Source organism: Eubalaena glacialis, chromosome 10 (genome assembly GCF_028564815.1).
Source record: "Eubalaena glacialis isolate mEubGla1 chromosome 10, mEubGla1.1.hap2.+ XY, whole genome shotgun sequence".
Lineage (NCBI taxonomy): Eukaryota > Metazoa > Chordata > Mammalia > Artiodactyla > Balaenidae > Eubalaena > Eubalaena glacialis.
The window spans coordinates 14,019,027-14,088,671 of record NC_083725.1 but is presented as its reverse complement, the minus strand read 5'-3'; the positions used below and the strand labels follow the sequence as shown (position 1 = coordinate 14,088,671).

Genomic DNA, 69,645 nt, shown 5'->3' with positions numbered 1-69,645 from the left:
ACAGACATAGAGAACAGACTTGTGGTTGTCAAGGGGTGATGGGGTAGGGGAGGGATGGATTGAGAGTTTGGGATTAGTAGATGCAAACTATTATATATAGAATGAATAAACAACAAGGTCCTACTGTATAGCACAGGGAACTATATTCAATATCCTGTGATAAACCATAATGGAAAAGAATATGGAAAAGAATATATATGTATAACTGAATCACTTTGCTGTACAGCAGTAATAAACACAGCATTGTAAATCAACTGTACTTCAATAAAATAAATTAAAATATGTATATATAGTCTATCCTCCTACCTTGACAAATATACCTTCAGAACAACCAGGAAGGCCTAGCTCTAATTTAGAATTCCTGGACTCCTTAGAGTTTCTCTCCAGAATGTCGGGGTGCAGGCAGAGCTGGCAGCTCCCTCTTTTAACCCTACACCTCCACCCCATCCTGCACAGGGCCTTGGGGACATGCCTGTGGCTACCTCAACCAGCACCTCCAAGTTCCACTACACACCGAAATTTCAGTCACTTTTGGCCACCTTTCAGGCCTAGGAATGCACACATAAGCAACCCAACCTGTCCTTGGGATGGTGGGCCCAGGAAAGAGGCCCACGCAGGCCCTGGAAGAGGGCTGAGGGGACCTGGGAAAGGAATTCTAGGATCCCAGGTATTATATGTATTTGTGGGGAGAAGTCACCCAGTGGGCACATTTTCTCTCCTCCCTATAGGGAAGGGCAGAACTACGGAAGGGCCAGAGCAGGGCCCTCTAAAGCACAGGCCCAAAGTTGGAGCCCCTCCTGCTCTGGTCTTAGCATGTACTCCATTCAGTGAATATTTATTGAGCACTTACTATAGGCCAGACCCTGTGCTGGGTGTCAAGGATGATGCAGTCAAGAAGACTGAGCGGTCCGTGCCCTCAAGGAACTTAGACTATTAAGGGGAGTTGGACAATAAAGAAAGGAGCAAACAAATAGCAAATATTTACACATTTGGGGAAAAAATCACTGACGGGGGGGCCTGCTTTGGTTTGTGTGAAGGTAACCGAGGCTGAGTTATGAGGGATGAGAAGAAGCCAGGGGAGCAGAGAGTTGAGGGAAGAGCGCTGTGTTCAGATGGAACTGAGAGAAGGCCAGGGGAAAAAGGAGGATGGGGAGCATCTGAGGATGAGGTGGGAGATGGGCAGGGGCCAGGCTCCATCGAGCTTTGAGGCCACATCCAAGAGTTTGGATTGTACGTACGTGAAGAGTGTTAAGAAGGGAGTGATTTAATTTATACTTTAAATATCTCACTCTCGCTGCTGTGAGGAGATAGGATGGTGGGGTGCAGAGTGGAAGCGTGGAGACCAGTTAGGAGGTGGTGGCGGCAGTTCAGGTGAGAGATAGTGGTGGCTGGACTAAGTTGGGGCTGTGGGAGGGAGAAAAGGGCACAGATGAAGGCCGCATCCCCAGTTCTTGCCGATGCTTAGAGGCAGGTGAGTGTGAGGAAGAAAGAAGTGTCAGGCATGAACGGCCTCTTCCCCTTGCGTCATGGCCATGTCCTGTTTCAGTCACGGCTGCCTCTTCCACACGCAATCCCTCCAACAGACATTTCAAAGGCTTAAATAGTCAAACCGGGACTTCCCTGGTGGTCCAGTGTTTAAGAATCCACCTTCCAATGCAGGGGATCCGGGTTCGATTCCTGGTCGGGGAACTAAGATCCCACATGCCGTGGGGCAACTAAGTCCACGCGCTCTGAAGCCCGTGCACCGCAACTAGAGAGAAGCCCGAGCGCCCAATGGAGAGCTCACACGCCGCAACAAAAGATCCCACGTGCTGCAACTAAGACCCGACACAGCCAAATAAATAAATAAATAAATATTTAAATAGTCAAACCTGTTGACATTTGCTTCTGTGAGCTTTTTCCCATTGTTTTTTAATCTCAAGTCCTTTCCCACTTCAAGACTTCATATTATTTATCTATAATTTCTTTTTCTTTTTCAAATTGGAAATTAATTTTATAAGGTAGTACTTTTCAAACTGCTGATAGCTACCATTAGTATTGTGAGATCAGTCTACTGGGTAGGGACAAGAATTTTCTTTCTAATAGGATAAGATAGGAGTGGAATGGAGTAGAACAGATTAGATCAAAGTCCATCTGACATAATAAGGAGGAATACTGTTTTATGATCTTTTGCTTTAATTATGAATTTATATTTGAGTGTATTTACTGGGCTGAGATGTCTCACATATTTCTTACCGTGGGTCATGGTTTGAAATCCCCTTTACAAAATTTAATGATAAAATCTATTTAAAAAAAAAAAAAATCTATTTTATTCCAAATCAGCAATTTTCCCAGCATCATTCAAAGAATAGTCTTTTCTGTCACCAATGATTTATGAGTCTTCCTTTAGCATGTATAATATTAAATTCTAATTCAGGCAGTCAACAAATATTTTAAAGCATCTACTATGCGCCATACTCGTGCTGCATGGGGGGGAATGAAACAATGGTGAATAAAAATACAGTCCCTCTCCTCTCTCCTGGAGCTTATATAAATGCTGAAGTATGTTTTTGTGTTGTCTACTCGGTTCTATCGGTCTTTCTCTGAATTTTTGCCCCAGTGGCACAGTTGTTATCATTGTACTTGTTATTTATTGAATAGTTGTTAAGGGCTAAGCATTGTGCTAAGTGCTTTGAATCCATTTATTATTGAGTATTATTCCATTTAAGACTCAAAATGATGCTATAAACGGTATTCTTGTTCCCACTCTCCTGGATGAGGAAACGGAGGCTACTAGACATTAGGAATATTTCCCAAGGTGACTATATTTGTCCATTCAGGCAGCCGCAACAAAATACTGCAGACTGTGTGGCCTAAGCAACAGAAATTTATTTTCTCACAGTTCTGGAGGCTGGAAAGTTCAAGATCAAGGTTCTGGCAGGGCTTGGTTTCAGGTGAGGGCTCTCTCCCTAGCTTGCTGATGACCTCCTTCTTGCTGTGTTCTCTCATGACCTTTCCTTTGTTCTCAGTCAAAGAGAAAGAGACAGATCTCTTTCCAAGTACAGTCACATTTGGGGGTTAAGCCTTCAACACGTGAATGGGGTGGGGAGCGCAATTCATTCTACAACAGTGACTTGTCCAAGAAGTGGTGGAGCCAGATTCAAACCCAGGTCTACTTCCTCCAGAACCTGAATTCTTACTTATCACCATTTCTCTCTGATAGGGCAAATCCCATCTCATTATTTTTATTTACTTAAAAAAAAAAAAGCTATTCTTGGCCATTTATTCTTTCAGGTGAACTTCACAAATCACTTTTACACATTCTGCGCTCATAAGAATAGACATCTTCACACCTCTGAGTCGCCCCATCCAGGAACGTGGCCTGCTATGTGCTGTCTCTCAGGGAATTCACGTGCTTGTCCTCATGCTGGTCTCACACACATTTCTTGTCAAGGGGTTTTCTGAGGTGATTTTATTTTTAGTTTAGTGCTTCTCAAACTTTGACATGCAAACAATCACCTGGGAATCTTCTTAAAAAGCAGACTCTGAGTCAGCAGGCCCCAGGCAGAGGCTAGGATTCTGGATTTCTAGCAAGCTCTCAGGTGATGCTGCTACGGTGCTGGGGCCCACACGTTGATCTTACTAGGTTGTAGTTGTGCTATTTTAAGTGGGGTTGTTTAGTTTAATATTTTAGAGCTTGTTACTGAGATTATCTAGAAAAGCTAATGATTTTTATTTGACCAGTTTTGCATACTGCTCCCTTCCTGAGCCCAGCAGGCTTGCTTGTTGCTGTGGAGACCAGCTGGAGCTGCCAGGGCCAGGAAGAGGGTTTAGAGAGAGGGGACCTTCACCCTGCTAAAAAAGGACCCATGGCATCCATGCCTGGAAGTCGAGGCAACTGGGACAAGTTGCCTGGCAGCAGCCCTCCTCCCACCCTCACCTGTTATGATATTACCTTTCTGTGTGATTTAGACTCAGACCCAGTGAATCGTAGAGCTTGGCAAAGAGTCAAGTAGGTGCTCAGTAAATACTTGCTGGGTGAATGAATCTAGGGCAACTCTACCCCACCCCCATAAACTCTTCTGGCTGATGGGGAAACTGAGGTCCAGAGAGAGGAAGCAACCTGTTAGAGCTGAGTTACTGGTCTGGCTGCAATGCGAACTCAAGTGTCCTGCCCTCAGGGACTTCCCTGATGGTCCAGTGGCTAAGACTCTGTGCTCCCAATGCAGGGGGCCCAGGTTCAATCCCTGGTCAGAGAACTAGATCCCACATGCTGCAAATAAGATCCCACATGCCGCAAGGAAGATCCCACGTGCTGCAACTAAGACCTGGCACAGCCAAATAAATAAATGTTAAAAAAAAAAAAAAAGTTCCCTGCCCTCTACTCAGAGTTGCACCTTGCTCTGGGCCCTGAGGGACATCAGAGAAGCACAGTCCAAGATGAGGGAGGCCCTAGAACCACAGCACACACAACTGAGAAGAGGCCTTCAAGATCATCTCACCCAGGGCATCCTAATCAGGGGTATGTTGGAAGTACCACACACATGCCTGGGCCTCACCCCTGAAGAGTCTGATTCAGTAGGTCTGTTGTGGGCACTACAGGCTCTAAACAATCCTCAGATGGGTGAATCAGGTACACAGCCAGCTTGGGAACCACTGTCCTGACCTAATCCCCTTGTTTTACTGAAGAGGAAACTGAGGCTGTGAAGGGAAGCAACTTGCTGATGGCCACACAGACCATTCCATAGGACCACCTTAAGACCTAAGCTCCAGGAAGTCAGGAATCACATCCAACCACGGGCTTCCTGACCAGGAGAAGGGGGAGGGGAAGGGTCACAGGGGCTGAGGCTGCCTTGGCAGCTAGACCTAGCATCACATTTTTCCAAGCACGGTGACAAGTCAAAAAATTCTTGTGGGGACTTCCTTGGTGGTGCAGTGGTTAAGAATCTGCCTGCCCATGCAGGGGACATGGGTTCAAGCCCTGGTCTGGGAAGATCTCACATGCCACGGAGCAACTAAGCCCGTGCACCACAACTACTGAGCCTGTGCTCTAGAGCCTGCGAGCCACAACTACTGAGGCCCGTGTGCCACAACTACTGAAGCCTGCGCGCCTAGAGCCCGTGCTCTGCAACAAGAGAAGCCCCCGAAATGAGAAGGCTGCGCACCGCAACAAAGAGTAACCCCCGCTCGCTGCAACTAGAGAAAGCCCGTGCACAGCAACAAAGACCCAACACAGCCAAAAATAAATAGATAAAAAATAAATAAATTTATTTTAAAAGAAAGAAAAAAGAAAATTCTTGTGTGTGAGGAGGAAAGGCAGTTGTTTAAGGGCTATAACTTGAGAGATGCAGAAGGCTTTCTCCCCACCTCCAGAAAGTTGTTCAGGTCATACGGCAGAGTGATTAAAAAAGCAGAGATCTCTCAAAGCAGAGAGTCAATGAGAGAGCTCCTATCCCAGCTCTGCCACCAGTATTAGCAAATTACTTAGCCTGAGACTCAGTTTCCCCACCTGTAAAATGTGATCATGAATAGAACCCACCCGTATAAACCAGAGGTTAAGTGTATGGTAACTGGAACCAGACTGGCTGGTTCAAATCCCAGTTCTGCTGCTTACTGGCTATGTGACTTTTGGCAAGTTGTTTAACCACTTTATGCCTGAATTTCATCACTTATAAAATGATGACAATAATAGTAATTTCCTCAGAGGGTTGTTGTGAGAATTCAATGAATGAATGCATTTCCCTCATCTCTGAACCTTGTGCCTTAGGCCACAATCCTTCATCTCGTCTCTGCCTACACTCACTTCTATCTGGTTTGTTCCAAATTTACATCTTGAGCTCCTTCCTCTCCTCTGATCTCTATATTTGAATATCCAACTACCTGATGGACAACTCCCCTTGGACATCTAATAGTTATTTTAAGCCTCACATGCCCTAAACTAAACTCTTCATCTCCCTCCCTAAACCTGCTTTTTCCCAGGTTTCCTCTATCTCAGTTACTGGCAACTGCATCCTGCTAGCTGCTCAGGCCAAAGTTCTTGGAGTTGTCCATTAGCAAATTATGTCAGCGTTTCCTTCAAAATACACCTGGAATCTGATCACTTCTCACCGCCTTCATTGTAAGCACACTGGTTCATGTCAACGTCATCTCTTACCGGGACTAATGAAATAGCTTCTTGGTTTCCCTGCTTCCATTTTTATTCCCCTCGAGTCTATTCTTTTTTTTTTTTAATGTTATTTATTTTGATGTTTGAGCTTTTTTTTTTTTTCCTTTGGCTGCGTTGGGTCTTTGTCGCTGCGCGCGGGCTCTTCTCTAGTTGCAGTGAGTGGGGGCTGCTCTTCGTTGTGGTGCGCAGGCTTCTCGCTGCAGTGGCTTCTCTTGTTGCAGAGCACCGGCTCTAGGTGCGATGACTTCAGTAATTGTGGCATGCAGGCTCAGTAGTTGCGGCACGCGAGCCCTAGAGCACATGGGCTTCAGTAGTTGTGGCGCACGGGCTTAGTTGCTCCGCGGCATGTGGGATCTTCCCGGGCCAGGGATCGAACCCGTGTCCCCTGCATTGGCAGGCGGATTCTTAACCACTGCGCCGCTAGGGAAGTCCCCCCTCGAGTCTATTCTTAATGCAGCATCCAAAGTGAGCCTACTTTAACAAATGTCATATTATGACACTCCTTTGCCTCCAGTACTTCCTGCCTTAGAGTAAAAGCCAAAGTCCTTACAGGACCTATGAGGCCTTATATAATCTGGTCCCACCATCTCTGCTGTCATCTTCTTTACACAGCACTTTGCTCGCTTTGCTGCAGTCACACTGGCCTCCTTGCATGTTCCCACACTTCAGAATCTTTGTGCTTGCTAGCCGAGGCTTGGAACATTTTTACCCCAAGTTATCCTCTTGGCTCACTCTTGTAACCTTCAAATCTTCACCCAAAAGTCCCCTTCTAAATGTTAGGTATTTCCTGACAGCTTCAGCCCTCCCTGTCCTCCTTTCCTGCTTTACCTTTTTTAATAGCACATATGCCCTTCTCATATACATATTTATCTAATACGCTATCTGATTTTCTAATTTATTTTGCCTATTATGTGTCTTTCACCTTTAGAAAGTAAGCTCTATGAAGACTGGAGGACAGGGATCTTTGTCTATTTTGCTCACTGCTACATCCTTGGAGCCTAGAACAAAACCTGGCATATAGTACATTCCTGACAATAATTGTGAATACATTTAATTAATATCTATTCGCTCTGGCTATTCTTTTATCATTTTGGAAACAGTAAGAGTTAGGAAAAGAACAATTGTAAGCATTCACATTTCATGCTAAAAACCTCCAAACAGGGAATTCCCTGGCGGTCCAGTGGTTAAGAGTCAGCGCTTTCACTGCAGTGAGCCTGGGTTCAACCCCCGGTCAGGGAACCAAGATCCAACAAGCCACGTGGAGTGGTGGAAAAAAAAAAGCCTCCAAACAATGTTTATGAGAGCATGCTAAATGAAAAGGCAGGCTACAAAATCACATGGATACTATGATTACAAATTTGCAATTTGTGTGTAAGAAAAAAGACGGTGCACAAAATTTGTATTAGTTCTCATTGTAACATTATGATGGATTTTTCCTGCTATTTTCCAATTACATGTAATATTGCCTCTAAAACAAGACTTTGACTTACAGTACTGAAGTAGGAACAACATGACATCCTTTACAGAAAAGTGAAGCAAAGCAATACCTTATCTTTTTGACGGTGCCTGGAATAGGTCTGGAGAGAAGGCCAGTGACCTTGCCGCTGTGGTTATCCATGGGGAGAAGGAGGAGCTCATTGTCGGTCTTGACCAAAGGGCTTTTTCTGTAAATCATTTACAAAAATAACATGTTCTTATATTGTGTAATTAGATTGAAAAAAATAATAAGTCTAGAAGAAGCCGCTTTAGAAAAAAAAGTCTGGTCCGTAAGGAGCGGCTTCACAAAGCAACAAATCTCTGCTTCTTCCCCCTGCCAGGCTCCAGGGGGCCTCCCCTAAACACAGATGTGGGGGGCTGGAGAGAGACCTGGAGAGCTCCCCTGCCCCTGAGGATATGGCCCCAGGGACACACCCCCAAAGTCCTCAGCCAGTTTTGGGGTGGCTGGGTGAGGACACCCTCTTCCCTTCTCCCTGTCTCCAGCAGGGCTCTAAAACCTCCCCTCAGAGACCCCCAGCACGGGGTGGGGCGGGGGGGAAGAGTAGACGGGCCCTCTGAAAGTGGGATCCACACAGATTTAGTGCACCCAGAGAAAAAAAACTGGGGAGAGACTGTGGCCTCCCAAGTGAGACAGGAGGGAAGGGGGCAGGGCATAACCTTTAAAAGAATGGCTAACTGTTGAGAATACGACAAAAACTGGTGAGAATCGATTAGGCCCAAGATGGCGGGAGATTCGACTCCCAGTAGACCTTGAGCGTCATTATACATATGCTCACTGTAACACATTAGCATATGCTAAGTGACACGCCCAGAGGTGCCATAACAGTTCTGAGGCTGACCATAAAAGGCCAAAAAGCGGGCAGTAGCCCAATTCCTGGAAATCCCCACCCCCTTCTCAAAATAATTGGACTAATCCTCCCACTCGTTAGCCTATGAAATTACCCAGCCCATTAAAACTAACCACCCCGTATTTCAGGGCCACTCTCACCTGAGACGGACCACGTTATGTCTAAGGAATGTGTATCTAAAAGGCCTCTCACCTTCTGAGACGGCCCATGCTCTGTCTATGGAGTGTGTATCTCTTTCAATAAATCTGCTTCTTACCTAGCACTTTGCTTCTCGCTGAATTCCTTCTGCGCTGAGACATAAAGAACCTGAGTTTCATTAAGTCCGAGACCAGGTGTGTGATTTCAATTAAAAGACAGTGGGTTCAACTCCCAGTCTGAGTTTTGGCTGAGTTCGAGTCACAGCTGAGGTGCAATTGGGTTCCAGCCCCAGTCTGAGTTGTGCGGTTCCACAATGGTCCTCCGATTGCGAATTCCTGCAGCTCAGCAACCTCTAGACATCAGTGAGGCCGGTTTCTCTCCAGGGTGCATCCACGCATGACACATCCCGGTGCACTAGCCTCAGATTATGGAAAGGAGGCCCTCATCAGCCTTCTGTGCCCCTGGTCCGAGAACCTTCTATGATGTGTTCCAAACTCTGCTCATCTCACAGGAGGAAATGGGTGCATGGAAGTTGTGAAGGCCAGTTTGGGCTCATTCTACCCTATCCCCAGGCACCTCCCCAGCCACCCTCTTTGCCCACTGCCCAGCCCAAGGAGCCGTCTCTTTGCTGCTGACCAGGGCTCAGTCTCCCGGGCCAATCTCCAGGACAGTGAGTTCCACAGCTATGCAGCCTTGGCCAGGGTCCATTTTCGGGGCACTGGGCTGATTTGTAAGGCTCAGTGCCTTGTGGCTTTCTCTTCCCCACCCCAGGCCTGACAAGGACAAAAAGCACCATTTCGTTTCTGGGTCTGCTGTCAAGCAAGGGTGATTGCCCTCGCGCACAAGCTGAGCCTCTCTGCCACCTCGGCCTCTACAGCCTCCCCTCGGCACCTAGCCAGGGGCCCTGGAGGATCACAGGGCTGGATCAACCACCCGGAGGATAAGAATTCCTCTGCCTGAAGCAGAACAATAGTAACAGCCACAGCTTATGTTCCTTTAGTTTCCAGAGGAGGATTTTATTTATTTATTTATTTTTAAAATTTATTTATTTTTGGCTGCGTTGGGTCTTCGTTGCTGCGTGCGGGCTTTTCTCTAGTTGCAGTGAGCAGGGGTTACTCTTCGTTGCGGTGCGCAGGCTTCTCATTGCGGTGGCTTCTCTTGTTGCGGAGCACGGGCTCTAGGCACGCTGGCTTCAGTAGTTGTGGCACATGGGCTCAGTAGTTGTGGCTCGCGGGCTCTAGAGCGCAGGCTCAGTAGTTGTGGCGCATGGGCTTAGCTGCTCCACGGCATGTGGGATCTTCCCGGACCAGGGCTCGAACCCGTGTCCCCTGCATTGGCAGGCGGATTCTTAACCACTGCGCCACCAGGGAAGCCCCAGAAGGAGGATTTTAGAGTCCAGAGGCTATTGACTCAGTTATCATGCAGAGTTCATCCATCATTCATCAAACCTCTGTGGACTGCTGACTCCATGCAGTGTGCCCGGCACTGTGCTAGGTTATAATCTAGCAGGATCGGTGTGCAGATGTCTCTGCTACAAAGAGGAGTAGGGCAAATGCCCCACCCACCCACTCCACCTAAAACAAGCAGCTAAAACAAACCCCTCTCACTTGGTTAACTGGTCAGCAACTTTATCGAACACTACCGGGTATTGGGTGTTTTCCTGTATTGATCACATATCTATCCTCACAATAAACTTTTGAGATAGGTGTTAGATCACTTACACATGAGGAAGAAGACAGAGACTTTCCCGAGGTCATACGGCTACTGATGACTGAGATTCAAACGCCGGAGTTCTTTCTCCTGACCTTGCTGGCAGTCCCAGGATAAGCTCTGCAGGCTCAGCCCACAGAAAGCCTCAGGGAAAGCCAACCTCCCCTGGGCCCTACCCAGACTTCCTACCTCTCCTCCACTGGCCCCTCTCCCATTCCCTCTTCATTCCTTCATTCAGTGAGTCAGTCAGTCAAAGACAATTATTGAGCACCTACTAGGTACAAAGCTCTCAGGGAGAGGGGGGAAATGAATCATAAAGGACTTGGTCACCAAAGGCTCTCATAGCCTAATAGGAGAGTATATAGTACATTAATAACTACAATGCCAGATGAAAGGTAAGAAACATAGGTAAAGCGCTAGATCAAGTTCAAGCGAGGAAAAAGTTACTCTGATTTAGGAGAATCTTTGTGGAGGAGGGGCACTGAGATGGGCCTTGAGGATATTCAAGTTTTGGTCCAGCAGAGATATGGGGGAAGGGCTGCTGAGATTTCAGGAAACACCTTAAGCAAAAGGTGAAGGCAGGAAGGGGTGGAGAGAGGAAGCGGGGAAACTATAGGAATCTGTGTGGCTGGAGGATGATGCATCTGAGGGGGAGCAGGAGGACAGAGGTTTAGAAATAGATAGTGGACATTCTATAAGTAGTTATTACCTGAAAAACAGTACATGTGGGCCAGATTACAGGGACCAAAAATGCCAAGTTACAGAATCTGGTGCTTGTTTCCTTGCTAACAGGGAGCCAGTATGGGGTTTTCCCAGCATCGCCCTTTGGTGGGTAAGGCCAGGTGGCTGCTCCATCTTAGCCTCTCCCGGCCTCCTCTCCAGATCTGGAACCACAGTGTCAGCAGCCCTGTCCCCCACTGCTGTGTCATCGTTTACTCTCTTTCAAGTGCCTGGCCCACAAACAGCGGCCCCCACGCAGCAGCCCAGAAGGCTTCCTTCCTGGGGCAGCAGGGCCGAGTCATTTGGAAACCTCTCTCTGATGAGCTCCGTGATCAAGGTGCTGATACGGCAGGTGGGCCTGCCTCACTGTGTCCCCAGTCACGGAGGTGAACGTGGTGGTGAGTTTCGTTGGCCCATCACCTCCGCCCTGGGCCCGGTTCACTTTCACTGCTGGAGACGGAGACGGAGATGGAGATGGTGCAGATGATTTGACAATGCCAGCTCACGGTCCTGCTTCGCGTTTCCTGCCTTTGCCTTTCAAGTTTGCTCTGTCCTGCCCGCCCCACTGTGAGTCATCCAAGGCCAGGTCCGTAACCTTACCCCCTCGCTGACCACAGTTCCTCTCTCTAGCCTCACGTAGAGGCTCTGAGGCCGTGGACGTAGGGGAGATGAACTTTTTAAAAAAATTTTTATTGGAGTATAGTTTCTTTACAATGTTGTGTTAGTTTCTGCTGTGCAGCAAAGTGAATCTGATATATGTATACATATATCCACTCTTTTTTAGATTTCCTTCCCATTTAGGCCACCACAGAGCACTGAGTAGAGTTCCCTGTGCTGTACAGTAGGTTCTCATTAGTATCAATAGTGTATATATGTCAATCCCAATCTCCCAATTCATCCCATCCACCCTTCCCCCCTTGGTAATCATAAGTTTGTTCTTTACACCTGGAGATGAACATTTTGCCACTTTACATCTGCTCTAGAACAAGCAGGCTAACTGCCCCACTGGGGGCCAGTTCATCTCTTGCTCCTTGGAGGGCAGAGCACTGGGTCTGGAGTCAGAACTGGCTGAACTTCCTTTTCTACTGGAAAGACTCATGCAACTCATGAGACCGGCTGAGCCTTGGTTTTCTCACAAATAAAAGAGGTGAAGAGGGGCTTCCCTGGTGGCACAGTGTTTAGAATCTGCCTGCCAATGCAGGGGACATGGGTTCGAGCCCTGGTCCGGGAAGATCCCACATGCCACAGAGCAACTAAGCCCCTGTGTCACAACTATTGAGCCTGCGAGCCACAACTACTGAGCCCGTGTGCCACAACTACTGAAGCCTGCGCACCTAGAGCCCATGCTCCGCAACAAGAGAAGCCACCGCAATGAGAAGCCCGCGCACGGCAACGAAGAGTAGCCCCCACTCGCTGCAGCTAAAGCCTGCGCTCAGCAACGAAGACCCAACGCAGCCAAAAATAAATAAGAAAAATAAATAAATTTATAAAAGAAAAAGATAAGGAATAAAATGAATGAAAAGAGCAGAACATCAAAAAAAAAAAAGAGGTGAAGAACTCCTGGCTGGCTTTTTCCACAGGCTTGAGATGAGGTCCTGCTGAGACAAAGCATGGGAAAGGACTTTATAAACTGTAAATTAATCTGGGAGTATTATGGTTGTGGTTATTAGTTTGTGGAGATTGAATTCACATTATTGTTCTCTCTCTGGGAATCCTGTTCCTTTTCTTCAGAGCACTTACAGATTTTTATAAGTTATCATTACTGCTAAGCAAATAGTTGATTGGTTTACTGCCTACCTCCTCTGCAGAGTGTAAACTATGATAGGGCGGGAGTCATGTGTAGGAATGTTTCTTATTATTGTTCCCAGCATCTGGTTCAGTGCTTGGAATGTAATGGAGGCTTAAGGAACAATTAAGTTATATGAGGACCCATTGCCCATCCTCATCAGAGACATCTGCAAGGCTAGTCTGTCTTGTTCACTGCTACACCCTGGCATGGAGTAGGCAATTAATAAGTGTTTTTTTGAAGTTGAAATGAACAAACTTCCTTTAATTCTATCTTCATTGTGAAGTTCTGTTGCTGAAGGATCTATCGCGTTTCCCAGTTGCCCCATCTGTGATCCAAATGCCCAGAGAGGCTCTCTGTGCCTCTCAGAATCCACCTTCCCAGACTCTTGTCCTTGTCCCACATCTTCCTCTGCTCCAGTCCAGAAAAACTGCCCACCATCCTCTCCCCAAGATATGCTTGTACCACCTGCAGACCTCTGCTGGGGCTCAGTCATTCCCTGTTCCCTTCCCTCAAAGTCCTGTCTGAACTTCCTTCCTTTCCAAGCCCCTTTTAAAAGTGTGGTGTGTATGGGTGTGGGTTTGTGTATATGTGTGTATTTAATAGCACTCTGTACCTATTGGAGTATTTCTATTTGGAAAAAAAGACTTTTACATACATGATATTATTCAAGACAAACAGTAGCAACATTGGCAGTGCAGGCATTTTACAAGTGTACAGATGAGGAAGCTAAGGCTCAGAGAAGTTTTATTTGTAATTTATGTACCCAGGGATTGGACTTACTGGATCCACGAAAGCAATTTGGTGGAGTGACTTCCACTGAAGAAAAAAAGAAAGAGAGACAGACAGACAGGGACAGAGGCAGGGACAGAGGCAGAGACAGAGGCAGAGACCCAGAGGGAGCGGGGGAGGAAGAAAGGAAGGGTAGAAAATATGAGTACGTCACACATACTAAGAATAAGTAAAGAATAAGTATTATTTGGGAAACATGTGTGTGTGTGTGCGTGTACACATGCCAACGAGGCTGTGATGTAAGACCTATTTCATACTATGGGCCACGGTCAAAGTGACTGGGTTACACGGTGTGCTGAAGGTTAACCAGCAGAACTTAAGCTTCACCAATTATCATGGAGGCCGAGATGGACAAGAGAAGGGCCAGAGATGGGAGCCATGATCTGAATTTCAGCTGGGCCAGCTTGGGGCCCAGGGAAGCCGGTGTTCTGAGGGAAAGCAGCTGTGGGTTGTGGTGCCGGTTGTGTGAGGTGAGTTGTTGTAGAGAAGCCTCAGCTGTGGCAGGGTTTGTGTGGAGAGGCTGAGAGTTTGCTGGCTGGCTTGGGCTGGGTCAGGGTCAGCTATCTCCGCGTACCAGTGCTGTGTAGCCCAGGGCAGTGGTTCTCAAAGTGTGCTTCCAAGGCCAGCAATATCAGCATCACCTGGTCACTTGTTAGGAGTTCGAATTCTCAGGTCCCACCCCAGACCTTGGGAATCAGAAAACCTGAGGGAGGGCCCAGTCATCTGTTTAACAAGCCCTCCGGGTGATTCTGAGGCATAACATTTGAGAACCACTTTCCTAAGGATGCCCTGTTTGGCATTCTGTGTTTGATGTGTCTTGGAATATCTAGGCAGGTCTGGTCTAAAAGTAGCCTTGTTGAAAAATAGAAATGCTGGGCCTCCAGTCCAGGCCTTTTGCTATAAAACCTGGCTTTCTTTCCACTGTTTATATGGCGCATTCACGCACAGGATTATGTGTAAAGGAACGCTGGGTATATCCTTCCTACTCTGTGTGTCTTCCACACTGCTGGACTTGGCCCGCACTGGGTTCAAATACATGCGTGTATGTTGCTTTGAAAATGTTCTCAAGTTACATGTGTATATGAGTGTGCAGACTTGGGTACGTGGGTCTGTCCTGCCTTCTCTGCTGGACAGAGTCCTCCCAGGGCAGAGCCTGAATCCCACCTCCCTCGATCTTCACATCACCCCTCTGGCTGGGGCTCAGCCGTACTCAGCATGCAAGCACCTGATCCAGGAACCTCACTCACTCTCTAATCCTGACCACACAACCCGCCCCAGGCCGGAGGTTCCCAGACACGCTCATGGCCCCTATAACCTTGAGGCAACCTTGATGCACCTCCCCAGCACCTGCAGCTCACTTCCTCCCCGCAGGACTCCTACCTGTTACCTAATGAGAGAGGAGCTATGCGTGGGTGCTGGCTCCAGCACTGAGAACCTTTACCACCCCACTTCCTGTGTTCATTTTTATTGTGCTTTTGGGTCACTGGTGACTGAGAAAGCTGTTAACACTTACAGCTACTTCCCACTACTGCCTGAAGCTCAGTTTCCACATGTGTGATAACGTGATAAAAATACCTAGCACACAAAGACTGTTCAGAGGACCATAGGAAGTGATGTGTGTGAAGAGCTTAGCGGTTCATGGCACATAGTAAGTGTTTGATAAAAAGCTCATAAAGGGTTTAGGCAGAGTTTTCCCCTCAGATAGCCAGGTAAGTGCCCGTCCTTTGCGAAACTGAATCTCTGAGAGAAGGTCATGTGGTCTGGTAGAGAGACCCCCGGGTTTGGCTTCAGACCCTGACTCTGCCATCACTCTCCCTGTACTCATGAGGGAGTAACTGAGCCTCTGTTTCCTCATCCTCCAGCCCCACCCCCCGCAAATTTGGCCATGGGTGATGCCAATACCTCCTGCATAACGAGTTTTGAGGATTAAATAGAGTTAAATCTGAAATTAAGTATAAAGATTAAGAAAAATAAAATATAAAAATTGTACGACTTTGTAGATTGGTAAATGCTATACGAATGTTATTGTTATTCTCTTATTCTAGAAAGATACCCAACACTTCCTTGGGCTGACTCTCTAGGTGGGGACCTGTGGACCCCTGTTCTGAACAGCTGAGGAAGACCCAGAGAAAGAAGAGAACAAGATCTCTGTCCAGATCAGAGAAAGCGAGCACCCCAGGGTAGTGAAAGAATAGGGGGGAAACCCCAACCTTTTCCCTGCACCCCAAACACTCTGCAGAACAACTTAACTTTTCTGTGGAATGTAGGAAATGAACTCCAAGACAAGTGACTGCATCTAGTATCTGAAATAAAGAGAAACTTAATTAACGCATGAATTGTGAAGCAAAATTACTGAGAAACATCCACCTGGGCTGATACTAAGTCACCATCTTGCCTAAGGCAGACACAAATCTACCCTTGTCAGAACCACCAGTGGTCAGGCTTTTGATGAGAAGCCTGGAAAATAGCTCTGCCTCGGGTAGGCTGGCCATGGGGTAGGGATTGGGATCCCACACGGCAGAAATATAAACAAGTTGAAATAAAATGTGGGCTGCCTTCTCTGGAAATGTCCCCCTCACACACAGGTGGAACCCCTGTCATCTCATCCTTAAAGTCAAGGGGTCACAGGCTAGGCATTTCCCTCTCTATTCTGTGGGGCTAATCTGGCTTTATGGCTTTGAAGATCTTAAGATCATCTTTTCTACCAGAGGCAGTTACTCTCTGAACCTTCTAAGGCAACATTAGAACTCATAGTCGGGTGGTATTTACCCATTTAGGGCAAACCCAGTTGACCATCAAAGGTCAGTGGCTGGGACAAGTGGGCCCTGGGAACCTGCAGTATGTCCCAGCATCTGGAGAGACAGGAAGGGGCATCTGAATGGGCTCACGATGCAAGAAGCACCAGGAAGTTAAGGGACTAGAGAGGAGTTCAGGTGACAGCACAGGTTTCTCTTCTCCATAAAACCCAGGTCAGCCACTGAGAAGCTAGCAGATGCCTCGCTGCCCCCAGCGTCATAGCTGCAACCACAGCCAAAGCCTGCTGCTGCACCTGAGGAGCAGTCCTGAGCCTCCTCCCAAACCCCTCTTCTGGACCTGCCACACATCAAGGTGAATGGACACCCACGGGAAGAATAAGAGAGGAGAAGGCCACGAGAGCAATTCCTACCTTTTCCAGTGTACACTCCAACCTCCTCCGTCTTCTTGCTGCTGCCCACGCCCCCCATCATCATCATCATCAACACCACCATAACCACACCCATCACATCTTGAGTAATTCTTTCCACACACTTCATGCAGTCTTCATCATCTCCCACACCCCCTACCTTGCACCTTCCCCTCCAGGCATATCAGGTCACTCTAGCCAAACCTTCAATGTCCAGCTCATGTCCTCCTTCTTCCATGAAGTCTTCTCTGACCTTTGAGAGTAGTAGGTTTCTAATGGCATGAAGTAGGGTTCTGTTTTTGGCATTGTTCTGTCGATATTTTCCATCAAGACTTGGATAGACCCAAGGACAGCAGGCTTATCTAAGTTGGTATCACATCAACAGAGGAATGAATCAGGATTTCAAAAGTTTCCCCTTATAAGCTGAGATGACAGACTAGAACCATCAAAATGAAATTTGTTAAGCATCTTGTCAAGGGGAGTGGGAGCCCACAGGAAAGACCATTTTAATTACAGTTATATAAGTTTGGAACCTTGAACAAGGAAAATCTTATCTTCCTATATTTTGTCCTAGTCAGATTATATCCAGGCCATTAACCAGAAATCACCCAGAGGTCAAAGAATGGGTTGATTAAATCATACTGCATTAAAACACGATCTCTTGAAAGAAACAAATTTCTCACCCTTGGTGATGTTTGACTAATACTGGGTGACCATCTGATGAGGATGTAGTGGCAGGAATCTTGAATTTGCTGGGGGTAGGGGAAGGGGGGAATGAGGATGGAATAGTTGCTCTTTCAAATTTCCTTCCAATTCCTACATGATTCTATATACTATATTCTTTCCTGATCAATGTCCTTAGAGTAGCAAAAGCTAAATTGAGTATATCAGTTGATTGGAAGGGCGGGGATGTTGGGGTGGGTGGGGCTGGAAGAATGGGGAGTACACAGGAAACACTGGGGCAGCTTCCTCCTGAAAGTTTCCAGACTGGAAGTGCAGAAGGGAACTCTGGCCCCTTTTCCTGAAATTCTTCCTCCTTGAAAGCTGTTGCTGAAGGCAGTGAATGGAGATTGAGGAAAGAAAGACCTCAACAGTACAAATACAGGCTGAAAACTCCTCAAGCTGTCGAAACCCAAGAAAGATGTATCTGTTGGGGTGAAGTGGGGGAGAGAAAAGGGGAAGATGAACATGGAGGAAAAGGAGAAGGAGGGCACTAGAAAGGGGAGAATCCCAGCCAATGGCCATTTGGCTGGAAGGGGAGGATGAGGTGGGGCAAGGAAAGAGCACGTCACGTGTGGGTGCCTCTGTGTGTGCGCTCACTGTTTTTGTATCCTTGTGGACCTCTCCTGGAAGAAAAGGCACGAAGATGAGACTTGGAGGGGAAGTCGATCAGTGTCTACATTGAACTTCTTAAAGGTAGGGGTCCACAGACAGGGCAGAGGTGAGGGAAAGGAAAAGGGTTCCGTTGAGCCTGTAAGAGTAGCAGCCTGGTGGGACAGAGGAAACACTGAATATGGAGTCAGGAAGCCTGGGTTCAATCCTGGCTCTGCCACTGGTTAGCTGTGTGTCCTGAGGACGTCACTCTGCCTCTCTGGGCCTCAGGGTCCTCCCATGTAAAAGTCTACTCTAGCTGGGTAGTCTATGACGTTAACCATTTATGTGCCAACCAAGTTAATTTATAGCTAGAACATCATTATTTTTGAGCCAGAAAATGACTCTTCTGTGACTATATTTTTGTGCTTGGTGATTTGGGTAATTTTGTTTTTGTCTTCCAGCCCTGTTTTATTGTTGCTCCCTTTGAAAACTTCTAACCTATCTCTTCTGAACTTGAGCTAGAAAGGGAAGGGGTTTTGCCCCTGCCTGGGCAAAAGGATGATGCAAGTAGGGTATCCCAGTCTGCCTCGGACTGAGGGGTTTCCCAGGACAAGGGACTTTCAGCCCTGGGCACACTGGGGGCTGGGTTGCCCTAGTGGGGAGACAGATGAGGGTTTGGAGGCAGCTTGGAGGAGAGGGCCTGGAAGAGCTCACCTCCTGTTCCCCTTCTACGTGGAGTTTCCCTCAAAGCCCCCCAACCGATGTGGTGGTTTTCATTACAAGGCACAACTCCCTGTTGGGAGGTTGGTGGAGATACAGGGAGGAGAAGCAAGCGGCAGCCTTTAAGCCAGTTACAAGCCCCAACCGAGACAACTATTGCCGGGAAAGAAGCTGAAATGCTTGACTAGCACTGATGTTGTGGGGATTTTCCCTTTTTCTTCAAAAAAACACAAAAGACCCAGTGGAAAAAAAAAAAAATGATGAGTTGTGAGACAGGCCTCGGGTCCTACGCAGCCCCAGGAGACAGCACGCAGTTCATTTGTTTAAATTTGCAGCTGACTGCTGCCACCTCTCTATAGTCACCAGGCGGAGAAGCTCTCAACATCAGGCAGTGGCCAGTCTGGTGACATACGGCTACAACCATGAACTACCCCCTAACCCTGGACATGGACCTCATGAACTACAACCTGGAGGACCTGGTGAGTAGGGACAGGTAGCTTATGGTCGCCCAGGAATTCTAAATATCCTGCGCCCGGGGCCCCAGGAAGAGGGGAAAGACATGCAGTCCTCTCCCACTGCGGATCGGCAGAATCTAGACGGACCCATTGGCGCCTGCCTTGTGAGGTTTGATTTCTCATTCCATGGAAAATAGAGCTGCTGCCTTAAATAGACATCCTTTATTTAGAGGGGATTGGAAGTATGGGTTCAGGTCCTGCACCCTCCCTGACACGCTCTAGGACCTAGAACAAGTCACTTTGCCTCTCCATCCTTCAATAGGGGCTCCTCTCCTCATCGGAGGAGAATACGGGGCTGGAATACGGGGTAGGTAGGAAAGTACTTTGGAGGTTTTCTTAATATCAGGAGGCTGGCATTGCTAGTTGACCAGTCAGTGTATGTTTATTCATCTCTTGCTATACGATTCTGTCATCGGGGCACGACATTCTCTCTTGGATAGAGAAGGTGAGAGCCTGGTCTTGGCACTTAAATAGCTCATGGACTAGCCAAGAAGAAAGAAAAAAACTACTCACCAGAAGCTCGTAGACGATGATTATGTGCTAAACCCAAGGATATGGTCAGCAAGGGAGAGGACCCCAGTGGGCTGGGGTCAGGAGGTAGGGGGTGCCAAGCTGGTATCAAGTTAGTGGAAGAACTCGGTGTTAATCCTAGAAATGTCTTTGAGCACATTGTGGCCTCCCTCAGAGGCCTGGGCTCTCTAGAGATAAGGTATTTTTTGGTGGACTAAGAAAATAGTCCCCAGCGTCACTCTCTGCCACCCACCCAAGACTGTCCCGTGAAGCAGAGTAACCCAGTTGGCTTGGCTGTTACTGGGTCCCCAAAAGATGTATGTAAGGAGCAACTCAACCAGAGACCCAAGGCTCCTGTGTGAGGGCAGCAGAGTGTTGCTTGTAAGGATCTTTGAGAAACTTTCTTGTAGTCTTCACTCCCTTTCCCCCATGGCCAAGGGCACTGCTAGGAAAAGAACTTCTCTCTGAGCTAAATTCTGGGTTGGATCCTTTTCGAAAGGTCCAAACCTTTTCTCCTATACCTGCCAGCTCTCCTGGCCCTAAACTCACCCTGAGATGGTCTCCGACTCCCTCTAGCTCCCCTGACTGGAGTCTATAACTCCACCAACTGTGTTCCCAGACTTGCTTGGAAAAGTCTGCCCCTCACTTGCCCAGATCCCAAGATTTGGAAGCGTAAGCAGAACATGGGGAGGTGGGGGAAGGGATAATTACCCAAAGTCTGTCTTCTCAGATCCAACCCCCCGATAAAAGCAGAGCCAGAACCATCAGTCTAATCAGACCTGCTGCTTAATTTGTGGGACCCAATGCAGAATGAACATGCAGGGCCTCTGTTAAAAATTTCAAGATAGAGACAGCAGAGCACTAAACCAAGCACAGGGCTCTTCTAAGTGCTGGGCCCTGCGTGACTGTACTGGTCTCACGCCCATAAAGCTGGCCCTGAGTCCAATCAGACTAAAACCCAACAACCCTGACAAGGCAACGTGCTCCCACCCTGGCCCCCAGCCCTGGCCCCTGGCCTCACCTGACTAGGTTACTGGGCATCTTCCTCTGCCCGAAGCTTCAAGCTGACCACGAGCCTTGACCCAGTTGGATATCACAGTAACCAACTCGAGACCTGTCCGGTTCTGGCTTCTGAGAAACCTCAAGAGTTCCCCTAACTGCACGCCTCACTCCACTGCGTGACCTACTAGAGACAGGTGGCGGCAGGGGGCAGGGAGACAGCGGGGCATGTCCCACATACCAAAGAAAACCTGCAGCCCAGGGACAGAGAGCGGTGACTCACTTCATGTCATGCCTCAGATGAGTGGTCTCAGCCCAGGCATCCCTGCAGGCCTGAACCCCCTCCATCAGGGTCGGGCCAGGAACCAGGAGTCCTAGGACCATCCGGGCCCTGAACCCGTCTTCAGCCAGCCCCCAGCACCTCATCCCGCCTGCACTCACCTCCCATATACTCTCTCTCCAGGGCTGTTGCCCCCTCAGAAGTACAGACCCTCTCTCTCCACCCCCCGCCACTCACAGCAGGACCTTGAGCAGTTTTGACAGTCTCCCTGACGGTATCTCCCAGCACAGGGGCCCTGGCATGGCAGGGCAGCAGAAGAATCTTGTATGCAGTAGCTTCTCAATAAGTATGTACTGATTTGTGCTGCTCTGCTGGGTGTCTCAACTCCCCATTTCTCTCTGGAGTTAGTCTCAATTCTATTGTTTTGCTTCCTATTCCTCTCTGTCTCCCGGTCCAAACCAAGTATCAGTTCAGTGTCCTAGAACACTGGGTTCTAGACTGCAATGCTGGGTTAAGAACCGGGGGCTCTTGGCCATAAACCGAGTGTTGGGCATCCTGTCTTCCCTCCCTCCTCTTGCATTCTAAGATCAACTGTTTAAAATGTCCATTTTCTTGAGATAGGTTGCTAATTCCCATGAACGGAGGATCCAAATAGAAAAACTCTAGATGGCTAAGTACCAGAAACTAGGAGCCAGGTCCCTGGGGTGGGCATGCCGGGGACCCATCCTGCTGGGAAGGCAGATCTAGGCAGAACTAGAAAAGCCTCTGTCCATAGGAACCTGGATCTGAAAGCATGCAGCCTCCTCTTGACAGACCTAGGACCTGGGGCACCTAAGGGGGTCGGTCATAAACTGCACCTCCAGCCCCACCCGGCACACCAGCCAGGAGGGGAAGCTGCTATAGAGCAGGGTGAAGCTGGTCCAGCCCCAGGGCCTGGCTTCCCCTGACCCCTCCCCAGGGATGACCCCCACAAACTATGACTTCAGCGTGATCAGAGCATCACAGGACGCAAAGGCCATTCATAGGCACTGTCCCATTTCACCAAGGAGGTGTGAAGAAGAGGAACCAAAACCAGCTCAGGCTGTTTCTGGGGTTTACCTTGGGGGAAGGGAGGCTCACCCCCTCCCAAACCAGGTCAAAAATCCCAGAGGAACCCCAGTGGAAGAAGCCCCAACTGGGGGTGATTGGAAGGGTCAGAGATGAGGGCGAGACCCAGGGCCAGCCTGGGGAGGGATCAGTGTTGGGGCAAGTCTGGGCTCAGGCACACAGACCACAGTCTCCATCAGGAATTCTTGCCTTCAGTGAGGACACAGACTGTGGCTGATCCACTCCTCTGGCACAATGGCAGAAAAAGTGACCATGAATTTAGCACTGAGAATCAGGACACAAGAATGTGTATTCTTTCAGGAACAATGGGACAAAATATTTCAAATCAGTACTGACCCAGGAGATGGCTTCAAGAGGTTGCCGTACACACCTAAGAGACCTGTCTACCTGTCCCTCGGACTGTGTGGCTCTGTCCCCAAAGTGCAAGTTGATCTGGGGTGCCAAGGGGGACCCCCTGAAACCTGAAGACTCAGTGCAGAGGTAGGGGTAGCTTAAAGTCTCCCCCCAGAACCACACCCAGAGTAGTGCCATGTTCCTAATGGCCAAAACCCTTGGGTGGAGATGGAAGAGGAGCCTGGCGGGCTCGCTCCTGAGGGGTGGGGGCGGGGAGAGGGGGGAGATGTGACAAATGGCCAGCCAGAGTCTCAGATGGTCTTTGGGGGGTGTGGAACCTCTAAAGGAAGAGCGGGGAAGGGATAAAGTCCTCCGCCCTCGCCCCTCAGCCCAGACTCCTTCCTCCAGACCCCTGCACCCCTCAAGTCACTGAAAGCTGGAGTGAGAGACGCCCTGGCTGGTCCCACTCATGACTCCTGACTCTGGGTTGGGAATATCCAGCCAGGGGCATAAAAGGAGCCGGAGCCTGTGTGTGTCCCCTATAGCCAGAGTGATGAACCGCGTCTGTGTGTAGACACCTCTTGCAGCTAGTATGACTCAGGCCCCTGGAGCCCTGGAGTTGGGCCTGGATGAGCCAAGCACTCAGCAGCCCTGCCTCCCTCCTAGGGGCTGAGAAGCAAGTCAGGCTGGGCCATTCACTCAGTGCAGGACAGACAGGCTGGAGAAGCAATGGCTCCCACCCAGGTGCTGAGCTAGATGAAGGTGACACTGAGAACCAGATCAGCGCAGGGCGGGGCATGACAGCCGGAGACTCGGAGCATCTAGGAGCTGTGAGCAAGGGGCATCTGAGGGCAGGGCCCAGCTTCCTTTCCAGAGCAGGAATCCCTTCCCACACCCTGGGCCTCAAACATTCTTCTTCCTCCCAAGGGCCCCAACCCATGGTTGGACAGTTCTGCTTGTTAGAAGGTTCTTTCTCCTTTGACTGAAACACCCCCAATCCCAACCTCTGCCCATTTCTCCTGCTCTACCCTCTAGGACCTCACACAATAAGCCCATCCTGCCTTCTCGCCATGGGGGCTCTTTCCAGTCCTTGAAGGAGCCAGCTCTCCTGGACTCAAGTCTTCTCTTTCCTGGACACCACAGCCTAGGACCTGGAAACTTCCTCCCAGGGTGGGGATTTCCAGACCCCTTAACAGCTGGTCACGCTTGTCCAGCCCAAACAAACTGGGTTGGTGGCAGGTGCCCACCTACAGGTTTCTGTTCACCTAGATAAGGTAACAGAGCCCTGCTGGCAGCCACGTCACCCTGTTGACTCATCTGAAGCTTGCAGTCAACAAACTCTCGGGTCTTTTTCTCATAAACAGTTGTTAGGTCATGTCTTCTCCAACCTGTCCCTGAAGAGTTGAAGTTTTAAACCCCATCTAGGTCTCTACACTTTTCTTTATCAATTCCATCTGGTCAGTTTGCGCCTGTAGTTCCAGGTTGTAGAGAACTCTGCACTGTCTGAAAGCCTCCCCCAGCCGTATCACCCAAGACGGGGCTGAGAGTGAAAAAGAGGAGAGGATCCAGGACAGACCCCCGAGGAAGGTCCTAGACACCGGCTGCCTACCTGCTGACACAGAGCCCCATCAGCAAACGTTCGCTGAGCTTCACACCGGCCAGTGCAGGGCAGTGAGACAGCCTCATTATTTGAAGTCAGATGGGGCTTGGAGAACTTAATTATCCAGGGAGGGGCCTGGGTCCTACAGAGGCTCCTGAGGAAGGAAAGAAGGGAGGGGCAGAGGGGTGGAGTGGGGGTAGGAAGAGTAATACTTGTAATTCCAAGCACTTTGATCTCTTCCCCCATCCTCCCTTCTCCTGGCACCTCAATACCAGGACACAGAATGTTCTAGTCCCCACTCCTGCCCTCTCCGCAGCTTCATTCCGGTCATCGTGTTTTCTTGCCTTCTTTGAGGCCTGGGTCCCCGGCCTCTGTTAGGCTACTGTCCACTGGGTACCTGCTTATGCCACATGCTGTCATGGCCCCAGCAGTCACACGTCTGAGTCTATACAGGGTCATGCTGCCGTCAGAGTGTGTGTGTGCCTGAGGGCCGTGGCTTCCTGCAGCTTCTCATAGCAAAGAATGAGTGAGCGCTCGGCCCGATGGCCCACCCTGTGCTCCCTCGGGGTGTGAGCCTTGGGGGGCTCCCTTCCGTGCCCACTCCCCACAGCATTCAGGATTCCTGATTCCTAACTTCCCACTGGGCCAGAGCTGACCCTGCTCGATTACCTCTCTCCATGATTTGAGGAAGGGCGGGTGTGCCGGATCCCCTGGCCGTGGGAAGTGGCTTTAACACGTGCCACTCCCGAGCCCCCAGGATGTCTGTTTGACACCTCCTGCTGAGAGGCATCGCCATCTCTCAGCACTCCTCAAACCAGCTTCCTCCGTCCTCTCCTCTCTGCCTGAGCGCTCTGCCGAACAATGACCTCTTGGCAAGAAGGGAAAGACAGTCCCCCACTCCCAACCCTCCTCTAAACCTGGGTTCTCAGGAGATGGGGGCTCTGGGGTCCTAGGGACTTGTCTCTCTGTGTTGACTTTAAATGAGCAGCAAACCAATCAACCTGAATGCTTTAGAGGGCAGGTCTTGAGTGGTTCTGGACCAGACAGGCTGGCTGCACCTAAGCCCTCCGCTGGGCAGCGGGACGGCCAGGCTCCCACCGCGAGGTAGATGGAGTCCAGCCCCGCTGACTGCACCAAACCCTGCGTCTCTTCTCCTTCTGTCTCAGTTGCTTTGCTCTGCATGAAAACAGCTCATCTCACTGCTTTCCCCTTTAACTCCTGCTGAATTCCAGGACGAGTCAAATGGTTGTATTCAATGACGATGTTGGAAATAACTCCCAATACGGATAGAGAACCCAAGATAGGCTCTAGGCTGTCAAGAGCATTGGGAAGAGGCAAAAACTGAAGAAGGGTGAGAAGGAGTGTCTGAGTCTGCTGAGGCACAGGGAGGAGCTTCCCCAGAGTCCCAGAATACGAGGTCCCCTGGCCTTATCTGGGAAACTGCTCTCCAAGTGGTGTAGCACACATTTGCAGCATGCCTGGCATGTGTAAAACACATGGCCTTGTCAGGGAGACACAGGAGACCTGCCCCCGGGAGCTCACCATCCAATGAGGCCACCAACATCCCAACCCTGAGTGAGGTAATAAAGGCACACGTGATGGAAGAAGAGAGAATGTAATTCCAAGCAGAAGAGTTAGGAAGGACATAGGAAGGTGGGATTGAGTGGGGCCTTGAAGGAAGCATAGCAATAGGCAGACTTGGGAAGAAAGGACTGCTGGGCGAAAGGAAGAGTTTAGAGACAGGAATGTATCAGCGTGATGGGGGCAGGCAGCCAGGAGAATGATGAACCTGAAGGAGAGGGATAAAGCGATAAAGTGGAAGAGAAGGTTTGAAAGGTCAGGGGAATATACAGTTTGCAAAAATGTAAAGGCCCTGTAGAGGAGTTTAGACCTCACGCTGCAAGTCCATGGTCTTCCAGTGAAAGCAGAACCATTTTCTTAAACAAAAGCATATGTGTGAAACACCACATGAGACAAGGGTGTCCGGTTTAAAGACGGGAGGACCAGAGGCTCCCTCCCTTCCCGCCCCCACCCCCAACCCCAGTAAAACCTGCAAAGAAAGTCCATGGACTTATGCTGTATGGGAGGCCCCACAACTAGTTCTGAAATTTAGTAATGTATGGTAAACATCTCTTCCTAAGAGAACGTGCAGGTAAACCTCACTTCTTTTTGAGCGCTGCATTGTATTCTGCTGTGCGAATGCACCGAGGTTGGCTTCTTCCAATCTTCCATTGATGAACTTGATCCCAAACATGACTTTTCCTTATAATTGGCTTTGCTATTAAATATGACTAACACAACATTTTAAATCAACTCTACTCCAATAAAATTTTTTTTAATTCTATGAAATTGAAAAAAAAAAAGATAAAGACAAAAAGAAAAGAAAACCACTGCTTAGAGGTAACAGGGAACCAGTAAAAGATTTTAAGCAGAACACTGATGTGATAGTATTCGTGGGTTGAAAAACTCATCCTGTCCTCTGTGTAGGAGATGGATAAGAGTGGAGAAGTCGGTGAGAATGGGACCCATGGGGAGACAGTAGTCCTGAGTATTAGGGTGAAGAAGGGCTAGACTGGGGCTATGGCAGAGGGATGCTGGGGTCGGGCGAGCCTATGACTCTGCCACTGCACTAATGTATCCTCCCACCCGCTTCTCCCAGAGCCACCTGTCCCAGGAACCAGAAGGAAAGGCCCAGGTTGGGGAATGGGTCTTCCCACCATTGAGAGCAAGTGTATGACCCACAGCTGGGGCCCTGGGTAGCAGTTCAACCACCCCCTGCTTGTGTGGGACCCTCGCTCTCCAGGAAGGAGGGCAGGGTGGGACCACCCTGAGCCTGGCTGCCCGGTACCCTCTCCCATCCTCTCTCTCCCTGGGGCTCATCGTTTACAGAAGTGCCTTTTTGAACCCACATAAGCTGGTTATAATTGGTTTTGAAATGCTGTGGAGAGGGGGCTGGTTAGGGGAGGGGGTGGGAGGAACAGAGCTGGGAAGTGCGGAGCAGGTGCAGGGGGACAGCTGTGAGTGAAAGGTATGAAAACAGGCACCCTGCCTTCCTTTGCGGTTAGCTGGGTAAACAACCTGAGTGCTGGGGTGGGGAGGGGTGGGGGGAGGAGGAGGAGGCAAGGGAGGAGTGAGCTTCCGGAGACAGAGTGGGCACATCCCCTTCACTTGGAAACCTCCCCCCCTCCTCCCCTCCCCACCCTCCTCGAGGAGAAGGGAGCAGAGTGAGGCGTTTGCCGGGGATGGGGAGTAGCAGGCAGGGCAGCCAGGCAGTGCTGTGTAGTGGTGGAAGTTACATCAGCGCGGGTTCAAGCAGACCTGATCTCTGGCAAGACATGGGTGAAACAGGAATACCACATACCTTGAGCTTGCTGTGCCGATTAAACAAAAAAGAGGCTCTTACTGCAATTTCAGATATAATGAAGGAACAAGGGGACAAACTGAGAGCAAGCCAGCAGGCCATATCAGCATCCACCCCTTCAGGAGGATCCTAGGTCTTAGTGCCCTCTGTTCTGTTCAGAATTGGAAGAGATGGCTCTTTGTCCCAACCAGATCCATTCCCACAAATGGAAGCCCTGATTCCAGCCCCTGCGGCTGCATCCTTCCACACCTGAGGACTCGCAAACGAGAAATGACTTACAGGTGCCCAGCCCTTCAGAGTTTATGAAGCACATCCACACCATATATCTCCTTTCATCTTTGTCACTACCCAGTGAGGGATGTTTACAGACGAAAACTGAAGTTGGAAAAGGCAACGTGATTTGTTCGAGGAACACCAAGGGAAACTGGGATTTGGTCCGTGGGCAGACTGGGAGTGCAGGGACAAAAGCAGTTAGCCTGGGGGGATAGGATTACTCTACCAGGGGGTCTGGGTCCCTCTCTGAGAGGAAAGACTGGTTCTCAGTTCCCACCCTCCTGTCTCCTTGCCCTTGCAGTACAAGGAATTAGGCAGCTACAATGACAGTACGGAGACCCACACAATGGAAAATCACCTCTGCTCCACAGTTGAGGGGCCCCTGCTGACCTCCTTCAAGGCCGTGTTCGTGCCCGTGGCCTATGGGCTCATCTTCCTCCTGGGCATGATGGGCAACATCCTGGTGCTGGTGATCCTGGAGCGGCACCGGCAAACGCGCAGCTCAACCGAGACCTTCCTGTTCCACCTGGCGGTGGCCGACCTCCTGCTGGTCTTCATCCTGCCCTTTGCTGTGGCCGAGGGCTCCGTGGGCTGGGTCCTGGGCAGCTTCCTCTGCAAAACCGTGATTTCTCTGCACAAGATCAACTTCTACTGCAGCAGCCTGCTCCTGGCCTGCATCGCCGTGGACCGCTACCTGGCCATCGTCCACGCCGTCCACGCCTACCGCCACCGCCGCCTCCTCTCCATCCACATCACCTGTGCAACCATCTGGCTGGCGGGCGTCTTCTTCGCCTTGCCAGAGATCCTTTTCGCCAAGGTCAGTCAACCCCATTACAACGACTCTCTGCCACGCTGCACCTTCCCCCAAGAGAACCAGGCCGAAACCAATGCCTGGTTCACCTCCCGCTTTCTCTATCACATCGGAGGATTCCTGCTGCCAATGCTGGTGATGACCTGGTGCTATGTCGGGGTGGTGCACAGGCTGTGCCAGGCCCAGCGGCGTCCTCAGCGGCAGAAGGCGGTCAGGGTGGCCATCCTTGTGACAAGTGTCTTCTTTCTCTGCTGGTCACCCTACCACGTCGTTATCTTCCTGGACACCCTGACGAGGCTGAAGGCCCTGGGCAGTAGCTGTGAGTTCAATGGCTATCTCTCCGTGGCCATCACCATGAGTGAGTTCCTGGGCCTGGCCCACTGCTGCCTCAATCCCATGCTCTACACGTTTGCCGGCGTGAAGTTCCGCAGTGACCTGTCGCGGCTTCTGACCAAGCTGGGCTGTGCCGGCCCTGCCTCTCTTTGCCAGTTCTTCCCTAGTTGGCGCAAGAGCAGCCTCTCGGAGTCAGAGAATGCCACCTCCCTCACCACCTTCTAGGTCCTAGCCCCCCTTTGTTTCTGCTTTCCTTGGGGCAGGCAGTGATGCTCGAACTCCTTCCAACAGGATCTGGGATCCTAAGAGCTCGCCTTGGCCAGTGTCCTCATATGGGGCAGCTGGAGGAACCAACCCCTCTTTCTGGGACATCCCCGCCAGCTCTTCTCCCAGCCCCGGGTCTAGGCTGGGGTGCAGGGAGGGGAAAGCAGCCCAAGGGCAAAGCAAAGGATACCTGTGCTCGTCTGCATCACTTTGGGCTGAGAGGACCACACTTACCTTCTCTCATCCTAAGCATCTAAAGCTCAAGAAACAAATTTTACTTCTGCCCCTGTCAATAGGGAAAGTCATTCCCCTTCCAAATGTACTCCATCATCTTTCGGACCACCGACCTCCACAACCACCCACCTCTCCTCCCAGCTCACCCGCCAAAAGTAACAAGCGGCTGAGCACCAGGGGATGGATGGAGGTTAAGGCTGAGGAAAGGCCAGCTGGCAACAGACTGGGGCCTTAACATGTCTCAGTGCCTAACAAGCACAGACATTCTTTCAGGTCACCAGCCCTGCAGCATCTTGACCAAGCAGGAAGCTCAGGATGACCCGGTCCAGGTGACTGCCCCTGGCTCTGACCAAAATGGCACCGGGCCAGCCCCACGTCACTGGGCCCTGGGAGGTCTGCAGCCTGAGGCAGACTCCAGGCGCCCTCAGAGACCAGCCAGCATCCTAGAGAAGGACTAAGGTCAGCAGAGAGGAGCCCAACCAAGGGAAGGAGAGATTCTCCTTCCCCAGCTCCAAGGATGAACAAGTATTAACCAAAGCCAGCTGTCTTCTCTGCCCAGGGTGGAGAGCTCCCAGGGTGGGCCAGGGGCAGCAGGGTCCAGGGCCCTGGTGGGTCTGGGCACCGATGGGGAAGGGGACAGACGCGTTCTTCCCTGTCCCTCTCCCCGCAAACTACACAGCCAGGGGAAACTCCTGGAGCCACAGAGAGAATCTGACCACGGAGCAGAGATGGAGACCTCCTGAGGAAAGAGACAGACCTAAGGGGTCCCTGGGGGTCATCTCATCCAGCCCCCTGCCTGCAGGCCAGGCCATCTCTCTGGGCCTCAGCGAGAGCCACAAGGCATCCCCTTGGGCTGGGCAGTGTGACAAGCAGGCATAGGCAGGGAAGTCCCCAGGCTCCAGGAAGCTGGGCCCTGCCCCGAGAGAATACTACTCAGATGGAACCACAGGAAGCTGCTCTGCGCCCGCCTGCCCCCTGCCCGGGGAGGGCTCTCCCTGCCTCCTCCCCAGCCTCTGGTCTGCCTAGAATGAGACATCGGGAACCCTGTAGTTGCTGAGGGCACACATCGGTTGCCCAAGCCCACTCAAGCCAGTCAGCCAAGGTCCCTAAGAGGCTCCCGCAGGGGAGATCAGAGCTGTGACCCAGGGGACTAGGTCTTCACCGTGGAACACCAGGGAATCCCTGGGGCCCCTTTTTCCTTCCAGCACCCAATAGTAAGTTGGGCAGCGGAGGAGCCAGACACGGAAGCAAGACAGCAAGAGACTGGATTTTTAATTTTCTCTTTTTAATAAAAAGGCACCTATAAAACAGGTCAATACAGTACAGGCAGCACAGAGACCCCCGGAACAAGCCTAAAAATTGTTTCAAAATAAAAACCAAGAAGATGTCTTCACATATTGTATTTATATATTTATATTTATATATATATTTATATAATGGTACAAAATGGCTGGGGGTGTGGCCATGGATGGAGGGAAGTAGCTGGCCTGTGGAATTCACCTTGGAAAGCTAGTCTGGTGGCAGAGGTGGGAGGAGCGGGGGAGGGGGAGGGCATCAGGCCCTTTTCAGTCTGACCCGTCTCTCCTCTGCGCAGGAAACACTTAAGAGTCGGTTTGGGGAGTCTTGGGTCATGGGTGGGGGACTCAAGGGCACGAGGTCCGGGTTGAGACAGGGTGGGAACGTGTCTGGCGGGATTGAGGGCAGGTGGCCCCTGAACACGGGGGACCAGGCCCTGGCCCCTGGGAGGGGCTGGGGGAGGCAGGAGCTCGCAGCCAGCCCCGGAGGAAGCACTTGACCTGGCTGACGGGGTACTGAGGACAGCACCAGACTGGGAGAACTGGGGACAAATTCCCTTTGTATCACAGCTGCCAATGGGAGACCAGGCCCTCAGGTCAGGAAGGCTGGGGACGGGGCCACGGCAGAAGACACCTTGTCTAGAAATGGCCCTTGGCCCTGGAGGTGGGGTACGAAAGGCCTCAGCCAGGTAACTGCCCTGCCACCTCACAAGGCAGGAAAGGAAGTGAGAAAAGGAGAAGTGTTTTACTCCTGGGGCTGAGGGGGGCAAAACACCCAATCGTGTATGGCTTCAGCTCTGACCAGAGGCGGGTGGGGAGCTTGTATGGGAAAGAGCCGGGGGCTGAGGGGAAGGCAGTGGCTGCGCCTGGGTGGGCACAGAGCCCTGAGCTCTGGGCAGAGGGACCTTGCCAGTGATCGGCCAGGCAGAGAGAAGTGGGAAGACGCTCTCCTGCTCCGCATCCAACACTTTCTCTATTCCATCCTCAGCGGGTGGAGGCTGGAGGGAGACAGACGGACTTGGCCAAACCCTTTTCCTTTCCTCCTTTGGTGATAAGGAAGTAGGTGGTAGCCTCTGGAAGAGTCATGGCCCTGGGGGCTACCTGGCCCAGAGCCACTGCAGCGGGCACAGGACCACCTGGCCCCCCGGGCCACCCCTCCACGGCTCCACACGAGGGGGCCACACAGTCTCCGCCTCGTCCTCCTTGCCTTTATCCCAGACTGGGGACCAAGGACTTCAAGTTCTGGCTAAGATGTAGCAGCAGGGGACACCAGACATCCACAGCTAGGAAGCCAGGGCCCCGTGTCACCTCTGTGGGGCAAACACACATGCACGTGCACGCGTTCTCCTGAATCACTCAGCAGCAGACAGGCTGCCACCCTGGGGGGGTCTCAGCCCTGCTGGGGCTCACCAGGTGGAAGCCTAGGTGGTCTGACCTCAGTTTAGGTGTGGGTGTAGCTACGTCATTTCACCATTGGGGGGAGGGGACCGGAATGGTATCCTTTATGGACCCAGAGACACTGCCACAGCGGGTAGGTGTGTCGGACTGCGTGCCCCTGGGTCCAGGGGAATGGAAGGGGCAATCATTTGAAAAAGGGGGGAAGGGTTTCTTTTATCCTTTTTTTGTGTGACTTCTATCAAAACACAGAAATACAGCACACACACAAACCGGCACAAAAGCACAGCGCTCTATTTACAGCTACGGCTGGCGCCTGCCCACCTGGCCAGCCGCCTGCAGGTTGGGGTGGGAGAGGGGGTCAGCCACATCATCAGGGAGAGGAACTGAGGCAGGAGAAGACAGAAGGAAAAACGGGGGTGGGGAGGGTGGGCAGAGAAACCAAGAGGAGGAAAGTGAAGCTCCCAGAGGAGACAGCAGCAGGAAGGGGAGGGAGAGGGAGGGAGACCTCTCCTCTCCTGCTCCCTGCCAAGGATTAGATACAGGGCTCTGAAAGCAAAGCTGAAGAGGGTGGACGCAGAGAAAGAGGGAAAATCGAGGCTCCGTAGGACTGGGCGGGGGGGGGGGGGGCGAGGGGGAGGGGCAGTCCTGGTGGCCGAAATGGGACCAACCCCCATCCCAAATCCCCCACCCCACTCTGCCACTTCCCCCTAAGCTGCCAGCACATCTGGTTTCCACAAATGCCACTCCCCACACAAGCCCCCTCCCACCCCCTCCACCCCACCCCTTGACCCAGGCCATCCCAACACCGAAGGGGAAGAAACTTTCTTAAGGTTATCCTATTTGCAGTATCGCCCCAGCTCCAGCCCCCCACGGGGACTGCTAGAAGGGCAGGTTGGCCATGCCGCCCGGCGCCGGGAGGTAGCCCATCTGGCTGTCCAGAGACACACTGCGCTGCCGCAGCGGGTGGGACACCATGAGGTTCTGCTGGGGCGGGGGGCCCATGAGAGAGCCCTGCGGGGGGAGCACGTGGGGGGGCTGGCTGTAGACCTCACCGCCCACGCCCCGCTGCTTCATCAGCATGAAATTCTGCTGGGTCATGAGGCCTTGTGGAGGGGCCATGACCCCCTGGTGCAGGCCATGGGGCACCATGCCCTGCTGTGAGGGCACACCTGTCCTGCCCAGCAAGGACATCTGTCCGGGGTGGCACATGGACATGTTGAGCCCCCGCGGGACGCCCTGCTGGCCCGGGAGGTTGGGGGGCCGGGAGGGGGTCTGCTCCGCCATCATGTTCTGCAGGTTCATGAGATGCAGATTGGGGGGCTGGGCCTTGGGGGGCTGGTTCTCGCTCTTGGGGAAGTACTGGAGGGTGCTGCTTGGCTTCTCCGAGGGGATGATCCTGGACAAGTCGAACTCGGGGATCCCCGTCGGGGTGGGCCGGATCACCTCGCTCAGCTCAGGGTCGTTCAGCACTGACGCCACCCCGGGGAGCACGCCCGGGGGGTACGCGTCGCCCATGCGGCCGGCCATGCTTTTGCCCATCAGGTGCTGCTGGGGGGGCAGGGGGCCTGGCGGCTGGCTCGGCAGGTCCTCTGGGGGCAGGGCCATGCCTGAAGGGTAGTGCTGCTGCAGGCCGGGTCCCCCGCCCCCGCCCCCACTAGGGGCCATGGCACCGTGGGGCTGCTGCAGCCGAGGGGGAAAGGGCAGCATCTGGGAGGAGTTGGGCACAGGGCCGCAGGGGGCATTCAGGGAGTCTGGGCCCCCTGGAGCCATCATCATCGAGTTCTGAGGGGGCCCTCCTGTCCCCTGTGCATTGGGGTGCAGTGGAATGTTGGAGCCCAGAGGGGTGGGGGAGGGCAACATGGTAGGTGGGGGGTCATGGGACAGGGGCTGCTGGCCTGGCAGGTTCATGCCCATGGGGCTCTGGGCAGCAGCTGAGTTCAGGTGCATCTGGGTGGGCTGGTTATTGCTGATCCCTGCGGGGAAAGAGAAATGGGGGTCAGGAACCGTGTGCACCCAGCTGGGGGAGGGTGGAGAACTCAGTCCTTCCCCACTCCCCAGCCAGGCTGGTACTAGGGCTGAGGGCTTTCACCGTTGGCCTGCCCTAGCTGCGAGGGAAGGGACTCCAGGCACTTAGGTGAGAAGCCAAGAGGCCCAAGCTCTGGCCCAGCCAGCCAGGGACACATCAGTAGGTGGAAAGACCACTCCAGCTTTCCGGGCTTGGCTTCACTGAGCAATGAGTGGGAACTGTGTCCCGGGACACACACCCCGCTCCACGCCCAGGGCTCTTTGGAAGCGCAAAAAAGCCAGCAGGACCGCAGGGGCAGCTGCTGGCCGTGGCAACTCTTCCCACGCCCAGTGCCTGCATCAGCTCTTCTCCCCGCGGCCCCTCCCTGTCCCCGCACCTGGCCCAGAGCCCTGCGGTGGTGGTGGCGGGGGGAGCAGGGGCCGGTCGGGCAGCAGCTCGTCGTCTGAGGTGGCGATGGTCTTGATGGCATTGTGGTAGAGCGGGGTGGAGCTGGGCATGGCGTACTTGGACATCTGGGACATCATCAGTGACAGGGGGTTCTGGGAAGGCGTGGGGTCTGGGGAGGAAGTGAATGGCAGGCTGGGGTTCATGAGGCCGCTGGGAGGGTTGGCGGGAGGCGCTGAGGAGTTGCTCCGGGGGCCGCTAGGCGGGAGGGCACCTACAGAAGCGGGGAGACAGAAAGAGCAGGGGTGACTGGGGAGGGGAAGATGAATTTGGCTGCTCACACTGGGGGCTTAGCAAGAGGTCAGCTCCCAAACCTCCACTTGACTCCTCCAGGCACAGATGTCCCACTCAACACAGGCCCCCCACTGTCACTACAGCCCACCTGTCTCCAAGCGGTTCCTGCAGCCTCAGGGCCCCGGGCAGTGGGGAGATCCCAAATATGACCCCCTTGAAATGCCTGGGAGATGAACATGGAGCTCCCTGTGAAAGCTCACACACAGCTGCCAGCGTCTGCCCCACGAGCAGAGCCGTCCACCTCTGGGCCCCGGCACGGATGCCTTAACTCACTCCCCTGGCCCAGCAAGAATACTCCCACAGGGGAGGCTCCCAGCGCCAGAGGCCAGGGCCCACTTGCCCGGCCCCGTTGACTCACTCTGCTCCATGTTGCCCAGGGTGCTGGAAGAGTTCATGTTCAGAGGCGGCTGCTTGTTCTGGGGGACTCCGGGGCTGGGCATGGCTGTCTTGGGCGAGGCGACCCAGCCTGGAGAAGGCACCGCCATGGAGGGAGACTTGAGCCTGCTGGGCGAGCCGGTGGGCGAACGGACGCTGAGAGAGGAGCTGAGGACCTGGGGTGACTTGAGAGGTCCTGGCGGGTTGGCCGAAGGCAAGGGCACCATCTGTGAGGGAGTCTGGGGTGACTTGAGGTTGGCGGAGGGCGAGGTGACCAGGGGTGAGTGTACCTGGCTAAGGGTGGGCGACTTCAGATGCCCCATGCCCGGTGAGCCCATCTGATTAATACTGATGGTGAGGTCTGAAGGCCGTCTGCCCAGCCCCCGGTTTGGGGCTGAATGCACAGAGCCGGGAGGATTGGATGCAGGAGGCAGGGGCATGTGGCTGAGCCGGGTGGTACCCACGTTTGCCATGGGCATTGAGCTCTGGTCTGGGCTGAACATGTCTTGAGTATTGCCCATTTCCTGGGGCATGGCTTGGTAGGGTCCCTGGCCCCCAGAGAATCCCTGCTGGCCCTGGCTGGGAAACTGCGAGGGCATAAGCATCTTCTGCGGGCCGCCCATCATGCCGCTGCTGTTCTGGGCCCGCACCCGGGCCATCTCCTCGGGACTGAGGCCCTGCGGCCCCATCATGTCCCCGGGGCCCCGCATCTTCTGCGACATCAGCATCTGCTGCTGTGGGGTCATCTGCACGTTCAGGTTCATGTTCATGTTCATGTTCACATTCATGTTCATGTTGAGGTTGCCTGGCCCCATGGGTGGGTCCACCTCCCTCAGCCCAGACTGCCCCATGGGGGGACTCAGGAGGCCCCGACCTCCACCAAACTCCATGCCCATGGGAGTGCCCGCCAGGCCCTCGCCGCCAGCTATCTGCCCGGGGAACATGGCCGGATCCATCTGCCGGTGCGCCTGCATCATCCGTTCCACCTCCATGCCCTGCCCCATGCCGCTGCCGGCCATGCCCAGGGGGCGCTGCATGCCCATCGACCGCTTCTCCAGCAGCTGGTGTCGCAGCAGCTCCTCACGAACCCGAGGGGTCATAAATCGCTCGGCTTCACCCTGCCCGCCTGGGTAGGGCACCGCGTTCTGGGCAAAATTGCCAGGCCCCCCCATAGGGGGCAGGTCTTCAGTCCAGCCCATACCCGGCCTCACAGGCCTCTGCATGGCATTCATGGGCACCTCCATGGGCATACCCTGCATGCCCCCAAACCCAGGCACCCGTTGCATCTGGTTGCCTGGGAAACGGGGACCGGGGAAGGGTGGTCCACCCCGGAGCTGCATGGGATCTTGGACATCCATGGGCCCCCGCAGCTGGGCTCCCATCCCAGGGGGCCACTGATCGCCAGGCTTGCTGTGGTAGGGAGGCGGTGGTCCCCTCACCATCATGCCCCCCATGCCCATCATGTCCTGCAGTGGGCGGCCCCCATGCAGCCCGATCTGCTCCTCCTTCCGCCGTTTCTCCTCGTAGTACTCTTCCTGCAGCTTGCGCCAAGCCACCTGCTCAGGTGTCAAGCTGTCCTGGCCCAGCCTCTGCATCATCATGTTCATCTGCTGCCCCATGTCCCCACCCGGGGGGTGTCCAGGCACTTCATGCTCCAGCGGGGGGCCCCCGAGGCTCTGTGTCTGCGAAATCATGGACTGCAAGGGCTCCTCGTACTTCTTCAGCCCGCTGGCCGGGGCCGTGGGCGGCTGCTGGGGGGCGGGAGGGGCTTGTGCTGGTGGTCCCCCGTCGCCTGCTCCTCCGGGGGGCCCCTTGAGGAAGGGCTCAGCCTCCCCGCTGCGGAGCAGCAGCCGCTCAATGTCGCGGAGCGTCTGGAGGGAGCGCTCCCGATGCTCCAGCTGTTCCTTGGACAGGCCCTCTGAGCCCGCCAGGCTCCGCTGCCCATTGCCGGTGGCGGCCTCCCCAAGCAGGGCAGGGCCGGGAGCACTGCTGGGGTCTCCTCCAGGAGGCAGCGGGTTGTTGGCGGTGGAAGCTGTAGGGGTATTAGGGTGGGTACCCCCAGTGCCACCACCCGTGCTGGCAGCTCCCACCGAGTTGGGTGTCAGGTCCTGATTGGTGTCCTCAGGAGGCCCCTCAGAAGGCAGAGCAGGGGGGGCGCTGCCTGGGGCTGGGGGTGGTGGTGGCGGCAGTGGAGGAGGCTGGGACTGAGGGGTGCCTGTTGATGGTGTGCTCAGGGGTAGCGGTTCTGGGGTGGGTGGCACTTTGGGGGCCTGCAAGAGGACAAAGGCAGAGCACGAGACAGGTAAGGGGATGCACTGGCCAATCCGCTGCTCACAGAGCACCATGCCCAGGCCAGGTGACACACTCACCTGGTCCAGCTTGGCACGGGGCACGTTCTGCTGGTGGTAGGCGAGGATGGAGTCGGCCCGGCCCTGCAGCACTGCCTCCGCAGCTCTACACAGGAGGGTCGGGCACAGACAGCTCAGAGAGGCGGGCAGGAGGGAGCCCTCAACCTCACCCAGCCCAACCCAAGCCAACCCTGGCCCGCTGCAGGCACTCACTCAGGACCCCAGGCTGAGGGGTGCTAAGCAAACAAGGGCTGAGGCACTTACGTGTTGGCCAGGTGGGTGGTGAAGACATACACAAACTGTGAGGGAGGCTTTCCCGGGACGCCCCCGCCTCCACCCCCGGGGGCGTCAGGCCGGAGGCCTGGCGGGGGCCCATGCGGGGGGCCTGGTGCGCTGCTCTCGCTGAGGGGCAGTTGGGCGGCTTGGCCAGGACCCAGCTGTGGGGCCGCCATGGCTGGGTCTGCTACATTACAATCTGTACAAGAGAGGAGAGGGAAAGAGGCCCAGATTTACAGAGGAGATCCAGTGGGGGGACAGCCCCCCAGCCGCCCCTGTCACTACCGTACCATCCTAGAGATGCCCAGGGACAGAGAGGCTCACTGCTTCATAGCTCGTGCCCACAGGGTCATCTGGGGCCCCAATGGGGCATTTTCACTAGTCTAGTTTCTATACTTGCCCTAGACCAGGCTTTGAAAAGGATGGAGATTGTGCGGACCATGTGGAGAGGAGGGAGAGGGAAAATGTGATCCTTATGAATAGGCCCCCGCATGCCTGGCACCCTGACGGACGCTTATGGATGTGATTCCACCTAATCATCACATCCCTGGGAGGAAGCTGTCGTACACTCCACTTGTCGTATACTCCACGTGACAGCCTCAGAGGGATGACATTACTCACCCAAGGTGACACAGCCAGGCAGTGCAGAGCCAGGGTCTGCACCAGGCAGGGGCTGCAGAGCCCCGAGCTTGGCCCTGCTCTGACCCCTCGCCGTGGTCTGTGTGTGTGTATGCACATTGGCCAGGTGAGGAGAGAAGGCAAAGAGCTTGTACAGCTGATGATTCAAACGCTGAATGGTTTTTACTCTAGCCCTACCACTAACTGTTCTGCAACCTTATGAACAAGATACTTCCTCCCTCTAAGCCTCAGTTCCTTCATCTGTAAAATGGAAACACTAACTCCAGCCCTGCAGGAGGGGGAGGGGCTGGTCAAAGAAATCTATTTTTACAGCAAGTTCACAACTATATCACAAACTAAAAAACTGTTTAGAAAACAGAGAGTTACAAAAGCCTGACATACTGGGTTCACTGCCAGGGTAGACTGGCCATCCTCGGCACCGAGCGAGGTTTTGTTCCATGGTCACAGCCCTGACTGTAAGTCCTCGCCTACAAAAGATCTACGCTTGGTCATTCATGGGTCTAGTGAGTGGGTGGAACTTTGCCACCAGTCAAGTGCCTGGCCTGCAGACAGTAAGTGACAGCACCTACTGCCCCAAGTTGTCTCCCTTGAGCTGGGGCAGCAGCCACCTTTCCGCAGGCCCACGGGCAGGCTCCTCTTCTTGAAGAAATCTTCTCTAACACTCCTACCTCATAACGGCCCTGCTCTGGACCCTGTCTCTCCAGTTCTACATAGAATAACAGAGCCAGAAGTTTAGGGGGGGAACTTGAGAGCTGACCTCAATGTGTGAGGGCTGCCCTGGGGAAGAGGAAGGTGCACATTCAATACACAGAACTAGGACTCCTGGAGATGAGTTATGGGGAGAGAGGCAGGCTTTTATTTCAATAAGGAAACTTCTAGTACAATGATAACAATAAAAGCTAAACACTGGGGACTTCCCTGGTGGCACAGTGGTTAAGAATCCGCCTGCCAATGCCGGGGACACGGGTTCGAGCCCTGGTCCGGGAAGATCCCACATGCCGCGGAGCAACTGAGCCCATGCACCACAACTACTGAGCCTGCGCTCTAGAGCCCGCGAGCCACAACTACTGAAGCCCACGCGCCTAGAGACCGTGCTCCGCAACAAGAGAAGCCACCGCAATGAGAAGCCCGCGCACCGCAACGAAGAGTAGCCCCTGCTCGCCTCAACTAGAGAAAGCCCACACACAGCAACGAAGACCCACTGCAGCCAGAAAAATAAAAAATAAAAAAGCTAACACTGTTCTAAGTGTGCTACATGTCTCAACTCACTGACTCCTCACAACAACCCTAAGAGGAAAAGATTATTTTTATAGATGAGGAGACTGAGGCCCTTTCCCAAATTTACACAAATAATAAGTGGAAGACCCAGGATATAAACCAAGGCGGTCTGATTGCAGAGTCTGTGCTCTTAACTTCTACATTATACTGCCCTACCATTAAGAACTCTTTGAGAATTTAACGGCAATATAACTAAAACAGTTAAGTGCTTGCCTTGGTATCAGGTATGGGATGTTAGCAATTTCTTCTTTGATTTCCCTGTGTTTTCATGTTTCTACAATGGCACAGTCTAGTGTTATAAAAGTGAATTGAGGAGGGTCTGTCCTGGGAAGCAGTGACCACCCCCATCTATCACTGAAGGGTTTGGCCAGGGGCTTGTGGACCACCAATGAGTCCCCTGGGGTGGGGGTGGGGGGGTGGCTGGGACCAGATGACCTTTAAAGTGCCAGCCAGCTGCAGAGGCTTCAGTATTTGATCCCATACACCACCTCCACGGACATGATCTGCTCTTTCCACAAACATCTGCTGAGTCTGTTTCCTCCTCTGCATCTTAATAACACCTACCTCACAAGGCTATTATAAGGATTAAATAAAACAAAGTAGCAAAGTGTCCAGCATATTTTTTTCTTCCTTCTTTCTACAGTCTGGCTTTCGACAAGTTCACAATTTAACATTCTCTGGTTAGTTTCTTATGCATTAAGTTGTTTCTCCCCACACGCAGAGGTAAGCTTGGAGGGAAAGCATCAAATCAATGTATATGGGCTTCCCAAGGGCAGGAGTATGTCCGTTTCTCCCCCATCACTAGTGCCAGGCCCAAATAAATGCTGATCAATGCAAGAATGAGAGGGGTGGGCGTCCACCCACACCCACTCCTCGTCCTGGTGATGCACTCCGGGCACTTGCCAGGAGTCAATTAGAGGGTAGGGAAGGGCACCAGAGACACAGGCAATGTCAGCTCACACCCAGGCTTAGCACAGCTTTGCACAGCAGAGCCGGCTGTCCAGCTCCCAGTGATGCTGGACCCTCACCGCCCTCCCTCTTATAACCAGTAGGTGGCAGCATAGGCCAGGAATTCATGGGAGGAGGTGTAGATGTGGCCGGGAGAGGCCACCTGAGGTTCAACCTACCCCACCCTGGTCCCTAGGCAGAGGGGGCCACTGAGCACCTGGAAGGCGGCAACTGAGCTGTCACAGTGCAGGGAGGGACAGAGTCAGAGATGTGAGATGGGAGAGGAGGAGCCTGGGCTCCTGACCCTTTGCTCCCTCTTCCCAGGCTGCGCCTTCTAAAGCCCTAGGTGAGGAGAGGGAGGTTCCCTCAGGGCGGCTATCCTCTGGGGGCACCATGGGCCACAGCATCCTGGCAATGATGGGCACTCACTGTGGGTGGCCCCAATGGGCTTGTCATCCTCCTCGCTGTCCGGTCCTGAGCACCATTCGTCCCCACTGTATGGCTGCTTCCGCTCCAGCACACAACGCCGCTTACTCCGGGGTGCCACTTCTGCCCAGGCAGGCAGGGGTCAGAGTGAGTACCCAGAGGCCCTGTCCTCCCACAGCCGGGATCCTTCCCAAGCCCCGTCTCCCAGATGCCCCACCCCAGGGGGCACTGCCCCGGCCATGGTGGGCACTTTGCCAGCCCTTGGCCCCCACCACAACACCATTTGTTTCTGATTTCTCTCTACAGCCCTGCTGCCTGCCTCCCCTCCCCCACCCAGCACCAAGCCCAGCATAATCCCCAACCACAACTGGTTCTAATTAGGGCTGGGGGGGGAGGGGGAAACTGCTGCTACTCTTCCAGGCCCCAGTGCCTACACCATAGCTCCCACCAGCCAGGATACCAGGAGGCTCCTGAGAGGTGTGAGGGTCTGCTCCTCACCCCAGAGCACCTCCCTCTCCCGCTCTGGGGGCTCTGGTGGGAAAGCAGGAGAGGCATGAGACCGACAGACCAGAGGCCCCATCACTCTGTGTGGCCCCTCCATGGGTGGCACCCAATCCTGAGAGAATGACCAGATGGGTGGGTATAATGGGGGTAAGAGAAAGGTGCCCCTGGCATAAATGCTGGAGAGGAGTGGGCGTTGAGGATTAGGCAAGGGGGCTAGAAAGATGGTCTCCCAGCAAGTGTGAGTCTAGGGCTGTGGAAGATGCTGGGGTCTTGGGGATCAGGAAATGGGATACCTTTGGCCTCCGAATCCAGGGACGGTGTCCCAGCCTCTCGCTGCTCTCCGGAGTCCACAGACACGCTCCGCTCCCTCTTCACTTTGCCCTTGAGCGAGCTGAAAGGGGGCACCCCTGCTTGGGGGTTCTTCAGACTTGAGTTGCTAGGTGAGATCTGGTTGGCCTTGGCCCCATGGTTCCCCGCCCCCACGCCCTTCGAGCCCAGGTTGCAGGTGGGTCCTTGGTTCACATTCTGGTGCTGGGATTGGGCCCCGCCATTCCCTGTCTTGCCATGATTGGTCAACTTATTTTCTGGGTGCATTGGCTTGGCTGGGGCAGGGGGGCAGTGGCCGCGGGGGGACAGCGGCGGGCTCCCTGGAGCTTCTCTCCTCCTAGGGTGGGGTAACCTGGAGAAGGTGGAAGAGACATGAAAAGTTAATCTTGCTAGGGGTGTAGCATGCCTGGATTTTAATCGCCCCATCCTGCCTCACCTAGTGGTAGGGGAGGTGGGGGCTGAGTGGCATCTTAAGACCACCAGCTATCCCCTACCCCCCTCCATGTCTCCTCAGAGAAGGGCTGACGCCCCGCTCCACCTTGGGCAGTGAAGATGGGGCAACCCCCTCCGCCCTCCAATCCCCACAATTCAAACGAAAACCAGGGCCTCACATTGGCAGAAGCCAACCCACCCCCAGCCCCAGAATCCAACAGACTGCAAGCCTCCATGGCAACCCCCCTCCACTAGCACCTGGCCAACACTTAAGCATCCTCTCTTCAAGGGTTTGCTGTCTTCAGACTCCTTCCAAGGTCCCCAAACCTCAACTGCCATGTGTCCCAACACCAGCATGGAAGGGGCACAGGACCTGAGGGTCACTGCTCATGCCCCAGCCCCATTCCCCTAGGGAAGTGGGGAAAAGCACACCAGAGAGCGGTACCCACTGGTCCAGACAGCTCCCCAGAGCAGGAGGGGAATGCCTCAAGAGGGTCTACTAGTATGCCTGGCCGGCAGGCAGGAGCAGGAAAAAAAAAGGGGAGGGGACTGGTGTGCAAAGCAGACTGAAGCCAAGGATTCCTGCAGCCTAGGCTGCGGGCCCTTTAAGCTCCAGCCCGCTCCCCCCACCGCCTCCCCCTCCCCGGAGACCTATTAATAGCCGCTGGAAAGATCACATCACGGGAGAGGATATTTATCCCCCCTCATTCCACACCAGCTCAGATTTATTTCAGCTCTGCTGTCCTGCTGCTGCCGCCTGGCCCTGTCTGCCGGCTTCTCCTGGAGAAGGGGAGGGAGGCAGGCACCGCCACTCCCTCCAGCTCCCACCCCCAGCTAGACTGAGGCCAGAGGGCGCCATCGGACCCGACAGTGGGGTGGGCAGGGGTCTGCTCAAACCGTTTTTAAGAGGAAAGGGCTGGAAGGGACTAGAACAGCAGGCTTAGCTGGTTGCCATTCCCCTCTGTCCCCTGGGCCCAGGCACTAAAGCTGTGGGCTCCTGCCTCGGGGCAGGCCTTCCCATTCTGACCTCCCTTTAGCCCGCCGGTGGCCTGGAAGCCAGGTACTCAGGGGGGCTCGCTCTCCAAGCCTGCACAGTTCAGTCCCATCACCACTGGGCCCTTCCCTTCCCCTCACTCCACACACATATCCCGCCCTCCGCGACACCCACACACCTTGTCTTGTTAGCCAGGATCCTCATGGTTCCCACACACAGTGGGGCTACGGCCCCTGTGCGTGCCCAGGGCCCAGCCAGGTACTCGGTACTGGAGCAGGGACTGCAGCAACAAGCCCCAAAGAGAAAACTTGTGACTTGGGGAGGGGGTGTGAGAAGGGGAGGGGAGACGGGAGGACCCAACAGCCCTGGGACTAGGGAACTGGATAGGGTAGGGTGTGACTGGCAAGGAAGGATTACTAGTCGGGGGCCTGGATCCTAGTGGCCGGTCCTATCCCCATTCCTCCCGCACCTTACCCTCAGGGAGCTTGCAGTCTCTAGCAAGGCCCCCCGGGCCGCAGGGGCATAATTCACTAAAAGGATGGGTTGCAAAAGTGCCCGCTTGGGGCGGCCGCGAGGTCTGTCAGGCCCCCGGGGGGACTCCCGCCCCCAGGCACGCCCCTCACCCGGGGGGCGGGGGACCCCCTGGCGCCCCGCCCCCAGCGCTGAGCCCTGCCCCTAGGCGCCCAGGCGGGAAGGGGGCCGCGGGTAGGGGCGGTGCCCCGCCCCCAGCTCGAGGCCTAGCCCGTGCCCATCCCAGCAGGCCCGGGCGGGCAGCGAGAGGCCTGGCGGGGCCCCGGGGCTGCAGCTGGGCTCTTCTGGAGACCAGTAACGCTGGCTCAGATTCCTCCCCGACCGCAAGAATGCAGGAGCCTCCCCTCCCCCCGCCCCAGCACCCCACCCCGCCCCCTTCGGCAGAGCCAGAGCGGAGAGGCCGAGCGAGCGAGCGAGCGAGAGAGCCAGCGAGCCAGCGAGCCGGGGAGCGGGCGACGGGCAGGACTGCAGCGTGCCTCTCCCGGCCCCGCACGCGCCGCCCGGACAGACCCACGGCCAAGTGCGGCGAGGGGCCTGGCGCGCGCCACGGCGGGGCCGAGGTTCGGTCCAGCGCTAGGCGCCGCCAGGCAGGGGCCCTGGGACCCACCAGCACCCAAACTCTGACTCACACACACTCGCAGCTCACACGTGGACGGGGAGACAAAGACACGCACGGAGCCCAGGAAACTAGAGGCGCGCTCACGCCGGCCCGCGGAGGTGTGCGGGAGGGCGAGGGAGGCGCTGGCCAAAGCAGGAGCACAGAAGCAGCCTGGGGCATGTTTCCAGAGGCGGCCAGAGGGCAGAGAGGGAGCGCGTCGACTCATTGAACAGATGAAAAGACTGAGGCCCGGCCACAAGGGAGCCATAGAAAGTTGAGCCCGGTAGTCACAAAGAAACACACACACGGGGCCATAGATACACCAACAAACAGACTTACACAAACACAGAAGCCTCACCCGACCGCCCTCAGCCCTGTCCCCGCACTCCCCCCGCAGATCCCAGAAAGGGGTGGGGGGAGAGGAGGAGTCTTGGGCCAGAAGCTTCGTCCCGGTGACAGGCCCAGCCACACAGCGGCCCACATTCCCTGCCGAGCTGCCGGAGGCTGGGCTGGGACCTGGGTGGTGTTGGGGGGGGCGCCACACCAGTGACCCTGTGGGAGGCTAACCCTAACTTGACCCCAGGGCACATTGGCCTTCCCCCGCTCCAGCTCTGTCTCTAGGGAGGGAGGCTCCTCAGGGGAAGATTCCAAAGTCCAGGGCCTGGCTGGGAAGCAGCCTGCTGCCAGCCCCCATCTCCTGCATCACGCGGGACGGGTGCGGGGGGTTGGGGGGACTGAGGCGGGGAGAGCTGGAGGGCACCTGGGCTTAGGGGCAGGCCTATGGGGCTGACATGGGTCTCAGGCTTCCACCTTCACCACCTTGCTGATCCTCAAAACTACCAACCACCTGCCACGACAGCATTGTTATCCCCATTTCACAGTGAGGAAACTGAGATCTGGGAAAAGGAAGTGACAGGCCCCTGGGTCACATGACCATTACATGGCAGCACCAAGACCCCATTCCCCTGGTGCTTCCCCTCCACTGCAGTGTCCTCCCCTCAAGTCATGACAGCTCATCTGAGCCTGCACCCGACAGATGGGCTTCCCACACGCCGCAGGTCACTGGACCCAGCCCCCCGGGGTTGGGGCAGGGCAAAGGCCACCCACTTTCCTCTGTATACAGCTTCAAATATTGGGACATCTAATAATTTGGGAAGGGGCTGTTAGAAAATTAGTCCTCTCCAGGGTACCCAGTCAGGCTGAGCCTCCTCTCCAGAAGAATCTTGGAGTTGCCCTCCCCTCTAGGACTCCACCCCCTCGCTCCCACCCAGCGGCAGGACGAGCTGAGTCAAGTACAGATGAGTCAGGAGTTTCCCATCTCACACCTCCCCCCTTTGCCCCTCAGGGGTCTGCCCCAGATCCCAGAGACCCCCGTCCTCCTCTAGCACTGACAGTCCCCGGAAGAGACCTGGAAAACCTTGGGGATGGGAGGCAGGAAAGCTGATTCCTGGTGGGTGCAGTTTTTAAACAAACAGAGTGAAGGGGCTTCCCAGCACCAGGCCAGGAGCCCCTGAGATAGGTGAAAGGAAAGGGATGGAGCTCTGGGAACACAGCGCTGTGGCTGCCTCTTAGGGGGTAGGGTGGGGAGCAGTGACATGTGCTCACAAACAGGGAGCAGGTGCCAGTCACCTGAGTGAAGAGGCCAGGAGCAGACCTTATGAGAATGGAGCCCAGGAGGCTGCTGAGACAAAGCCTGCCTGAGATCTTGCCCTCCTGGTGCAACGTGGGGTGCGGGGGGTGGTGGGGGGGTGGTGGGAAGTGACCTAAGGGTTAAAGTGCACCTGACTTCAGCTGGGGGAGGGAGACCAGGAAGGCTTCGACAGGGCAACCTGCCTATTTCCAGCTGCCCCCACCTTGGGAGCCTCTCCTTGGTTCACCAGCCAGCCCACCAGTCTTATTGCCCAGCTCAGAACCATCCCAAAGAGGCAGTGAGAACACGCTTGGAGGGTCCATGCTTCCACACGCAGTGAGCAGACACCTCTAGAGAGGAAATGGGCTGCTAGGACCCTGTGGTAGCTGAAAGAACAGGAACCTGCTGGGAGTATTAGTGGTGGGATCCTCAGCCACTGACTCGGGGAGAGGCAGCCCTCAAGACAGCAAGGTCCCGAGTCCCCTTTCTCCTGGGTGTCAGGACTCCTTGGTCCCTAGAAGCTCTCCTCTACCACCCAGGTCACTTCCGCTTCCTGAGGTGGTGACTCAGCCGGGTGGGGAGGTCAAGGATTCAGAGCCCAGCAGGAAATCTGCTCAAGAACCAAGGTATTGCTCTGGGACCCTCTGTATGGGGACTTCCAGGCTTGGGGGGCCTTCCCGTCACCCTAGTTCCTAGCAGCTCTCCCCACTTCCGCCCACCTCCTGCCAAAGGAGACCATGCAAATCAACCATTTTGTCTGGGAGTTTCCAGCCCCACCCCACCTGCAGCCCCAGGGTGATGTCAAGGCAACCCTAACCCTGCTGGGACATGGAAACTCCTGGCCCCAGACCTTCCAGTCTGGGGTCTTTGAACAGGGTGCTTCTGGAGGGGATTCTGCCCTTCTGGAAACTACCGGACTAAGTGGCATTGCCTAGACAAGCCGGAGGTCACCTCACTTGGCTCCCGTCGCCAGTGCCCAAGTGGCCAGGCCTCGGGAAGCAGTCACGGCCTGGCAGTAGGGTGCCCCCAAAGGCTACTGCTCAATCTCTGGCTGCTGCCTCCCCCGGGGGGAGGGGGAGGGGGCACAAGGAAACAAGACAGGGCAGGAAGCCCAGGCAGGCAGCGGGCACTCTGGGCCAGGCACAAACAGCCAACACAGGAAACCACAGCCCACCCCCGCCCACCCCACCCGCCCAAAGCTCTGGGAGAAGGGAGTGCCAAAAGCCTGGTACCCCAGCAGGGGCAAGGGCCAGGGGTTAGCCTGGGGCAAGGGAGGAGCAAGCAGTTCTCCAGTCCTCTCTCTGCCCCAAACCCTACCTCGCGAGGGGAGAGGAAGCCAGGCTGGCAGGGGTGGTGCTGCCTCTTTAAATCCACCGAAATCCTGAGCTAGGCCCAACCCAGCTCTAGTTTCACAGGAAGGAAAGGAGCTCAGGAGCCAGTAGGGCAGGCAGCGGTGGCTGGAATTAGCCCCACCGGCCCAAATATATCTGGTCTCCGCCTGCCACCCCACTGGCACTTCCTGCCCCCTGGCACCTACACCACCCTGGGGGTGGGAGAGGGTCTAGGTGCTACTCCCCACCCTGTGGGAAACCCCGATCTCCAGAGATGCCCTGTCGCTGGGTACACGTGTTGGGAGGTGGAGTCCCAAGCCCGGATTCCCAGAAGGGAGGAATGGGCAGGGTAGCTCCCTGTGGGCCCTCACCTGGCCTCTATCCTCCAAGGGGTTAATCTGGCCCTTTTTTTGGGGGGGGGATTAGGGGTGGCCCAGGAACCTCCTCCAAACTGCCTGACTGCCTGGCGGCTGGGAACAATGGGGCCATTGTGGGAGTAGCGAGTGCGGGCAGACTGCTGGCACAGGCAGTGCACCATGGGGCGCGGGACCTCACCCAGAGCCCGCCTGCCCGCTCTGCTCTCTCCCCCAGGTACTGCCAGCGTCAGAGGCATCCTCCCAGCCCTCACCTCGCTGGCCTGGCCCAAACTCTTGGCACCAGCAGCAGCTGGAGGGCCCTCGAGCTCTGCCCACGTTGACATCCAGACTGCTGTGACCCTACAGGAAGCAGGGGCATGTGGGCCAGGACGGGTGGGGGTGGGGGCTGATGAGACAGGATGTATGCCTGTGATCCTCCCGCAGGGAAGACAGGAAGGCCAAATGGGGTTTCTGGTGTCAGTCCTGGCACCCTCAGGCAAGAAGGGCTTAAGGGATTGTGAGAGCAGTGACAGGCAGGGTCCCCTGACCCCAGGTCTCCGTTCCTACACTCATTCCATAGACCTGCTCCCTGAGGAGGCCCAGTCCCGTCAGCCTGGGCCTCTGTGGCTCGGACACTGGCAGGCAGTGTGAGTGATGCAGTGGAATGAGAACCGGGTTTGCAGTCAGGCCGACAAAGATGCCAATCACATCCCACCCCTTCTGAGCGACGGGACCTTGTCCATCCCTTCAGCCCTCTGAGCCTCAGTTTCCTCATCTGCAAAATGAGGATCAATATATCGAGTGAGATACTAATAGTGAAACCATCCAGCAGAATGCCTGTGACATACTCGGCCCTCAACAAACCACCTCTGGCCATGATGTCCTCTTCTTTACACCCTACATGGTACCCAAATCCTTGGGCATTTGGTAAAGATGGGCACTCTCAAGATATTTGCTCTTGAGTATCCAAGGGATCGGGGCCCATGGGCGTCATCTCAGTGGTATCAAGGACAAAACCTTGGCTTTTTCTGTCCTCACAGAGCCCAGCTCCCTCAGCTAGCACTCCCCTGGGCATCACTGGGTTTATTGACATACACTCAAACCCAGAGCATGAACCCAGAGAGCAGTTATCCACTCTCTTAGCCTCAGGGCTGTCTCAAAACCCCAGGAGAAAAGCAAAGGGGAGTTTCCTTTCAACAGTGGCCCATGTCCCGTCCCCTCCACCAGCCACCCCTCTCCCCGTCCTACTCCTTGGCAGTCTCCGTGCAGGGTCTGGGCTGGGAGGAAGCTGGAGCCTACTTTCTTGCCATGGGCCTCTTTAAAGAGTGGAGGGTCTGAGAGGGAAAGAAGAGCAACTGGGACAAGCAGTTCTGAAAGTAGAGGTCCAGAGAGAAGACCTGTGCTCTTCTCAACTAGAGAGGGCTGTCCCTCTCAGGGTGGCTCCACAGCCCCCAAAGGGTTAACAAGCCCCTAAAAATAACCTGCTCCCAGCAGGACCTGCTGATTGGAACCCTCCAGCCATCTGTTCCCATTTTCTCCTGTTCACATTGGAACATCTGAAACCAGCCCCAGAGCCCCAGCCCGATCCCAAAAATAGCCCCAGCCTGCCCAACGAACAGGCCCCAGGGGCTGGGCAAAAGCGGCATGGCCAGCCCAGCAGTGAGGCATGGCCCAGGCCAACACTGAGCCCTCACTCCCAGGCCCATGGAAGGGAGGTGTTCCCTCTGTTTCAAGAAGGAGGTGGTGAGTAGACCCAGGGCCTCCAGCCCACCCCCCTTGGTACCAGGCCAGAGAAGGTACCCAAGAGCCCTGGTATCCCAGGCACTCTGCCACATCTGAATCCACTTTCTCCAGAGAGTTGGACACTCACTCCCCAGAAGACCAAACCACTTATCTGCAGAGCTTCCCTCTTTGTGGGCACACCATCCCTGCTGCCCAGCGCTGGGCTCCTCACCCAGAAGTTCCAAAGCCTTAGCCCCTCCATCATCCGACTCTCATCCCAGGGCCTTTCGGAGCCTTGCTCACCCAGAGTCACTCAGCATTCTCCCCTGGCCTGCCCCAGGGCACACAGGGTTGAAACAGAACTTTTCCCAGCCCTGCCCACACTCACCCACGCCGCAGAGGAAAGGATTCTGGGGGTGTCCTCTGGATGCTGATATGACCCCAACCCTCCTCTGGGCTTCAGGATGGGCTTCTGCCCATCTGTGTGCAGCAGGTGCCAGGCATGCCCATCTGGGCTTCTATACATATCACAGGCCTGGGCACTGCCCTGCCACGCTCAGGGAAAATGCCCAGGCAGGGTACAGGGAATCCAGTGGACCCTGGACCCCAAGGCAGGCCTAACAGCTGCCATCCATGTCACAGCTCCACACTGCTACTTTTCTCCCCAAAGAAGGTCCCTGACCCCTTAGGCCAGGAAAGAGAGGAGGCAGCCATCTAAGCCATTTAAGAACAGAGTGTCTTAATGGCTGTTCAGCCTGGTGAAGGAACAGAGCATCAGGGGATGGGATGGTGGGAGGGGTGTTGAAGCTGATCTGAGCTAATAGCATGGGGGAGGGAGGGCTCAGCTCTGAGAAGCGCTGGGAGATGGGGAGGGAGACAGGCCCTAAGTCCTCAGACCCCTCTCCAGGCCCATGGCTATTTGGCAAACTTGCAACCAAGATGTTAGTTTCCCCTCAGTGGGGAAACTGAGGCAGCAAGAAGGTGGGTCTGGATGGGTATTAGAATCTAGGAGTCTGAAGTGTTGGAAAGGCTGTCTCTTCCCCACCGTCCACACTCCCCTCACCCCCATCAATTCTTCCCCTGCTAAAGCCCCCGGGAGGACCACGAGTTCCTATGAAGAGCTATGACTAATAATAACGAGGAGGATCTCTAATATTTATTGAGCATTTACTCTGTAACATCAAGCTGTCCTGAAGGCTTCACATGCATTATCTAATTTAATCCTCTAATTTAGTACTCTACAAGAAAGTTCTTGTAGAACTTTGTTGTTATCCCCACTTTACAGATAAGAAAACCGAGGCCCAGGGAAGTTGAGTAATTTGCCGGAGGCACACAGTCCAAAATTAGAAGAGTCAGGATTTGAACTCAGACACTCCAGCAACTGGGCTATTAACCATTTCACAATACATGTTCACCCTGGTAGCAGCCCTCTGTGCTATGACGAAAGAATGGTGCCTCACCCCCTCATTCCATACTCCCTCCAACCCCGATGCGCACCAGGTCCTAGCTAGAGGCCACAGTTCCTGCCCAGGGAAGAGATCAAAGAGAGGCCACCACTCCCCACCCCCTCAACACAGGTGCCTGGCCCACTGGGGCTCTGAGAGCAGAGTTCTTGGGCCACCCCAGCCCCATCCACCCCCAATCTGTTACATCGTCACCCATCCTGGTCCCTAAGAGTCTGGGGAAGGAGCAAGGCAAGTTACCATGACAACAGCACAGGCCCCTGCTGAGAGGCCCAGAGGCAGGAAGAGTCTCCGCAGGTGGGGGGTCAAAGGTCAAGTGGGACTCACTAGTGACAGGTGGAGTCCCAGCCCTGCCCCCCCCCCACCCCCTGCACCTGCTCAGCCACACCTGGCACTGCCCCCCACTTTTTTCATTGCCTGAGTTGGAAGGACCACTTCCTCTGTGTCCCTGAGGGGTGGTGGCCTCCAGCAGGGAGGGTGGGGGGATTCAAAGCCCCTCCCTCCTGGGGACAGTCTAGGAGAAGTGCCTCCTCGCAGTCCTCCGCTTTCTCCAGCTTTCCCTAGTCAGACCAGGAGCCTACAGGCATGTTTGTTGTGAATTCAGGGAGTTGTTGCTAAGTAAGGAAGGAGGGGGGGGAGGGGAGGAGGGAGGGAGGGGGGGAGGGGGGGAGGGAGGGAGGGAGGGAGGGGGTGGGGGTGGCAGTAGGGAGAAAGCGTGTGTGTGCCTCTGTGTGTGTGTGTGTGTGTGTGTGTGTGTGTGTGTGTGTGTGTGTCTAGGGGCCAGGGCAGAAACCACATTACTGTGGCTGGTAGCCACCCTGGCTTTGACTCAGCCAGCTGAGGCCAAAGCCAGCAGGCGAGGGGGAGCAAGAACCTGGGATGACCGGGAAGGAAACCGTACCTTGCCCTCCAGGGGTGACCGGGCTGGGGCTCCCCACCACCCACCCCGGCTGGGACTTTCACTGGAGCAGCGGCTGTGGCGCTTTAACCCTTCCTGCCCCGGCCCCGCCCCCGGCCCCTACCGGGTTCCAGGTTGTAGGCTGTCAGCACCCTCTCCTCCGGGGGGAGGAGAATGAAAGGAGAAGTGGGGGCAGAGAGCCAGGAGGAGGGCGCCTGAGACAAAAAGCCAAGCAGGAGGCAACGGCAGAGGCAGACAGAGCTGAGCGAGGAGGCCGTGAGGACACACATAAGCACACAGACCTCTCACCTCAGGATAATGCGTGTCGGGCTCAGGCTCAAGGGTGTGATCTGGGCTGGGGCTCCCTGTGGAGAGAGGGTCACAGCTAGAAGCCCCAGGCCAGCAATCTCTACCCCTGCTCCTCCCAGAGCCCCAGCCCCACCCCCAGCACGCACGCCACTGAGCATGTACACACAGACGGGCCTGCAGCTCCAGGAAGTCCCTGAGCTACTTGGACACCACCCCCCTCCACGACTCCTGTGGATTGGCCGGGAGCCAGGCCTGACCCAGCGGCCCCACCGCACAGCTCCCCCTCCCTCCCCTGCAAGCAGGAAAGGAGAAGGCGCTAGAGATGCCTTAGAGCTCCCTCAGAGCTCAGCCCCCAGGGAGAGGGGGGAGGACTCCCACGGCCTGGCCTGAGGACCCGGGTGGAGGGATGGATGGGGAGGCCTGAGGACCCCAGCTTCCAGCACCAGCCACCCCGGGGTTATCCTGTGTCAAGGAGAAGAACGGTGTGGGTCCTATGTCCCTGTGTGGTCTCTCTTGTCCCCTGAAGATGCCCCTGGGGACCGGGCTTGGCTGGGAGGGCCTAGGGTGAGAGAATCAGGCTTAGCAGTTCAGTAGGAGGGGGCTGGGTGAAGCTCCCACAGGCAGGCGGGAGGGAGGCTGGTGGCTGGGCTCAGTTTGTACTGGGGGTCAAAGGGGAGTTCTTTTCCGAAGAATTCTGGGAGAGACGCCAACTAGAGCAAGCTGCTAACCACCCCTCCCTCTCTCTCACTGCACTGGGTGGGGGGGTGTCCCTGCCAACCAGACTTAACCCTCTCCAGCCTGTGGTGCTCCCAGGCACACGACAGGGGAGTTGGGGAAGGGACCTCCCGCTGAGCCCAACTTCCAGTTCTAGGGGGCAAGCACGGGGTGTCTGCCAGAACATGGTACCACACGGCCCCATCTGGTACTGCCCCGCCCTGCCACCACCTGGGTGACTTTTCTGGGCTCATCTCCTGAAGGTGTCTGCAGTGACGTGTGTGTGCGTGTCTCAGAGACAGAGATTGAGAAACAAACTGAAAATTCCTTGCCAAGGCCCTCCCCCTGCTGGGTCACTGAGCACTGTACCAACCTGTGCCTCTACCCCTCCCTTCCTCCCACTGAGTCCTGGGACCAGAGGCCATGGGAAGGGGGGTTATAAACAGACAACTTTTCTCTCTGCCCACCTTGTGCTGCTGTCTCCATAGGCCCTTGACTCCAACAAACAGCCCCTGCCCCAGCCCTCTTCTTCACTGATTTGCTACAAGTGCTTCTAGAGGAAAGTATTCAATTATAGCCTGAGATCCCAGGATGGGAAACTGAGTCATAGCGAGGCATCAGGGGTTCCAAGGGCCCGCATCCCATGCAGACATAACTCTACTAACACAACTCTTGCTTTGGCAAAAAAAGAAAGAAAGAAAGCTCCCCTTAGCAATCCCCACCCCCCTCCTGTAAAACACGATTAAGGTCAGACATCAAGAAGGACTTCCCAGGGTCAAGGCTACAATGGCAGCTGGCCTCACATCCAACGCTTCATATTTCTGGGGTGGCACATCACCACCCCCACCCCCCGCCCCAGCGTTCCAGGCCCCTCTGTCTTCTGCTCAGGCTGGAAATATGAGTGTCTTGTCTTGTTTTGCTGTCTGCCCCTAGCTAGCAAAGTCAACTTTTCTGAACTTTAGCCACCAAGCTCCCAGGTCTGATGTGGCTGACTGTTTCTTGTCCCCAATGAAGCAAGTGACCCCAAGGGTGGAGGGTTAACTCCCTTTCCCCAGCCCTTTGTGGAGAGCACTGGGCCGCCCTGTGACAGCCCCCACGATGTCACCAGGACAAGAAGAGGAGGGACGGGGAGTACTGGGATCCCTTAAGGTGCCGGGTGTCCGTGAAGGGCAGAGGAAGAGAGCCCAGCCTTGGGGACAGTTTATCCCAAAGTCTCCCCACTGCACACTTTCTCTCCAAGGACCACAGAATGGCCAGAAGCCTTGGCTTCGCTCCAAGAAACCTCCCTATCAAAGGACAGAGGACTCCATGTCCCAGGGAGCTATGGGGAGACCTGTGGCTACGCACCCCAGACGTGTTCTGAGGGAGGATAGAGGCGGCAACAGAAGCGGAGCGCACTGAGTGTGCGCACGTACGCACACACGCACATGCATCAGAGACACAATCCCGAGCACGCATACTCCTCAGATACTCCCAGACGTGTATCTGAGAGAGAAACAGACACAACCCCCAAAGACACACATCCAGGATACCTCTTTAAAATAACCCAAACTCCCCAAAAATGACTCCTTAAGACCCATAGAGGCTCCCATACTCAGAGAAGGCCAAAGAGAGCTCGGGAAACACAAATGACATCAGCCAGTCACACAGAACTACTGACAGACAGAAGGTAGACCCACACTGGGATACACGAGCACACACACATACAACACAGAGTAGTATGCACGTGGCCATGTGCTAGCACACAAACTCACACACACACACACACACACCCACACCCAGGCAATGCACAGCATGAAGTCAGATTAGAGGACTAAATTCTGGGCTAGCGGGGAGGAGGGGAGTCAGAACGGGGGGTGGAGAAGTACTCAGGGATTTCAAAACAATCCTGGTTTCGAAATGCTGGAAATGCTGGATTCAGGGCCATTCTCAGTTGAGGCTGGGGGGTGGAGAGTGAAGGGGAGGGGGAAGACAGGCTAGCGCAGGGCCACCAGCCCATTGGAAGAGGGACTTGGACAGAGGGTATCCCAGCCCCTGAGGATGGGGACTAGGCCAGACACCAAGGTTAGGAGGGGCAGGTGGCCCAGGGCCAAGTAGGGAGGGCTTGGGGTGGAAAGGAGGCAGAGAAGGAGAGGCCTCCACTTTAGCCACTGACTAGAGAAGAAAGAAGGCGAAGGAACCCACCTGGGCCCTTCCCTGACCCGTGGGTGGGTGGTGGTGGCCCCTTCCCCCCTACAGAGTGGCAGCTGGCTCCCCTTCCCCACCAGCTAGCAGAGCCCCAAGGCAGGCCTAAAGCTACGGGGCGGGGGGTGGGGGGGGGCGGGTCAGAGGGTGTGGGAGGACAGCAAGGGCCTGCAGGGGGTCAGGGACCTTCCAGGGGACCCAGGACCACCCACACTCAGGGCAGGGTGGGGGACATCTCCCTGGGAAGCCAGAGCGTCCTACCTGGGTTCCCAGGGAGGGGGGCTCTTCGGGAGGCCGAGGCACTACAACAGACGCCCACATCCAGGAAGTCACCCCTCTCCTCCCAGGGCACCAGGATGCCCTTACTGCCCCTCCCCCAACCTCCAGGGAAAGTCGGCAGCTCTCTCCCAGGGAGGGGAGGTCAGGCCAGGCTGGGGGTGGGGCTCTGGAGGCCTGGCCCTGGCACCCAGCAGAGGAAATGCCAGGCCTTAACTCCAGGCTGCCTTCAGGGAGGCCCATCCAAGTGACATGCAGCACCTCTAGTGCTGCAGCTTTCCTCACCTTGCCCCTCAGCTCCTAGCCTCTGGCTACCTGGCCCTCCAACTGGCTCCAGCTGCAGCTCTGGTAGTTAGAGAGTGGGACCTGGGGAAACTTAGCGCCCCTGGAGGAGCCTCTACCAGCTCCATCCTGGCCCCTTGGCCAGTCAGAGCCTCCTCGTCCCAGATCCCTGGGGGCAGCCCCCACAGTGTGGCTACGGGTGGGCAGCTGGTGGGGCTGGCAGGCAGGGGCACAGATGCCAAGCTAGATCAGCCAGGCACTCAACAGGTTGAGCCAGTCCCTGGAACAGCGAGCCCCACCCCAGGGAGAGCAGGCCTGGCAGAGGCTCCCTGCCCGCGGCACCCAGCCTGTACCCGCTTGGCTCCCACGGCTGCCCACTTTCCCACGGTGCCATCCCCTCTGCCCCCTCCCCCGAGGTCAGCAACCAAGCAGTGCCCAGGGCTCCTGGCACAGGGAAAGGATGCCGTTTCCCCATCACCCCTGGGTGCCCAGGCTCTTGGAGTGCCTCACTACCAGCAACCAAGGAGCCCCCAGAAGAGTAAACATGGCGTCAGGCCAAAAAGAACCCCGAAGTGCCCCCTACCTCCTTGCAGGCCTCCTCCAGTCCTGGGCAGACTGGACACTCAGACACCCTGGCTCCCCGCAGCTGCCCCCCCAGGGCGCTGGGATGGAACTTCAGCCGGTGGCGCCAGAAGCAGTGTGGCGGCCCCCAGCTTCTGTCTTGGACACCCTGGAGGAGGGGCTGCTGAGCTGGGTGACTGCTGGCTCCCTCCACTCCTGCCAGAGCTGCTGCTGCCTGCAACCCTGCTCCTTTCCTTCCACCCCACTCCTGGGCTCCACGCAGCTCCATCCCAGCCCCTCCCCCTGCAGGCAGGCAGCCCCCTTTGCAGGCATCTCCTTTAATCTAAAGCAGGTGCCAGGCATTCCAGCCCTTGCTGAGTCGACACTGCCACCCACTAGGCCTCTGCCCAGAAGGCTATTGCCCTGCCTCTTCATGGAAGTTGAGTCTGCGGCCCAGGGCTCCTGCTTAACTCAAATACCCAGAAGTTGGGAGGCAGACACTATCCAAAGGGAATCATGGGTGTCCAACACAGACTCAATAAGCAAGTTCACTAGGTCGCACATTACCACTGTTGTGATCGATTGTGGACCACCAACACTAATCCTTCTCCAGGACTCTGTAATCTCTTCCCACCTGGACCCTCAACCTCAGTAATTAGAGACTCACTCTGAGCCTCCATATGGACCTCCAGAAACCATCTCTAGCGTGAGGCCCCTGCTACCCTGAGCACAAGGGTCACTCTGGATCCAAGGTTATATAGGTATTCTCCCCTTCAGGAGCACCCTTTCCAGCATTAACCCCTGCCCCACCCCAGTCAGAAGCAACACTGGTAAGCAGAGAATCTCCAGAGGCAAGTGGCCAGAAGGCTGAGCTTCCAGGCCTGGTTCTCCAAGGCCAAGGAGCCTGATTAGCTGAGGGAGGGCAGCGCCTTCCGTCCTGATACCAGACCCCCCCCCACCCCCCACCCCGCCCCTTACCTTCCTTTCTCTCCCATTCTCATCCTGTCCTGAAGCTCCTATCAGCAGGCGCCTCAGAGCTGATACCAGAAAGACAGGGCCTGAACATGCTCTTCCCCTGGGGCCATGAAATCTTGGTCCTGACCCAGAGAAGGCAGCCAAGCTAGTGCTGGGGGGCAGCAGACAAGCCAGGCAGCCCCAGCCCAGAAAAAGTAGCTGCTCCTTGGAGAGGCTGAGGAGGGGGGAGAGCAAGGGGAGTGGAAGCCCACCCACCCTGCGGGTCTCATTCAGAGAGCTGCCCAGAGGCATCAGTAGGGTTATAGCAGATACTGTGCGAAGACAGCTTTCCTAGGTAAAACAGGAAACCAAGGCCAAAGATCAAGGGGGCCTCCAAGCCCCTTTCCCGGGGCTCAGTCACATGCCCAGCTCACCTCTCCCAGAGCAACACTTTTCCTCCCTGCAGCAGAGGCCCCCAGACACAGACACAGACCCACACCCCAAGCAGCAGACAGACAGAAGGAGGAGGGAGGAGGGGGTGTCAGAAAAACCCGGAAGGAAGGAAGCTGGACAGACAGACAGAAGCCAATCCTGGCTTCACTGCTCCAGAGGGACACCCTCCAGACTCCCAGACTGTAAGGGACACTCTCCTCAGCTCCCAAGAGGGAGAAGGGGAGAGTAGACCTTGGTGTCCCCTGAAACCAAATTCCAGCAGCCCTGGGACAGGACATACTCCAGCCAAGCAAGAAGCCCCAAGCCTCCCCTCTCTTCCCCACATTCCTCCCCCAAGAGCTCCCCCAGACCAAGGCAGGGGCTGTCTCCTCTTAGCAAGGCAGAGACACCTCCAAGGAACTGTGTGACTGCCCCCCCACCCTCACCCCCACCCCCACCCCCGGGCCAAGCCCACACCACCAAGAATCCTTGGCAGGGGAGACTCCTCCAGTCACAGCCCCCGCTGCTCCTAGGCAGTGCTTGGGGGCAGAGGGTGACCCCCAGCAATCTCCAATCCCCACGCACCTCCTTATGGAAGCTCCTATAAGCCAGGAGAGGAGTGCTGGGGTGCTGAGACCCAAGGGGTTGGTGAGCCTGCGAGGGGGACTACATCTCCCAGAAGCCCCCAGGGCAGAGTTGCTGCTCCAGCTGGCCCAAGGCCGGCCTTGTTCTCTGTGCTAGGGTGGCAGGGTCCCCTGGCTGCCCCTAAGCCCTCCCCTCTGTGCGCTGGGGCTGCCAACCTGATTGGGGGCCCGAAAGTGGCCTCCACTAATCCTGGGGGCGTCCCCGACCCCTTAAACAGCCTGGGGGTGCGTGCCAGAGGGCCAGAGACAATCAGACTGTGTTCCCCCTCCCCAATTCGAACTGGATCTCCTCCCTCCTCGCGCCTCTGCTGGCCTGGCATGACTTTCGCCCTCGGCCCCAGCCCTCCCCTCACCTCGCGCGGGTCAGGGGTCCTCACGCCAGGCCGGAGTTGGACGCCATGACCAGGTCAGGGTCGGTGGGTGGATTGGGGTCCTCCTGCTCGCCAGTTGGAGGTGCGGAGGAGGGCGGGCAGGTGGTGATCTTTTGATCCTGGACGCCTTGATCTCAATACCAGCCCGGCCCGGGAGTGGGTATCCGGGGGTCGCTGGGCGCCTGGGTTCCTGCTTTCCAACCGCGGAGCATGGTCTTGGGCGCCGGGCAGCGGCGGGAGAGCGCGCACACCCGCCCGGCCCGGGGCTCAGGGCTGGGGTCTCAGCCCCGAACCTCGCGGCTCCGGCTCCTGCTCCTCCTCCCTTCCTTCCTTCCTTCCTTCCTTCGTCTCCTTCTTTCACTTTTCCCGAGGCCCGCGGGGACGGCGGGCGCGGGGCTGGGAGGGGGCTGTCTGGGCGCTTATTGTTGGTCGGACGCCGAGGGTCCGGGTCGCAGTCCCCGGGCGGCGCGGCGCCGGGGGACCCAGGCGTGCGGGCGTCCGGCCGGCTGGCTCCGGGCAGCGGCGGTGGTGCAGCGGCCCCGAGTCCGGGGCATGTCCGGCCACTGGCTCCGCCGTTCGCCGCCGCCTCCCCGGGCTCCCCTGCGCTGCCGGAGCCTCGCTCGCCCCTCCACTCGGCTCCGCTCCCCAGCCTGAATAAGCATCGGGGCTCTCTGGCTGCCTCCTTCTGCCTTCATACCAGAGCCCGGAGAGGCCCCTGTCAAAATAAGAGCTCCCCCATCTCGCTCGCCTCCTCGCCCAACCCGGCTCCCCCAGCCTCCCAGCGGTCTGACTCGGTAAGGCGCCCGGCCGGCTAGCGGGAGGCAGGTTGGCCCGGGGGCGGGGAGGGGGCTTCTATGCCACTCTCCACCCCATTCCCGAGGACTGGGGAGGAGACGGGCTAACACCATCTCAGGCTGGGGAGAGGTTTGACAAACCTACCCTCCTATCTACGCTGATTGGAAGCAGTGGGAGTTGACTCCCCCCAACCCCCAACACTCTCTCTCTCCCTCCCTCTCTCCCCCTCCCCCTCCCCCCTCCCCCTCCCCCCACTGGGTCCCTTCTTCATTGTATCCACCCACATTCATTATGCACTGAACATCTCTTTATTCACTTTATTCATCTCTCTTTCCTAGTAGACCCTGAGTTTCTTGAGGATGTAGACTGAACTTTTTCACCTCAATCCTCAGCAGCGCAAAGTAGATACTAAGAAAATGTTTGTGGAAGTAAAACCTTTGTTCTCCCAAAAGAACTCTATCCTAAGCTCAAAGTGCCACACACACACACACACACACACACACACAAGACCCTATAGGAGAATAGATCCAATGGAAAAAAATTGTAAAGTGTTTTAAAAAGCATTTCACATATGTTATTTCAGTGTTTGCCACAAACCTGTGAGAAAAATGTTATGGCCCCATGACACTGATGAGGAAACAAAGGCTTGCATTAGTTAAGGACTTCCTCAGGGTTACACAGCTAGAAAGTGGTAAGCCCAGGACTAGAGTTTGGGTCTCCTTGCCCCAGGGCACTTTCCCTGTATCCCACTACCCCCACCCACCCAGGATTAATACCAACAAGTAACAACCATTGACCACTTCAGAAAGGAAGGGCACTAGCAAGCCCCTTTGCTCATGCTATTTGGTTCCTCTGAGCTCTCCCCTGCCCCTCCTCACAGATGGTCCCCAGATAGCTCTAGCTCTCACTGACCTCCCTCCCTCTCACCTTCTACATCTATGCCACCCAACTGAGTACCTACTTGTATGTTTTATCTTGATTCTCCTGTGCGTATGTCTGGTTGCCCCAAAAGATTCTTGAGGGCCCAAACCATGTCTCCTATGCCTCTATATTCCCCACAGCACTCAAGGGCTGGGTTCATACTAGGGATTCAGTAAATACTCACTTGATGGGTTGATGGTGTCCGCAGCTGGGCACGGGGCAAGGTCTGGGGAGGCACAGGTGGAAAAGGGGGAGAAACCCTGAAAGAAGATAACATAACAACCTCTATGGGTGCCTAACATAGAAGTTTACAAAGCATTTCCATACACACTATCTCTTGATCGTGCTTTGAGCCAATCAACAAAACTTCCCCAAGTGCCTATTAACTGCTATGCCAAGACCAAGCTGGTTTAGGGACTGAATCATCACAACCCTGTGAGATAGGTATTACTCCCACTTAAAGGAAAAGAAAACTGAAGCCCAGAGAGGCTGAGCTCTGGTGTGAAAGATCTCAGAGCCTAGGATAGTACCTGACCCATGGAAGTAGCGTTTAATCTCCTCTCCCCTCCCCAGGGTCCTGCTATAAGATGAGCCACAAGACAAGAAGGCCATTTCTCAAACAGGATTGCTTGTTAAAAGGAAGGGTCCACCCAGTTATGTGGGTCAGTTTCCCGTTACATACATGACAAACCGCATGGGCTTGTGATGATCCGTTTGGCACGATGCCCAGTTCATAGCAGGTCCAGAAAACAATGTTTGTAGGGGTGAGTGATGGCTGTGTTGCAAGATGTCTGTTAATTGTGGCACACAATCAAGTGTATTCGGCATGTCCTGTGGAGCAGCCATGTAGAGCACTCCCCTGGGTGGAGCTGTGACTCATTCCCCCAGCGTAGGTTCCAGGTTGGGATGCGGAGCCCGAGCTCTGGGCAGCCACGAGTTCTGGGTGGAACCCTGGAGTGAGGGAGGAGAGGAGAGAGGCCGGTGGCCCATTGCTGGAATGGAGTGGCTCCCTCTACTGGCGAACTCGGGGAATCACCGTGTGTTGTCGCGTATCTGTGTGTCACTGTGTCACGAGGAGTGTCACAGGTGTGTCAGCGAGTGTCGAGTGTCGGTGGAAGTTCGGGCATGGGTATAGCCTGTTCGTGGTGCAGTGTGGGTGTGCCAGCGTTACGTGGGCCTGTTTCTGGAACCACAGGGTGTACACACACAACCACATTTTGTAATACACTTTACTTTTGGGGTGGGGGTAGGGGGTCGGAGGCGCTAGGGCTGCAGATTATCTGAGATTACTACCTGGGGTGACTAGGATGAAAGGATCCTCCAGCTGGTACTCATCACCGACCTCGTGCAGGTGGGATTCAGGACTAGAGAACAGTTCCTGGGAAGGGACTCTATCCCCAAAAGCAAACAGGGACCCAAGAAAGGGTTAACTTTGAGCCCCACAGTGACTTCAATCATTGGCTGAGGGCACTGTCAGTCAGCTTCTGGGGGCGGGGCTTGTCGGGCCGCCTTCGGACTGCCCAGCGCCCCTCACTTGCCCCTCGACCCCCACTTCATTTCACTTCTGGGCTGCTGCCACACCCCCAGCTTGATGGAGACACCTTCCTGGGCCCTGGAAAAGGAGCGGATCTGGGCATCCTGGCTTCCCCACTCACTCCAGCTGCCTGGCTTCCTGATAGATGGTGATTATTATATAATAGACCTGCTGGACAGAACCGTGCCAGCCCTCGGAACACTTTGCCCCTCCTCGAAGCCTGCCCCAGGGCCTGGCACCAGCAGCACAGAGCCTGCCGCCCTGCTCTGCCGGCTCCCGCAGCACCGCCTCCATTCCAGGGCGGAAGACCCCGGGGCCACCCTCCCTGGTGTCCCTGGGGCCACTTTCTGGGATGGGGCGGGCGCCAGGCTGGGAGTACGGCCGGCGCCCCGCAGGTCTCGGGGTCGGCCTGCGGAGTATGGTTTTACCAGCGCCTCTCCAGAATTGTGGGACCCAGTTGGCCCCTTCCAACCTGAACTTGGAACTTGGGAGCCAATACAGGTGGGGATAGGGGGCGCAGGGGCCAGGGTCGGGCAGCGAAAGGAGTTTGGAAAAGATGCGGGGGCAGGAAAAGGGAGGCTGGGAGAGGGGGCCGGCAGGGGCAGTGGGGGAGGGACTCTTATCCTGACAGGGCTCCCGCCTTCCCCGACTGGAGGGTTTGGAAAAACTGAGCAGGCAGCCAAGGCTTGGCTGGAAATCCTGCAGCCCACCCTCCTGGGGACACAAAGCTGGAGGGCGGGGGCAGGGCGGGGGCAGGGCGGGGGCAGGGCGGGGGGAGAGAGCACGACCCCGGGGAGGGCAGGGCCTCTTTTGGGGCTGGGGGCCCAGGGGCCAGGTCCCTGGGGAGGGGGTTCCTGGCGCTGTCTCCCCGCAGTCTGCTTCCCCCTTCTCCTTCTCTACCCCCTCCTTTTCCCCCTCCTCCCCCTCCCCGGCTCCAGTCTTGCAGATTGCGGGCAGACTTAACTCCTTGCGCGCCAGCCCGGTGGACTCCTAGGTGGTGACGCTGTGAGGGAGGGAAGAAGGGAGGGACTCCTGACGCTACTCCCACCCACAGTTTAACACCTTGTGGCCCAGAACGCAGTCTCGGAACTTGGGCTTGTCAGAGCCCTAGAAGGCTGCCTGGTGCTCGAAGAGCGACACACAAAACCCGGCACCTGAGAGCTGCGTAATCCAGTCCGCTCTCCTGGCACATCTTAACTGTCTACCCTCCCCTGTCACCCCAACCCTCTGTGCCTCTTCCTCCACCCTTTGGCCACCCTCCCGCCACCACCCCCACTAGTTGCTGCAAAGATCCCTGACAGATAGAAGGATGCAGCGAACCCGGAAATCTGGGTTCTGTGGCTGCTTCTGCATTCTCCTCCGCATCCCGCCTGGGAGGCCCGCGCAGGTGACCGCAGCCCGGGCCTCTTTGGCCTCCAGGGGCCTCCTTCACACATCTGCGGGGGTAGCTACCCAACCGAGGCAGAGAATGCTAGCCTCCCCCAGCTCCAGCTAGGACAAGGGCCCGAGTAGCCGGAAACCCTGACTTCACTTCCACCCTAGCCCCTCTCCTAGGCAGCACTTCCTCCACCATCAGATTTGCCCCGCAGTTCGGCCGTGAAAGACTATGCCTGAGAGCAGTACCTCAGTCTAGGCAGGAAGGGGTTAATGGAGCTCCCAGGCTCCCTGTGAGAGCCAGGTGAGGAACCGCCCATCTTGGCCTTCAGGTGTGCGGGTGGGGAAGTTGAGGGACGCCGACCTCAGGGCTGCTCTTTTGCCCCCTGGTGGTTAGATCTGGCTTAGCAGTCTCTGGCAAAAGCTACGCTCAGGTGGGTATTGGTGAAAGAAAAACTTTGGAGGCAGCTAGAGTACTCCTCCTGCAGGAATAGCACCTTTGGAGAGAAAGAGAATCCTATGGGGAGGCTGGTGGAGCCCCCACAATCCCTGCCATGCCATCCCCACTTATCAGGCTGCCTCAGCCACTTCCAGATCTTTGCCCTAGGGACCCTACTTGTGGGTCCCAGGTGCCCAGACACCTGGAGGAGGACAGAAGAACATAGAAGATATAGGCTCTATGCTGCCAGGGTCTCAACCGAATGAAGGGGAGCAATAGAAGGAAGCTGCCCCTCACCTTCTTTTCTCTCTGTGTCCAGCCTTCCCAGAACTCCCATTCCCTCCAGACCCCAGCAGCAAATGCAAACCTCTAGCCAGGCTTCAACGTTCCTACCAGCTACCCGGTCCCCCATCAGTTTCCCTCCCCTCTAGCCAAGCTGCCTTCTGTTTCTCCCCCATAAAGAGGCCCTCTTGAGGGATTCTAGGTGCTCACAACCATTTCCTCCTATCCCAGGCAGGGCTGAGACCCTTCCTCCCCTCTACCCAGAAGCCTTCCCAGGTTAGCGAAGGCCATGACATTCAAGGGTTCCTTTCTCTTTTTTCCCAGTTGCCTCACTTCCTTCCCTCTCCCCATTTCCAATTATCTTCTATCTAAGGCTTCCTTTCGCATAAGCAGTTCACCCAACCAAGGACAATCCTGTCCTCCTTGGATTCCTTGACTCCTCCAAGAATCCTTCTCTGACCAACCTCACCTACTTATTCACTAAAAATATATCTATTGAGGACCTACTATGTGCCAGGCACTGGACTAGACAATAGGTATATGTTGGTGAATGAGACAGATGTGGTCCTTGACTTCACAGAGGTCACTTGACCTCACTCTAGTTGGGGACAGACACGTGAACAGGCGAATTCAATTCAGTGTCATGAAGGCTTGCAGAGCACTTTGGAGAGACATCTATCTGGGATTTGGGAGTCTGGGAAAGTTTCCTGCAGCGAGCACCATCTGAGCTGAGACATTCCAGCCTAAGGTGTGGTTCTGTCCAGGCAGACAGTACATCTAACTGGCGGTCTAAGTATAGAACAGGATTCCAGCAAGGGGTCTCACCAGATGTTGTAAGAGATCGCTAAGTCTGCATTCCCAAACAATCCATGTCTAATAAGTTCTCCAAGTCCCAAAAGAAAGGAGACTGGGGACTTCCCTGGTGGTCCAGTGGGTAAGACTCCGTGCTCCCAATGCAGGGGGCCTGGGTTCAATCCCTGATCAGAGAACTAGATCCCACATGCATGCCACAACTAAGAAGTCTGCATGCTGCAACGAAGATCCTGCATGCCGCAGCTAAGACCCAGCACAGCCAAAATAAATAAATAAATAAATAATATTTTTTAAAAAGAAAAAGAAAAAAAGAAAGGAGACTGGCCTGAAAGCCAAGAGTATGTGACCTTGGCCTAGTCAGCCTCATCTCTGGGCCTTAGTTTCTTCAAAAAACAAGGGGGTTGGATGAGTTTATCTCCAGGCTCTTTTTTATCAAGAGAATAGCAATTAAATAGAAGGCTTGGTTTGTTGAGAGAAAAACAATCACATGGCTCTGGTCGGCTTGGGGATGGAAGGCAGAGTTCATAAGCCCCAGAGAGGCTGTCAGAGGCAGGGCCCAGAGAAGGCCACACAAGTCACCTCCTACTCCTCACTGCCTGGGTTGTCTGCCAGTTCTGAGTCCTGGGAACATTTAATTCTTGCCGTCAACTGAAGGCAAAAGCCTTTCGGATATTTTGCTGGGAGGGGTGAGCATTGGGGGACAACACCCCCAAAAAATATTAATGCAACTGCATTAACTTGCTCTTGTATGTAGCACTATAAAGCTTTTATTTTGAAGAGATGGAATGTTCAGAGGTAAGGAAACTGAGGCACAGAGTGGTGAAAGGACTGGCCTAAAATCACATGGCTGGTGAGTGATGGCTGGAAGAGGTGCCAGGTCTCCTAATTCCCAGTCCAGACACTTTCCACGACACCACTGCAGCACTCGCTTCCAAATTTCCATTGGACTTCTTCCTGCATCTGGCTCATTTCCCTGTGAGGCCATAAGATCTGGGAAGGCAGGCTTGGCCTCCTTATCTGGACGTCCCCCAGAGCCTGGTGCAGGGCTCTGAACAGAGGGAGGGGTGCTCGGAACCCCCAGTCTCCCAGCCCCCCTTTCCTCTCCCACCATGACCTTATTTACATGCACGTAGGTCTCTAGCTCAACCTAAAAAGGCATCCCTGGACTGTGGACAAAGCCTTGGGCCAGGCATATTCCCAGTCCCAACCAGGCCTAAAACCTGCTCTGTGACTTTGAGCAAGCTGATTAACTTCCCTGGGCCTCATTTTCTCCATCTGTCAAGACCCGTAACCGATTCTAACTCCTGGGGCATTTGTAACTTGAAATCCCAGATTAGGAAGTGTTTTTAAAAGCTCTAACTCTGAAGTAAGGGAGTAAGCTTAACAATTCTGCCTTTTTGCAGGATTCCACAGCCTCAGGACCATGTCTGCTCTATCTGCAGGGACTGGGTATTGCTTGATGGGGGTTCCTTCACCCTGATACCATGCTGGGTCCTATGAAAGTTACAGGATGTATAACCTGAATATATTCTGGGGTCCCACAGCCCAAATATCAAAAGTAATTTCAAAAAGGAATCCTAATTTTTACTTGTGTCTCTTGAAGGTGATCCAATTCTTAACCTACAGCACATCTTGTTCAAATTCCCTTTCCTCTTCTATTCTGCTGCACCTTGCAACAGTTAAATCGCCCTGCAAACCCTAAATCAGCCCCTCTCTCTGCCTCTCTCTGTTCTCTGTAGTCAAGAAAGCTTTTCTGTCTCTCTTTGCCCACCATCTTCTCCTTATTACAAAGATTAGCTTAGCCTCTTATGTTTCATTATTTTCTTTTTTCCTTCACCCATTACCCAGATTCTCCCTAACACACAAAAAACGTTACCTGTCTCCTGCCTCTCTAGGTCTTATCTCTCACCTCTTGTTCTCCCAGTTTTATGTTACGAAAGCCCTGGAACTGAGCAGGCCATGACAAGATTTCCAACAACAGCTGAGGGATAAAATTATCTTGGGGCTGAGGGGAGGCAAGGCAGATGGAGACTGCGAACAGTCAATGGTTAATAAGTTTTTAATCCTGTAACAGATAATAAAGGCACCTGCCCTCAAGGAGCTTATAAAATGGGGACAATTAAAGAACAATAAAAGATGCTAAATTATTAAAAGATGTGGAGTTGATGCACCCAGTGCAGGTTGCATCCTCAGATAGACCTGGAAGAGAAAACAGGAAACTGACCTCAGGTACAGGGGAGCACAGAGGCCCCAGTGAGGGGCACAGATGGAGCAGAAACAGAAGTCATAGATCTTGGAGGGAAGGGGTCTCAAAGACCAACTACCTAGTTCCAATTCTTTCTGATGCTCAACTCTCTGATAACATCCCTGGCAAGCAGTGTATCAACATCTTTACGAACACCTCCAGTAATGGGGGGGCTTCCTACCCCCCAAGGCAACTCATTCCATTTACAAACATCTGTTTTTCCCTCCTTTGAGCTGAATTTTATCTCCTTGTGGTCTCTACCCATTAGTCCATGAACTACCTCCTGGCCCTTCGCATTTTTGAGCTTTAATGACTCCAGACTCTTCTCCTCTTCTCTAGGCTAAACATTCCCAGTTCACTAAAGTTATGCCCACGAAGACACCTGGCCAACTTAGAGTAAAGCAGGACTATCAATCCTCTCCTTTATTCCAAAAACTATATCTCTAGTAATATGCCTTAAAATTGGATGTGCTTTTGGCAACCATGTTATGCTGATGACTCAGACTGAACTTACTAATACCCCAATTCTATTTTACCTGAACTGCTTCTAAGACATGTCTAGTCTGTGTGTGTTGCTGAGATCTTACACAGATCTCTGACCGTTTCATCTTGTTAGGTTTTCCTACCATTCTATATACATGGAGCTGATTTTTGAATCCTTACCCTGTCTTTCAAAGTGTTTACTATCCCTCCAGGCTTATATCTGTGAAATGTGATACTATATTTTCATATACACTATTAATAGAAATATTTAACAGGACAGAGATGAAGGCAAACCCTAAAGCACACGAATGTTCCTGGTTGATACCAATCCATGGCATATTGAGAAGTAGCAAGATACATGGTGTTGTAGGTGGAATGGGTCAGATCATAATGAACCTCAAAAGCCTAATGGAAGAATAAGAAAGTCAGAAGGCTCAGAACCAGAATGTTTTTGAGTAGAAGAGTCACATGGAAGCAGACTAGTATAGCAACAAAATAAAACAAAGCACTAACTGTGGAACTCCACAGATCTGGACTTGAGTCCTAGCTCTATTGCTTACTAGTTGTAGAACTTGGACAACTTACTTTAACCACTCTGAGCATCAATTCCTTCTCCTGTAAAATGGGGTAATACCTACTTCATAGATTACTGTGAAAATTAAATGAGATGACATATATGAAGAGCCTAATACATAATGGGTGCTCAATAAATCAAGTAGAAAAAGAGGGTAAGAAGAAAATCATGTTTCAGATGGGTTTGGTTTCTGAGAGGAGACTACCTTTCTAGGAGGCCCAGGTGAGGATGGGACTATAGTGTGAGCCTCGAATGACTTGCTGGGCACTCAGGCTCAGGTGGTATAGATGAAAGGGCAAAGGGATAAAAGCAGATTCTCCTCTTCAAAAGAAGAATTGATACCCCTTGGACTCTAGCTACATATGGAGAATGACAGAGAGAGAGGAGTCGCAGGTAGCACTGAGGTTTTTACCCTGGGTAGTGACAGGGAAGTACTGTAAAACGGGGTGATGCTTTGCGGAAGACAGGTTCATGTTTAGAGTTGTTGAATTAGGCAGGATGGTAGGCATCCCCATGGTCATGACCAGTGAGGAGGTAGAGAGACTTGACTGGAATTTGGAGAGAGACAAGTCAGAGCCAAATTTACGTGTTTGGGACACACCCCATGCCAGTGGGAGCTGTAAGCATGCAGCAAGTTCTCTGAGGGTGAGTTGGGAAGCGAACCAAGGACAATGCCATGCAGGACCCCCCAGAGCCATGCTGATTCTTCTTCTTTTTTTTTTTTAAATTTATTTATTTTATTTATTTATTTTGGCTGTGTTAGGTCTTCGTTGCTGCGCGCTGGCTTTCTCTAGTTGCAGTGAGCAGGGGCTACTCTTCATTGAGGTGCGCAGGCTTCTCATTGTGGTGGCTTCTCTTGTGGAGCATGGGCTCTAGGTGTGCGGGCTTCAGTAGTTGTGGCACGTGGGCTCAGTAGTTGTGGCGCAGGGGCTTAGTTGCTCCGCGGCATGTGGGATCTTCCCGGACCAGGGCTTGAACCTGTGTCCCCTGCACTGGCAGGCGGATTCTTAACCACTGCGCCACCAGGGAAGCCCAGCCATGCTGATTCTGACTTGGGACTAGAGAAGAAACTGCCCCATCCTGCTTTCCCTCTCCGCCCCCCATTCCCTGCTTCCTGGTCAGAGTTGAATAGATAGACCAGACCTTAAATCCACTCTCGAATCACTGACCTCTGTGCAGAGCCCACTGGGACCCAAACTGTGTCCCTCCATGACTCTCCACTTTTCCGCCCTGACGTGAGAAGGAACTCAAGCTCTTGTCCAGCCAATAGACTCTAGCTTGTTGCTACAATCTTGGACTTGAGAAAGGAGAGATGAGGGGGGAAGGTGTAGAAAGAGAGCTTTGAACAGAAGCAGGCAGGGACAAAGGGAGCGCAAGAGAGAAACAGAGAATTTGAGTGGGAAAGGTGAGCACCATGGGTATGGAGAAAGGCAGACTGATAGAGGAGAAAAAGAGAGACGGAAGGACAAGGA

At 54.6% G+C, this 69,645-nt stretch overlaps 2 protein-coding genes across 4 annotated transcripts; one reads left to right on the top strand and one right to left on the bottom strand.

The window, feature by feature from the left end:
• The first annotated feature begins 19,255 nt into the window (after positions 1-19,255).
• CXCR5 (C-X-C motif chemokine receptor 5) lies at positions 19,256-29,180 on the top strand. Its single transcript, XM_061202646.1, has 2 exons — positions 19,256-19,312; positions 28,113-29,180. The coding sequence occupies exons 1-2, from the start codon at positions 19,256-19,258 to the stop codon at positions 29,178-29,180; spliced, it is 1,125 nt and encodes a 374-aa protein (XP_061058629.1).
• A 1,541-nt stretch (positions 29,181-30,721) lies between these two features.
• Positions 30,722-59,509, bottom strand: BCL9L (BCL9 like). Of its 3 annotated transcripts, XM_061203443.1 has the most exons (10): positions 58,696-59,509; positions 52,296-52,351; positions 43,636-43,737; positions 41,998-42,383; positions 41,204-41,323; positions 37,898-38,108; positions 37,655-37,739; positions 35,269-37,555; positions 34,549-34,830; positions 30,722-34,119 (listed from the first exon to the last, which is right to left on the bottom strand). In XM_061203443.1, the coding sequence occupies exons 3-10, from the start codon at positions 43,659-43,661 to the stop codon at positions 33,026-33,028; spliced, it is 4,491 nt and encodes a 1,496-aa protein (XP_061059426.1). In that variant the 5' UTR covers positions 43,662-43,737; positions 52,296-52,351; positions 58,696-59,509; the 3' UTR covers positions 30,722-33,025. The 3 variants fall into 3 exon arrangements, with proteins under 3 accessions (XP_061059426.1, XP_061059428.1, XP_061059429.1); XM_061203445.1 differs by lacking the exon at positions 52,296-52,351; XM_061203446.1 differs by lacking the exons at positions 43,636-43,737; positions 52,296-52,351 and having other exon boundaries at positions 58,696-59,508.
• Between the last annotated feature and the right edge of the window lie 10,136 nt (positions 59,510-69,645).

Excerpts from the sequence above, each read along its gene's own strand:
- CXCR5 (XM_061202646.1), top strand. The coding sequence starts at position 19,256 with ATGAACTACCCCCTAACCCTGGACATGGACCTCATGAACTACAACCTG. Across the intron at positions 19,313-28,112 it reads ACTACAACCTGGAGGACCTG|TACAAGGAATTAGGCAGCTA; the intron begins GTGAGTAGGGAC and ends TTGCCCTTGCAG.
- BCL9L (XM_061203443.1), bottom strand. The coding sequence starts at position 43,661 with ATGAGGATCCTGGCTAACAAGACAAG. Across the intron at positions 37,740-37,897 it reads ACCACCCACCTGGCCAACAC|AGCTGCGGAGGCAGTGCTGC; the intron begins GTAAGTGCCTCA and ends CCTCCTGTGTAG. Across the intron at positions 34,831-35,268 it reads CCTGGGCAACATGGAGCAGA|GTGCCCTCCCGCCTAGCGGC; the intron begins GTGAGTCAACGG and ends CCGCTTCTGTAG.